Source organism: Pteronotus mesoamericanus, unplaced genomic scaffold, assembly GCF_021234165.1.
Source record: "Pteronotus mesoamericanus isolate MK-2021 breed Mesoamerican mustached bat unplaced genomic scaffold, CSHL_Meso_final scaffold_476, whole genome shotgun sequence".
Classification (NCBI taxonomy): Eukaryota; Metazoa; Chordata; class Mammalia; order Chiroptera; family Mormoopidae; genus Pteronotus; species Pteronotus mesoamericanus.
The window spans coordinates 1,402,087-1,456,931 of NW_026555318.1; the positions used below are offsets into that span (position 1 = coordinate 1,402,087).

The 54,845-nt window shown below is 45.5% G+C and overlaps 5 protein-coding genes and 6 pseudogenes across 14 annotated transcripts; 9 read left to right on the forward strand and 2 right to left on the reverse strand.

The window, feature by feature from the left end:
* The first annotated feature begins 496 nt into the window (after positions 1–496).
* LOC129086990 (keratin-associated protein 4-3-like) lies at positions 497–6,795 on the forward strand. 4 transcript variants are annotated; one of them, XM_054593752.1, is made up of 3 exons: positions 497–595; positions 6,219–6,319; positions 6,351–6,795. In XM_054593752.1, exons 1-3 carry the CDS (start codon positions 497–499, stop codon positions 6,793–6,795), a joined length of 645 nt encoding a protein of 214 aa, XP_054449727.1. The 4 variants fall into 4 exon arrangements, with proteins under 4 accessions (XP_054449727.1, XP_054449729.1, XP_054449728.1 ...); XM_054593754.1 differs by having other exon boundaries at positions 6,219–6,309; positions 6,395–6,795; XM_054593753.1 differs by having other exon boundaries at positions 6,219–6,298; positions 6,339–6,795.
* A 3,385-nt stretch (positions 6,796–10,180) lies between these two features.
* Positions 10,181–11,773, forward strand: LOC129086987 (importin subunit alpha-1-like; annotated as a pseudogene).
* Positions 11,774–13,826: 2,053 nt separating this feature from the next.
* On the forward strand, positions 13,827–14,582 carry LOC129086991 (keratin-associated protein 4-3-like). Of its 2 annotated transcripts, none has more exons than XM_054593757.1 (3): positions 13,827–13,920; positions 14,056–14,272; positions 14,327–14,582. In XM_054593757.1, exons 1-3 carry the CDS (start codon positions 13,827–13,829, stop codon positions 14,580–14,582), a joined length of 567 nt encoding a protein of 188 aa, XP_054449732.1. The 2 variants fall into 2 exon arrangements, with proteins under 2 accessions (XP_054449732.1, XP_054449733.1); XM_054593758.1 differs by having other exon boundaries at positions 14,056–14,117; positions 14,328–14,582.
* Positions 14,583–18,979: 4,397 nt separating this feature from the next.
* LOC129086940 (interleukin-33-like) lies at positions 18,980–19,772 on the reverse strand (annotated as a pseudogene).
* Positions 19,773–21,803: 2,031 nt separating this feature from the next.
* Positions 21,804–22,481, forward strand: LOC129087073 (keratin-associated protein 4-4-like). Its single transcript, XM_054593879.1, has 2 exons — positions 21,804–21,918; positions 21,961–22,481. Exons 1-2 carry the CDS (start codon positions 21,804–21,806, stop codon positions 22,479–22,481), a joined length of 636 nt encoding a protein of 211 aa, XP_054449854.1.
* Positions 22,482–25,869: 3,388 nt separating this feature from the next.
* Positions 25,870–27,454, forward strand: LOC129086908 (importin subunit alpha-1-like; annotated as a pseudogene).
* A 2,055-nt stretch (positions 27,455–29,509) lies between these two features.
* On the forward strand, positions 29,510–30,265 carry LOC129087074 (keratin-associated protein 4-12-like). 2 transcript variants are annotated; one of them, XM_054593882.1, is made up of 3 exons: positions 29,510–29,603; positions 29,739–29,859; positions 30,040–30,265. In XM_054593882.1, the coding sequence occupies exons 1-3, from the start codon at positions 29,510–29,512 to the stop codon at positions 30,263–30,265; spliced, it is 441 nt and encodes a 146-aa protein (XP_054449857.1). The 2 variants fall into 2 exon arrangements, with proteins under 2 accessions (XP_054449857.1, XP_054449855.1); XM_054593880.1 differs by having other exon boundaries at positions 29,510–29,634; positions 29,740–30,265.
* Positions 30,266–34,652: 4,387 nt separating this feature from the next.
* On the reverse strand, positions 34,653–35,468 carry LOC129086934 (interleukin-33-like; annotated as a pseudogene).
* Positions 35,469–37,474: 2,006 nt separating this feature from the next.
* Positions 37,475–38,241, forward strand: LOC129086880 (keratin-associated protein 4-3-like; annotated as a pseudogene).
* Positions 38,242–41,510: 3,269 nt separating this feature from the next.
* On the forward strand, positions 41,511–43,095 carry LOC129086878 (importin subunit alpha-1-like; annotated as a pseudogene).
* A 3,400-nt stretch (positions 43,096–46,495) lies between these two features.
* LOC129086879 (keratin-associated protein 4-12-like) lies at positions 46,496–53,792 on the forward strand. 5 transcript variants are annotated; one of them, XM_054593610.1, is made up of 3 exons: positions 46,496–46,967; positions 53,398–53,526; positions 53,660–53,792. In XM_054593610.1, the coding sequence occupies exons 1-3, from the start codon at positions 46,507–46,509 to the stop codon at positions 53,790–53,792; spliced, it is 723 nt and encodes a 240-aa protein (XP_054449585.1). In that variant the 5' UTR covers positions 46,496–46,506. The 5 variants fall into 5 exon arrangements, with proteins under 5 accessions (XP_054449585.1, XP_054449588.1, XP_054449586.1 ...); XM_054593613.1 differs by lacking the exon at positions 53,398–53,526 and having other exon boundaries at positions 46,496–47,011; positions 53,677–53,792; XM_054593611.1 differs by lacking the exon at positions 53,398–53,526 and having other exon boundaries at positions 46,496–47,006.
* The last annotated feature ends 1,053 nt before the right edge of the window (positions 53,793–54,845 follow it).

A 54,845-nucleotide genomic window follows, 5' to 3' on the forward strand; every position in this document is an offset into this window, starting at 1 on the left:
GCAAAAACTGTGAGCAGAGTAAGACCCACAGATGGGTAAGAGTTACATGTGGACTCTTTCTTTCATGTCAAAGTCCAAGTGACAACTGCTCTATGGAAGGAGCTGCAGTGCCTGCGGACATAAATGATGCCTACAAGGAAGGAATGGCGGGAGGTGATGCAGGAGGAAAGGGCAGATGGAGTGAGTCAGCATGTTCCGCTTACAATATTCTACCAGCATCTGAACCAAGGTGATGCGTGCAAAGGAAGACAATCAAGATATGATGCAGGAAGAGTCAATGTGAGAAATCCTAATCCATCAGGAAAAGGAAACAGTGTTTTCCTTCCAATTTAGAAAACATAATTCCCCAGTTGAACAATTGTTTACTTAATTAGGGTGAACAGTAAGAAAAGAGCTCCCCTAGTAGAATGTAAATGGGAACCTGGGGCAAGGAGACTTGAGATTCAAGAAATACACTCTTCTGGAAACTCACCCAGAACCTCCACCCTCTGACACCATGGTCGGCTCCTGTTGTGGATCCGTCTGCTCTGGCCAGGGCTGCGGCCAGGAGACCTGCGGCCAGGAGACCTGCTGCCGCCCCAGCTGCTGCCAGACTGTAGAACAACCTGCTGCCACCCCGGCTGTGGTGGTGGCTCTTTTTGCTGAATTTCCTGCTCTGAACCTGAACCTCCTTGACCCAGTCCTTTAGTCCACAGAGAGAGTGTCCCATTCAACAAAACATGTGGCACTTCCGGATGTCAGGAACTTACCCACAGACCTGTGGACTGATTTGGAAACCGCTGGTCTCTATACTATTTTGTATTTTTTTTTTGTAGTTATAGTCTATATCAAAATGCTTTATAATTTTGATTCAAAATGTAGGAATTTTCAATTGTTCCCCTTATAGGCATTTTCATTTTAATGTTTTTTTATGGAATCCATTTTCATGTGGAATTGCTTGATGTTCCCCAATAAAACTTTTGGCATTCAAAGGCACTAAAATTGCTCATCTTTCATTATTTCTTACTAATGAAATATTCAACAGATACTGCTGTCTCTTTTCTGATACTGCTGAGAACACAACACAGAAGTTGTCAGGAATGTACAATAGAAAAATTAAGTTGGCACTCACCAATGAGATTTCCATCCAGGCCGGAATTCAGTCTCACAGCAGAAATAAGAAAGGTTTAAAGAGAGAAAGCTTGAATTTAATACGTGTTACATGAAGGCTATGGATTACAACTGCTATCCTTAGTTGTACAAAAATAAAAAGTCCCTAGTAATCTATGACCCATACATTGATTTAAACCAATTTAAATAGGGGCAGCTCAGTACAGAGGAGAGGCCCTGGACTTGGGAATTAAAGTTCGGTTTGCATCCTGACTGTAGCCCATACCAGTTGTAATCTTAAAACGTGTTACTTCACCTCTCTCAACCTAAGATTACTTTTCTCTAGAGAAAGAATCACAATACCCACCTATACCCACCTATCAAGATTGGCATACGTCATTAATCATAAGGGAGATGCAAATCAAAATCACAATGAGATATTACCTCCCACCTGTTAGGATGGTTATTAAGACAAAAACAAAAGACAGCAAGTGTTAACAAGGATGTAAACAAAAAAAGAGAATCCTGATACACTGTTGGTGAGAATTTAAATTGGTATAACTCTTATGGGAAATAGTATGGATATTCCTCAGAAAATTATAAATAGAACTACTATTGAATCCAGCAATCCTATTTCTGGATACTTATCTGAAGAAATTGAAATCAGGATATCTAAGGGATATCAGCACTCCTATGTTTATGGTAACATTATTCACAATAGCTAATACATAAAAACAACCTAAGTGTCCATAGACAGATGAATGGATAAATAAGATGTGACATATATACCTCGTACTCAACAATACAAAAGAAGCAAATCCTGCCATTTGCAACAACATGAATGGGCCTGGAGGACATTATGCTAAGTGAAATAAGCCAGATGCAGAAAGACAACCCCAGTATAATCTCACTGATGTGTGGGATCTAAAATACTCGAACTCATGGAAGCAGAGAGTACACTTGTGATTGCCAGGGGCTAAGAAAAGGAGGAAATGAGGAGAAGCTGGCCGAGGGGTACGCAGTATCAGTTATGCAAGATAAGTGCTGGAGATCTATTATGTAACACAGTGTTTATAGTTGACAATACTGTTTTGCATGTGTACATTTTTCTAAGAAGTGTATCTTACGCTGTGCTCTTATACTTAAAAAAATAATTTTTCAAAAACCTGTGTGTTTCTGATTTCAAGGCAGTAGACTAGAATTTTCAGATTTTGTATCATATCTGTAAGAACCTCTTTATTTCTCAAATAAAAAATGGATTGAAGGAAAAAAATTAAAGTGTCATAAAGATAAAATGAAATACAGGAGCATGGTAGACAAATAAACTCAAGCTCCCTTTTATATCCAATTAGCTTCATTTTACATTTAATTTTGAAATAACTATAGGTTCACAGGAAGTTGAAAAAATAGCATAGCAAAGTCTCGTGTACCCGCCACCCAATTTCCTCCAAGAGTCACATCTTATATAAATATAATACATAACAAATTTAGAAACGCACATTATCCATAGAATTTGTTCAGGTTTTACCAGTATTACATGCACTTGTGTGTGCCTATAGTTGCATGCAATTTGACCACGTGTACAGATTTTTGTAAACCCCATTGCAATCAAGATACAGAGCTGCTCCGCTTCTGCAAGGCGCCCACCGTTCACCCCTCCACAGCCACAACTACCCGCTCCCGCTCATCGCCCGTAAGCTCTGGAAACTGCTCCTTTGTTCTCTATCTCCGTAACTTTATTTCAAGCATGTCAAGCAAGACAAATGGGGTCTTAAAGTACGTAACCTTTCATGATTGGCTTTTTACATTCAGCATCCCTCCCTTGAGATCATACAAGTTGTTCCGTGTATCAACAGCGTGTTCCTTTGTATTGCTGAGTAGAATCCACGGCATGGATGTACCACAGCTTGTGTGTTCCACCATTCACCTCTGAAGGACAGCTGGGCTGTTCCAAGTTAAATAGGCTATTTATTACTTGGAAATACTTACTGAGGAATACTTAGAGTCAAATATTGCCACTTTTCATGTGCAAGACACACAGTCTGGTTTTAATACTCTTGGATATAATCAATCTATCTCTTTTTTTTATGGATTTTAAAACTTTCATCATAAACTTAATTATTTTCTTCTTCAACTAAAGGATTCTGATATTTTAGTGTTCCTTGCAAGAGAACCACTCTTTTCTTATGAGAATCTTTTTTGGGGTAATTATAAAGTTTATGACTCAGTTAAATTTTGAATTGCAGGCAGGTATGAAGCAGGTGAAATATGGCACTAGAAGTATAAAAACACAGATTGTATTGATCTCTGTAGCCTAGTTATTTATGTTCAATATTTGGAGGGCCCTGGTAGTTTTAGCAGTAACCTAGAAATATAGTTGTGGAGGAAAATAGTTTTCCAAGAGTTCTGTATCACTTTCCTAAGTCATAATTTATCTCAGCAAGATTATCATTAGCACATGTGTTGCAGGGTATTTTATTTTTAATTCTATGCTTCTTTGGATAAGCACGAAGAGACTTTTCCTATACCCTGTAACAGTGAATACTCTTAAAAATGTGATTTTACATTACTAAATTTGAAAACAATTACAGATTCTAAAATAACATAGACATGGGAGAAAAAGGGAGATCTAGGTGTAGTCAAGTAAAAGAGAATTTTGACAAGGTTCCAAATTTATGGACTTTGGAACCGCAAGTCACATTAGAGACCCTCCTACACAGAGCTTTCAAACAGGGAGGCGTGCTGTTAAATAGAGTCCAGAAATAGACCCAACAGCCTATAGATATTAAGTATAAAAAAATGCAATTTAAAATAAACATGTAAGGGAAGAATTACTTATAAAATGATATAGGCCAGCTAGTTAACTTCAGGATAATGGAAGGAGAAAACAAAAGAGAGATAATACTCCATTCATTAAACCAAAGTAAACTTCATTAGAGTGAAAAAACTCAATATAAAAACAAAACTATTAAAGTTCTAAAAGAAATCAGGAGGGATTTCCAAACATAGACTTAAGCTTATTCTAAGCAATGAGAACAACAAAATGACACACACACACACACACACACACACACACACACACACGCACGCACACCATGAAGGAAAAAAGAATGTAGACAGTTAATATATACATAAAAAATAATATTGCAACTTTAGAATGGTTTTTGGGTAGCCATTCCTGTCTTGGACTAGTTATTCTAAGAATAGGGCTAAGGACATCTCAGCTTGGTTGAGAGTCTTCCTATAAAATATGAAAATGAAAAATAAAATATGAAAGTCTTTCATCATAATATTTGGAGGGTATAAAGTAAGGAGAGACCGAATATGTTGAAAGACAAAGATCATGACTGGAAAAGCTCTAGGCATTGTTACACAAGACTCTAAATCTCACAGGATGAAATGTCAGAGCCTTTCTTAGATCTAGATGAGTAGTTATTAATGCAACATGGCACACGAGTTGGGGTTGGCTAAATGTACATTTAAATTACGTGGGAGAATTGATTTTGAACCACCCACATACCCTAATGCTGTATTCTGACTCTGCAGCTCTTCCGCAGGTTCACCATCATTAATGGGAGCCATGTTACCCCTGGTATCAGGTAGAAGAGATTGAGAACTGCTGGTCTGTATCTCCCCACTGCACAACTATAAGAAAGACTGAAGCAGTTTGTAATGAAAAAGACAAAAGTGTTTTCACATGATGTTAACTTCACTATAAGTTACACTTACTGCCAACCACCATTTATATTCTAAATGCCAACATTAATGAAGGTGTGTATTATTAAGCCTTTAAAAAAGGAAACCCTGCCATTGGTGATAACATGGATGGATCTGGAAGATATTATGTTAAGTGAAACAAGTCAGTCACAGAAGAACAAATACTGCATGATTCTACTTACATGAAATATCGAAAAGAGTCAAGCTCAAACAAGGGAATAAAATGGTGGTTTCCAGGGATGGGAGGAGGAAGAAATGGGTAGTTTTGCAATGAGTAGTACCAGTTTCAGTTATACAAAAGAAACAAGTTTTAGAGATGTGCTGCGCAATATTGTGCTTATAACAACAATACACACTGGTGCACTTGAAAGCATGTTGTTTCCCATCAGAAAGTGTAATGCAGGAGCTCCAAACCAGAGAGCTACACTCGTGTTTGTGATATTCTGAAGAAACCACCTGGAGGACAAGCAGATGTGAACATGCTGCAGACGTTCCGCTTATCGCTCGCATTACAGGGCACTGCAGTGACGGCGGAAGGCTGGCCTGAGAGAGATCGCAGCCGCTTCCAGGCCCAGGGCTACTCACAGGGTAAGGGAGGGGCCAGTGCGTGAAAATTCTACACTTTGTGGTAGACACAGGGGCCTTGACGGGGCTGGGACTTCCAGATACAGGCTGTTTTCCTTGTTCCTTACGGCTACTGGCCAGGAAGCCACCTGCTCTCTGTGGTCATGGAGGGGCCATTTCCTAAGACACCCCACAGAGTGTCTAGAAAATGGGCCATGATACACAGCGGGAACAGGAAATATCTTAAGAGTCTTCTTATTCTCATGCCACTGATGCCCTGTTTCACGTTCAAAACTTCACTGCGCACCTGACACACAGTGAATGAGCCATCAGTCTAAATGGCAGCTTTCTCCTCCTGAGTCACCAGAAAGAATGTTGCTCATTACAAGCATCACTCATCACCCAAGGGGAGACATGCAGTGCTGTGCAAAATGAGACTAAGATGTAGACTATTTAAGGAAGAAGTCACGTAACAGCTTTCTTCAAGGAAGTGGAAGCAGAGAGGCACATTACAGGTGATTCGGGAAGAGCAGAACTGATGAATTGTAACTTATCAGGAAAAGTAAACAATGTCTTCGAATCATCTTGAAGAAGTTGACCAGGAAAACAAAAAGCTAATTTGATAATTGCCTGTTTATTAGGATAAACAACAACAAGGAAAGAGAACTGCATCTCATGACAGTACTCCTTAGCAGGGTATAAAAGGGGAGCAGGGCAGGAAACTTCCAAACTTTCTGAAAAGTCCACAGTCAACCTTCTACAAACTCACACAGAACCTCTACCTTTCTGACACCATGGTCAACTCCTGTAGTGGATCCGTCTGCTCAGAACAGGGCAGTGGCCAGGAGACCTGCTGCCGCCCAAGCTGCTGTGTGTCCAGCTGCTGCCGCCCCTCTTGCTGTGGCTCCAGCTGTTGCAGGCCCACCTGCTGTCCACCCTCTGGCCACCTGCTGCATCCCCCCCCCCCACTGCATCTCTAGCTGTTGCCGCCCCACCTGCTGCCAGACCCCCTGCTGCCGCCCCACCTGCTGCATTTCCAGCTGCTGCCGCCCGTCCTGCTGTGGCTCCAGCTGCTGCGGCTCCAGCTGCTGCCGCCCAACCTGTTGCATCTCTAGCTGCTGCCGCCCCACCTGCTGCCAGACCCCCTGCTGCCGCCCCACCTGCTGCATTTCCAGCTGCTGCCGCCCCTCCTGCTCTGGCTCCAGCTGCTGCGGCTCCAGCTGCTGCAGGCCCACCTGCTGCATCTCTAGCTGCTGCCGTCCCACCTGCTGCCAGACCCCTTGCTGCCGCCCCACCTGCTGCATTTCCAGCTGCTGCCGCCCCTCCTGCTGTGGCTCCAGCTGCTGCGGCTCCACCTGCTGCAGGCCCACCTGCTGTCAGACCCCCTGCTGCCGCCCAGTCTGTTCTAGCAGCTCCTGCTGCTGATCGCCCTGACCTGTGCCCACCGGCCTGGCGTCAACCATCTTCTTAATGTCGTCCCACTCAAATGAGTCATGAGAGGACAATTGTACCAACCTTGTTCCAACAGAGTCTTAAACTGATTTTGGCCTCCAAGTAGACTCGCCCCTTCAGCCCACCATGGCCTGCCTCTCTCCCAAAGGAACCCAAAATCTGAATTTTCTCGGAAATCTCTCAACCAACACGTCTTCCCAATTACTATATTTCTTCCCTGCCAGATTTTCTCACATGAACACCACCCTGAACCTTAAATAAATCCTCATTATCCATGCATAAAAGTACAAGAGCCTTGTGTCTGACTCGTATTCCTTCTGGAATCATCATCCTTAGCCTGCCTTTGGGGCACCGTTCCCTGCGGGGAACAGACTACAGGAGGCGATACCAGGATTTCTAACAGCGGTCCCTCGGCATTCTCATTTCAGGTACTAAGAGGGTTTCCTACAGCAAGACCTGGATTCCCTGCCTGAGATCCTCCCGCGGGTCGAGGCGCAAGCTCTGGGCAGGGCAGGGCCCATCCAGGGGGCGGGCGGGGTGGGCGCATGCTCCAGCCTCTTTCCCTTAGCACGTGTCAACACTCAGAAATGTACGTCGGTGCAAAGCGCAGAGCCTGGTCAGAATTTACCAGTTTTACATGCACGAGTGCAATGTGTATGTGTGTGTATGTGTGTGTGTGCGTGCGCACTGGGGTATGCCGTTCAACCACGTGTACTGTACAGAACTGTGGAACCACCCTCACAGTTAAGATACACAGCTCTGCTCCTCCATGAGGCTTGTCCTCTGTAGCCACAGCCACTCCCTCCCACTCTCCACCCAGAACCCCGGGCTCCCACTCCTCTGCTCTCCTTCTCAAAGACTGTATCCCAAGCCTCTTCTACAAGTGGAATCCGGGGCAGAACCACTGGTGACTGGCTTTCCACAACACAGCGTGGTTCCCTGGAAATTGTGTGAGGTATCCGGTGTATCCATAGCGGGTCCATGTGGGATGTACAGTGTTTGGTTTGTTCAAACATTCCCTTGTAAAGGACATCTTAACTGTTCGAAGGTCAAATTTATGTGTTCACTCACTCATTCACTATTTCACTTATTCATTCCATTTTGCAGAAAAATATTATTGAGTTTTCCAAATTTCTGGCACACAAGCCACTTCTTATTGGAAATGTATTGTCCCAGTTTGACTAATGTTGGATTTATCCTTCTCTGTCTGTGTTTTTAAATCTCCTGTTCTTTATGGCTTTCAAAAATTTCATTATAAACCTATCTATTTTCTCCTTAGATGAAGGGGTTCTGATGGTTTAGTCTTTCTTACAGGAGAACCACTGTACTTCGGAGAATTAAGATACTAATTTGGGGTATAAAAATTAGCTTCAGCCTTAGTTAATTTCTGTAAGGGAGACAGGCTTGCACTGCGTAAACATTTCCCGGAAGTACAGAAATACAGCTCGCAGTCATCTCTGTAGCCGACTGAGTTATGTCCAAGTTTTAGGGACATGGTAAATTGAGCATTGACTTGAAACGTAGCTGTGGAGAGAAGAGTTTTCCCAAGTTCAATAGCACTTTCTTAAGGCACAACTTAGCTCGTCACAACCATCTCTTCAGCACGCGTGCCTGGGTGTCTTACTTTGGACCCTTTCTGCTTTGGATGGGCACAAAGGGACATTTACTATGCAGGTCAATACTTTTTAAAGTTGTGATTTTACATGACTAATTCTGAGGACGATTCTACAATAAAATCAAGAACACAGGACCAAGAGAAAAAAGACTCAAGTACAAGGGACCTCAATACACAGTCATAAATGGGAGGATTTGTTGAAGTGAGAGTCACATGAGGGACCCTCGAACTGAACGATATTCGTCCAGTGAGGTGTGTCGCCGCATAGACTCCAAAAGAGACCTAGAAGCCTCTAGGAGTTAAATACAGAATGAAGAGTTCAATCCTAAATCACAATGGGAAGATAATACTATTGCAAGAATTTCATAGGAAAGCTAGTCACCTCTAGGATGGACAAAGGAGACAGCTATCCATTCACCCATTAAACCAAAACAAATTCCATTGGGGGAAAAACTCAAAACAAAAATGAAACTGTTAACGTACTAGGAGAAATCACGAGGAATAAAGAAACTCTATTGGAAGCCAATCCTGAGACACACACACTATGAATAACGCAAATAGGAAATTAAAGTAAATAAAAACTCTCTCCGCTGAGATATCCGAAGGACTCAGTCATCACAGTGGCTCGGGAAACGTTTTCATAGGACAAAAGGTGTTATGGAATTCGTAGAATTTCTTCAGACTCCGTGAGGGGGCTCTCTAGGACCTTTGCGCTCACTACCACTTGGAATCTGCTTTTGTTCCCTCCTATTTCTGTGACCAAAGATGAGGCTCGGACACGTCCAATCCAATGTTGCTCCTGGGCTCCTTATCAGGACAAGGCAGACTCTGAGCACAAGCCAGGCCTGCCGGCAGAGGTCCAATCAGGAGCCCAGGTTGCTATGACCTGTTTGTGTCTCCTGAAAAGTGGAGACAGGGCAGAAGGGAAAATTGATCCCACTCACAGCAGAACAAAATAGAGCATCCTGAGGAATTTGGCTTCTTAGACTTATAAGTCATTCAAGGTGGAAAGGATCCTCCAATGCATTTGCTCCAGCCTCCGCCATCTGGTCTTTGATTCTTCCTCTGGGACACTAGCGTAGAGTTAAGTCCCTCCACTGACTACCTATGCGGGCTGCTTTCCAAAACAGATATTTGCTGAGGGGATTCCAATAGATCCCATGACACACCCACTCATCCGATATCAGCCCATTACTATAATTAGGGTCAGTCCCTCTCTCACATATGCAACCGGAGGATCAACAGGCCAGTGTCTCAAAAAATGAGGGACACGGACACATCATCAGTGTGGTCCTGTATACATTTTCTTCTGGGAATCAAGGAGAGCCTGGGAGGAGGGAGGGCTCACTACCATAACATCTGTTTTTGTATTATGTCTGGCACTTCGGTATCAGGTTCAACTTGAAGATGGTTTCTGGGTAGCCATTCCTCTCTTGGACTGGCCGTCCTGAGGACAGAGCCACGGACACCTCGGTCTGGCTGACAGTCTTATCATAACATGTGCAACGAGAAGGAAAATATGCGAGTCTTTTCATCAAATATTTGGAGGCCGTCACATTCGGGGAGACCGACTATGCTCAATGATAGCATGGCGGTTGAAAAGCTTTTGACATCTGACATGGTCTTCGTGATGATCAGTGTTGGACGTTTTCAGAGCAACCGAACCGCAGCCTGTGCGTCTCGCACCGTCTCCTGTGAAAAGACTAAACCGGCTGCGTAGCCGTCTCCCTTTGCCTCGTAACCATGTCCACCAACGAGAAGGCTAATTCACCAGCTGCCCGCCTTGACAGATTTAAGAACAAGGGGAAAGACAGTACGGAAATGAGACGCCTCCGAATAGAAGTTAATGTGGACCTGAGAAAAGCTAAGAAGGATGAACAGATGCTGAAAAGGAGAAATGTAAGCTCGTTTCCTGATGATGCTACTTCTCCACTGTAGGGAAACCGCAACAACCAGGGCATTATAAATGGGTCTGTTGAGGACATTGTCAAAGGCATAAATAGCAGCAAGAGTTTGGAAAGCCAACTCCAAGCTACCCAGGCTGCAAGGAAACTGCTTTCTAGGGGAAAACAACCACCCATAGACAACATAATCCGGGCTGGTTTCATTCCAAAATTTGTGTCCTTCTTGGGCAGAACTGATTGGAGTCCCATTCAGTTTGAATCTGCCTGGGCCCTCACTGACATTGCTTCCGGAACATCGGAACAGACCAAGGCTGTAGTAGATGGAGGTGCTATCCCAGCATTCATTTCTCTGTTGGCATCTCCCCATGCTCACATCAGGGAACAAGCTGTATGGGCTCTAGGAAACACTGCAGGTGATGGTTCGGTTTTCCGAGACTTGGTCATCAAGGACGGTGCAGTTGATCCTCTGTTAGCTCTTCTTGCAGTTCCTGATATGTCATCTTTAGCATGCGGTTACTTACGTAATCTTACCTGGACACTTTCAAACCTTTGTCGCAACAAGAATCCTGCACCCCCATCAGATGCTGTTGAGCAGATTCTTCCTACTTTAGTTCGTCTCCTGCATCATGATGACCCAGAAATATTAGCGGAGAGCTGCCGGGCCATCTCCTATCTTACTGGTGGCCCAAATCAACGGATTGAAATGGTTGTGAAAACAGGAGTTGTGCCCTAACTCGTGAAGCTCCTGGGAGCTACTGAATTGCCAATTGTGACTCCTGCGCTAAGAGCCAGAGGAAATATCGTCACTGGGACCGATGAACAGACTCAGGTGGTAATAGATGCGGGAGCACTTGCAGTCTTTCCCAGCCTGGTAATGAGCTCTAAGACTAATATTCAGGAGGAAGCTACGTGGACAATGCCAAACATCACAGCTGGCCGTCAGGACCAGATACAGCAAGTTGTGGATCATGGAATAGTCCCATTCCTCGTTGTTGTTCTGTCTAAGGCAGACTTGAAGACACAAAAGGAAGCTGTATGGGCTGTGACCAACTATACAAGCGGTGGAACAGTTGAGCAGATTGTATCCCTTGTTCACTGTGGCATAATAGAACCATTGGATAACCTCTTAACTGTGAAAGATACCAAAATTATCCTGGTTATTCTGGATGCCATTTCAGATATTTTCCAGGCTGCTGAGAAACTAGGTGAAACTGAGAAACTTGGTATAATGATCGAAGAACGTGGAGGTTTGGACAAAATTGAAGCTCTACAAAACCATGAAAGTGAATATGTATACAAAGCTTCATTGAAGTTGATTGAGAAGTATTTCTCTGTAGAGGAAGAGGAAGATCAGAATGTTGTGCCAGAAACTACCTCTGATGGCTATACGTTCCAAGTTCAGGATGGCACTCCTGGGACCTTGAACTTCTAGATGGTACAGCTGAGGCATAAAGTGTTGTCTGTTGTGTACTATGCTTGGTATAAGTTTGTCTTAACCATTTCTCTACTAAGAACTCTTTCTAAATGTGGTTTGATATTGTAGCACTTTTACAATGGAACTATACTTGAACAGTTCCAAACTGTACATAGTGTATGAAACGTCTCCTCTCAATAGGTTTTTCTAATTTTGAAATTTATTATCTTACTGTGTCCTGTAAATAAAGATTAATTTCCATCATGGAAAAAAAAAAAAAAGCTTTTGACACCCTTGTCGAAGACACCACATCTCACAGGACGGATTGTGACAGCCTCTCTGAGATCTACATGAGACGTTATCAGTGCACAGGGCACGTGAGCTTGGGGAGCTGTGAATACATTGGAGGGACCTGGGAGAATTGATCAGAACCACCCACACCCCCGAACGCTGTCTCCCCTCTCAGCAGCCCTGCCCTGGCGCACCATCCCTCACGGGGGCCACGGCCCTCCGGGCGCAGGGAGAGGCAGACCCGGAGAACTGCTGCTCTGTAGCCCCCACCGCACATCCATAGGAGAGACTGAAGCAGTTCGTAATGAAAAGGCACAGGACCTCACTCAATGTTCAGTTCAATGTAAGGCACACTTACTGCCACTCAGTATCGCCATTGAACTGTAAATGCCAGCACTGATACGTCAACAAAAGTCACTATTATTCAGCCTCAAAAAATTCTTTCATTTGTCAAACTGAAGTGGACCAGGAAGTCGTTATGCCACGGGAAATCCGTCACAGAAGCAGAAACGCTCCATGATCCCCCTTGTTGAGCTATTTAAAACCCCGTCATACCGCGGTACTGGCCGGCTGCAGACTCGTCATACCACGTGCTCGACGCATGTAGAGGAGGTAAAATGTCTCTCCCTTGGTGCTTTCTCAGGACTCGTCACCCGTGTTAGGGCTTATGAATCACGACGCCGCCCCGCGAGAGAAAATGCTTCATCATTAGGGCTCATCGGTGGGCGCTCCTTAGGAGGTTCACAGTGAGTAAGGACAAGCACCCAGGTACCACTCACAGTCAAATTCATCAAAGCAGAGGATAAAGTGGTGGGCGTTAGGATCTGGGGGAAGGAGGAAATGGGTAGCCGTTGGTCAACGGGTGTAAGGCTAAAGACACACAAGGTGAACAGATTTTAGACTTTGGCTCGGCAACACTGTGCCTATACTTTTACCAATAACAACAGTATGATGCTACTAAAAATTTTGTTCAGAGAGTAGATCTCAACCTAAGTGTTCTGAACACACACTCAATCTTGGGGACACAAGACCCTGTAGTGATGATGAATAGGTTTCTACCTTAATTGTGGAAAGAGTACTACGGTGCATGCATGAGTCCAAACTCATCAAATTGTACGCAATAGACATGTGCAATCTTTTGTATATGAAGCGTACCCCAATACAGCTGAGGGGAAAGAAGGAGCATCAGAATTTCAGGGCTCGTTTTTCCTCCGCAGGACAAGTTATTTGTTTCGCACGGGAAAATCTAGAAAATTGGACACCATACACATGGGGAAGGAAAAGTCCTAAGAGCCGTCTTCTCAAGATAGTAATGCCCTGTTTCCCATTCAGTCTTCTCTGCCCACCGGACACACAGTGAATGAGCCATCAAACTAAAACGCACCTAATTAGAATCTTTATCACCGAAGGGAAGACCTGCTGGGCCACGCAACGTAAGACAAAGACATACAATGTGCAAAGGAAGGGAACAGGGGCCCGCTTCCTCTGAGGAAGCTGAAGGAGGACAGGCACGGAAGAGGTGATTCAGGAAGAGCTCAAGTGATGAATCCTAATCCATCCGGAAAAGTAAACAATGTTTTCATCCATCTGGAAAAGGTTAACCCGGAAAACTAACTTGAAAATCTCCTGTTAATGAGGAAAAACGATGACAGGCAGAGAGCGCTACACCCATGACAGCAGCCCCTTAGCAGGGTATAAAAGGGGAGCAGGGCAGGCGGACTTCCACACCTTCCATCCCGCCTGCCCGGAAACTCACTCCGACCCTCCACCCTCTGACACCATGGTCAACTCCTGTAGTGGATCCGTCTGCTCAGACCAGGGCTGCGGCCAGGAGACCTGCTGCCGCCCCGGCTGCTGTGTGTCCAGCTGCTGCCGCCCCTCTGGCTGTGGCTCCAGCTGCTGCAGGCCCACCGGCTGCATCCTTGGCTGCTGCCCAACCCCCTGCTGCCGCCCCACCTCCTGTGTGACAAGCTGCTGCATCCCCTCCTGCGGTGGTTCCACTTGCAGCAGCCCCACCTGCTGCAGGCCACCCTGCTGCATCTCTAGCTGCTGCCGCCCCACCTGCTGCCAGACCCCCTGCTGCCGCCCCTCCTGCAGTGGCACCAGCTGCTGCCTTTCCAGCTGCTGCCGCCCCTCCTGCAGCGGCACCAGCTGCTGCGGCTCTGGCCGCTGCAGGCCCACCGGCTGCATCCTCGGCTGCTGCCCAACGCCCTGCTGCCGCCCCACGTCCTGCATGACCAGCTGCTGCAGCCCACCCTGCAGTGGTTCCAGCTGCAGCAGCTCCAACTGCTGCAGGCCACCCTGCTGCACCTCTAGCTGCTGCTTCCCAACCTGCTGCATTTCCAGCTGCTGCCGCCCCACCTGCTGCCAGAGCCCCTGCTGCCGCCCCACTGGCTGCATTTCCAGCTACTGCCGCCCTTCCTGCTGCGGCTCCAGCTGCTGCAGGCCCACCTGCTGCATCTCTAGCTGCTGCCGTCCCACCTCCTGCCAGACCCCCTGCTGCCGCCCAGTCTGTTCTAGCAGCTCCTGCTGCTGATCGCCCTGACCTGTGCCCACCTGCCTGGCATCAACCATCTTCTTAATGTCGTCCAACTCAAACGAGTCATGAGAGGCCAATTGTACCACCTCTGTTCCAATGGAGTCTTAAACTGATTTTGGCCTCCAAGTAGACTCGCCCCTTCAGCCCACCATGGCCTGCCTCTCTCCCAAAGGAACCCAAAATCTGAATTTTCTCGGAAATCTCTCAACCAACACCTCTTCCCAATTACTGTACTTCTTCCCTGCTGGATTTTCTCACATGAACACCACCCTGACCCTTAAATAAATCCTCATGATCCATGCATAAAAGTACAAGAGCCTTGTGTCTGACTCTTATTCCTTCTGGAATCATCATCCTTAGCCTGCTGTTGGGGCACCGTTCCCTGCGGGGTACAGACTACAGGAGGCGATACCAGGATTTCTAACAGCGGTCCCTCGGCATCCTCATGTCATGTACTAAGAGGGTTTCCTACAGCAAGACCTGGGTTCCCTGCCTGAGACCCTCCTGCGGGTGAAGGCGCAAGCTCTGGGCAGGGCAGGGCCCATCCAGGGGGCGGGCGGGGTGGGCGCATGCTCCAGCCTCTTTCCCTTAGCACGTGTCAACACTCAGAAATGTACATCGGTGCAAAGCGCAGAGCCTGGTCAGAATTTACCTGTTTTACATGCACGAGTGTAATGTGTATGTGTGTGTATGTGTGTGTGTGCGTGCGCACTGGGGTATGCCGTTCAACCACGTGTACTGTACAGAACTGTGGAACCACCCTCACAGTTAAGATACACAGCTCTGCTCCTCCATGAGGCCTGTCCTCTGTAGGCACAGCCACTCCCTCCCACTCTCCACCCTGAACCCCGGGCTCCCACTCCTCTGCTCTCCTTCTCAAAGACTGTATCCCAAGCCTCTTCTACAAGTGGAATCCGGGGCAGAACCACTGGTGACTGGCTTTCCACAACACAGCGTGGTTCCCTCGAAATTGGGCGAGGTATCCGGTGTATCCATAGCGGGTCCATGTGGGATGTACAGTGTTTGGTTTGTTCAAACATTCCCTTGTAAAGGACATCTTAACAGTTCGAAGGTCAAATTTATGTGTTCACTCACTCATTCACTATTTCACTTATTCATTCCATTTTGCAGATAAATATTATTGAGTTTTCCATCTTTCAGGCACACAAGCCACTTCTTATTGCAAATGTATTGTCCCAGTTTGAATACTGTTGGATTTATCCTTCTCTATCTGTGTTTTTAAATCTCCTGTTCTTTATGGCTTTCAAAAATTTCATTATAAACTGTCTATTTTCTCCTTAGATGAAGGGGTTCTGATGGTTTAGTCTTTCTTACAGGAGAACCACTGTACTTCGGAGAATTAAGATACTAATTTGGGGTATAAAAATTAGCTTCAGCCTTAGTTAATTTCTGTAAGGGAGGCAGGTTTGCACTGCATAAACATTTCCCGGAAGTACCGAAATACAGCTCGCAGTCATCTCTGTAGCCGACTGAGTTATGTCCAAGTTTTAGGAGACATGGTAAATTGAGCATTGACTTAGAAACGTAGCTGTGGAGAGAAGAGTTTTCCCAAGTTCAATAGCACTTTCTTAAGGCGCAGCTTAGTTCATCAGAACCATCTCTTCAACATGCGTGCCTGGGTGTCTTACTTTGGATCCTTTCTGCTTTGGATGGGCACAAAGGGACATTTACTATGCAGGTCAATACTTTTTAAAGTTGTGATTTTACATGACTAATTCTGAGGACGATTCTACAATAAAATGAAGAACCCAGGACCAAGAGAAAAAAGACTGAAGTACAAGGGACCTCAATACACAGTCATAAACGGGAGGATTTGTTGAAGTGAGAGTCACATGAGGGACCCTCGAACTGAACGATATTCGTCCAGTGAGGTGTGTCACCGCATAGACTCCAAAAGAGACCTAGAAGCCTCTAGGAGTTAAATACAGAATGAAGAGTTCAATCCTAAATCACAATGGGAAGATTATACTATTGCAAGAATTACATAGGAAAGGTAATTACCTTCAGGATAGACAAAGGAGACAGCTATCCTTTCACCCATTAAACCAAAACAAATTCCATTGGGGGAAAAACTCAAAACAAAAATGAAACTGTTAACGTACTAGGAGAAATCACGAGGAATAAAGAAACTCTATTGGAAGCCAATCCTAAGACACACACACTATGTATAACGCAAATAGGAAATTAAAGTAAATAAAATCTCTCTCCAGTGACCTATCCGAAGGACTCAGTCATCACAGTGGCTCGGGAAACGTTTTCCCAGGACAAAAGGTGTTATGGAATTCGTAGAATTTCTTCAGACTCCGTCAGGGGGCTCTCTAGGACTTTTGCGCTCACAACCACTTGGAATCTGCTTTTGTTCCCTCCTATTTCTGTGACCAAAGAAGAGGCTCAGACACGTCCAATCCAATGTTGCTCCTGGGCTCCTCAGTCAGGACAAGGCAGACTCTGAGCACAAGCCAGGCCTGCTGGCAGAGGTCCAATCAGGAGCCCAGGTTGCTATGACCTGTTTGTGTCTCCCGCAAAGTAGAGACAGGGCAGAAGTGAAAATTGATCACACCTGCCCCTTGTCACCGCCTAGAACATCATGAGGAATTTGGCTTCTTAGACTTATGAGTCATTTAAGGTAGAAAGGAATCCTCCAACACATTTACTCCAATCTCTTCCATCTGATCTTTTATTCTTCCTCTGGGGCACTAGCTTAGAGTTAAATCCCTCCACCGACTACCTTTGCGGGCTGCCATCCATAAAGGATATTTGCTAAGGGGACTTGGAATAGATCCTATGACACACCCACTCATCCTATGTCAGCCCATAAGATTAAATAGATCAAGTCCCTCTCTCACAGATGCAACCAGATGACCAATGGATTAGACTCTCAAAAAATGAGGGACACTGACACATCATCGGTGGGTGCTGTGTACATTGTCCTCTTGGGGTTCAGAAGAGTCTGGGAGGGAAGGAGGGCTGACTACCGAACATCTGTTTTTGTATTATGTCTGGCACTCAGGCATCAGGTTCAACTTGAGGATGGCTTCGGGGTGGCCATTCCTCTCTTGGACTGGCCATCCTGAGAACAGAGCCAAGGACACCTCGGCTTGCTTGAGACTCTTCTCATAACATGGGGAAAGGGGAAATAAAACACACGAGTCTTTTCTTTTTTTCTTTTTAGTTTTGAAAAATACAGTTTATTCATGAAGATAAACAATATAATGAATATATTTGGTTACTTAATTTTCATCTTAAATATATCATACAGAGGCACATGATTAACATTTAGTGGTTTTGAGAGGGGATGATCTAAATTCTGCTTTTATTTTTGTCTCTATAATAAAACTATTGATAAAGTAATGAACAAAAATCATGTTACTCTACACGTTTCCCTGTATACAAGAATTCTCAGCATCTTTTATCTTATGTTCTACCAGCAGGAATATCCAATAGACCGCAACAAATTAAAAATCAAAAAGCCCACAATTTCAGAAAAAATTATAATCATCATTATTCTGTTATTATTTTTATCATTTATTGTGAGTGTTATGCTATGAAAAATTGTAGTAGAAATTGCTAAGGCCTTGAGATAAATAATAAGTATTCCATTAGTGGTTGAAAATGTTTTCATTATGGTTGAGTGTAAATTATTTTACCACCTTAGTAACAGTAAAACACAAAGATGATTAATAAAAATTTTGCTATCAATAGATTTATGTAAAATTTGACAACACCAGGCCGATAAAGCAGAATAAAGGTGTTAGCGTTCAGACGTCAGGTGATTTGGAAATGAAGCTTAGGGATGCGAAAGGTATATCAAAAACACAGTTGATCAAAAGAAAGGAAGGCAGAACAGAAATCAAATGAATATTTCATAATAAGTGGGGTCATTGAGGAGCTGGACAACAAAAAGACTTGTGCACATAGGAAGAAAGGATTAGAAAAATTGTGTCCAAGGTGACAAATATATCAAGAGTCACTCATCCCTGAAGCCCAGGTCAGAAGGACACAGTATGTCACAAACAGAAGGGATAGACGGTTATTGAAATTGTAATATTTCTAAATATGAAGTTCTCTCTGGGCTGAAAGTAGAAAGAAGTGAAGGTCTATATGTCTTCAGAATATTTGCAGGCCTCTTCATCGGCACGCTATTTAATATACCAATATTTATATTGAATATACATTGATACAGAGGGAAATGAGAAACAACTGGGGATTAAAAAAATATTTTTAGCATAATAAGAAAAACATTCCACAACATGCTAAGCACTATTTACCTTAAATATTATCTCAGTCTTTTTTTTTCTGACAGTCTCTTCAATGGGAGCTATTCGGGCTACCCAACCCAGGATCCATAGCTTTCCATCACATACTTAAACTTATCAAGAGAGCTTAAATTTTACATTCTCTCTTCTAGAAGGCTCCGTTTGGTCCTTTAATTGAATTAGAGCAAGCTGGTTATCCTTTACGCCTATAAACACTCCAGGGTTGCTCTTACATCCAAAGGAAACACATGAAGAAGGCCTGGGCTCCTTAGGAAGGAAAAAGGTCTGGCCTGGCACTGGGTTTTCACATTTCTGCAGCTCCACAGAGCGCCCCTCGTTGCTGGCATGCAGCAAGAAGGCTTTGTCTTTGGTAGGACTCAGACCTACCGTGAGTGTCTCACCATCAACAGCATTATCTGTTGTGTGTAATTGTGAGCCAGAGTAATGGAATAACACCTTATCGTTCTCTTGTTTTTTTCCAAAATCTTTAACATAGATCTCATAAGTTCCATCCGCAAAAACAAAAGTAACTGATGGATCATTGTAGGTGATCAGAGAAAAAGAATGCTCTGAAGCACCAGTTGTTCTGTTATGTTGCTGGACAGGTATATCAAAGTTAAAAGTTCTCTGAAGACCGTTCAAAGGGATGCTGACAAGCTGTGAGTAGCAGACGTGGCTTACTGTACTTTCTAGCTGTTTTATTGAATGCCTTTTGGTGTTTTTTTTTTTTTTTCCTAAAGTAACAGGTCCTGTTTCCTATGATAAGATCAGAACGTATCTACATAAACTACATCTGGTAACCTTCTTGGACTGTCTGTTGGGATTTTCTCAATCTGGAAGATTATACGAGGGTTTTTCCTGTTAAGTTGTTCATCTTTGTTGGGGAAATTATGGTGGTTCAATACTTCATTTCAGGCTTTCCTTTTCAGGCTTCCTGGTCTCCAGCAAAGGCAGGGGCAGAGTGGGCTGGAGATGCCTGAGGGGAGACTGGGGAAGGAGGCATTGGGGACAGAACTGAGAGAGTAGCCAGCTGGATACCAGAGCTGACTCATCCCCCAGAAGAGTCTTTTCATCAAAATATCCGGAGGACATCATGTTGGGAGAGGCTGACTATGCTGAATGATAGCATCATGGTTCAAGAGCTTTAGACGTCCTTGCCCAAGACACCAAATCCCACAGGATGGAACGTCAGAGCCTCTCTGAGATCCACGTGAGACGTTATCAGTGCACAGGGCACGTGAGCTTGGGGAGGTGTGAATACATTGGAAGGACCTGGGAGAATTGATCAGAACCACCCACACCCCCGAACGCTGTCTCCCCTCTCAGCAGCTCTGCCCTGGCGCACCATCGCTCACGGGGGCCACGGCCCTCCGGGCGCAGGGAGAGGCAGACCCGGAGAACTGCTGCTCTGTAGCCCCCACCGCACATCCATAGGAGAGACTGAAGCAGTTCGTAATGAAAAGGCACAGGACCTCACTCAATGTTCAGTTCAATGTAAGGTACACTCACTGCCACTCAGTATTGCCAGTGAACTGTAAATGCCAGCACTGATACGTCAACAAAAGTCACTATTATTCAGCCTCAAAAAACTCTTTCATTTGTCAAACTGAAGTGGACCTGGAAGTCGTTATGCCACGGGAAATCCATCACAGAAGCAGAAATGCTCCATGATCCCACTTGTTGAGCTATTTAAAACCCCGTCATACCGCGGTACTGGCCGGCTGCAGACTCATCATACCACGTGCTCGACGCATGTAGAGGAGGTAAAATGTCTCTCCCTTGGTGCTTTCTCAGGACTCGTCACCCGTGTTAGGGCTCATGAATCACGACGCGGCCCCACGAGAGAAAATGCTTCATCGTTAGGGCTCATCGGTTTCGGCGCTCCTTCGGAGGTTCACTAACGATGAGCACCTCGGTACCACTCACAGTCAAATAAATCGAAACAGAGGGTAATATGGTGGGTTTTAGGAAGTGGGGGAAAGAAGAAATTGGCAGCTGATGGTCAATGGGTGTACGGGTAAAGATACATGAGGTGAAGAGATTTTAGACATCGGCTCTGTACCACGGTGCCTATAGTTTTACCAATAACAACAGTATGATGCTACTAAAAGTTTTGTTAAGAGAGTAGATCTCATGCTAAGTGTTCTTAACACACACACACACAAAAGTAGGTGACGCAAGAGCCCTGCAGTGGTGATGAATAGGTTTCTCCCTTAATTGTGGAAATAGTGCTACGGTGCATGCATGAGTCCAAACTCATCAAATTGTATGCATCAGACATGTGCAGTCTTTTGTATTTTAAGCGTACCCCAATACAGCTGAGGGGAAAGAAGGAACAGCGGAATTTCAGGACTCACTTTTCCTCCTCAGAACAAGTTATTTGTTTCCCACCAGAATGGCTAGAAAATTGGTCACCATGCACATGGGGAAGGAAAAGTCCTAAGAGCCTTTCCTCATGTTAGTGATGCCCTGTTTCCCATTCAATCCTCTCTGCCCATATAACCCACAATGAATGAGCCATCAAACTAAAATGCACCTTTTAGAATCTTTATCACCCTAGGGAGTCGTGCCGGAGACTAAGGCATACAATGCCAAAAGGAAGGAACACGTGACAGGTTCTTTTGAGGAAGATGAAGCAGCAGAGACAGGTAAGCAGTGATTCAGGAAGAGAGGAACTGATGAATTCTAACTTATCAGGAAAAGTAAACAATGTCTTCCATCCATCTTGAAGAAGTTGACCAGGAAAACAAACTTTGCTAATTTGATAATTGCCAGTTTCTTAGGATAAACAACAACAAGGAAAGAGCACTACGTCTGATGACAGCAGCCCCTTAGCAGGGTATAAAAGGGGAGCTGGGGCGGGCAGACTTCCACACCTTCCAAACGTTCCAAACCACCCACCTTCCTGCAAACTCACCCAGAACCTCCACCCTCGGACACCATGGTCAACTCCTGTAGTGGATCCGTCTGCTCTGATCAGGGCTGCGGCCAGGAGACCTCCTGCGGCCCCAGCTGCTGCCAGACCACCTGCTGCAATACCACTTGCTGCCGCCCCAGCTGTTGCCCGACCTGTGTCCAGATCCCCTGCTGCCGCCCAGCCTGCTGCATTGCCAGCTGCTGCCGCCCCTCTTGTTGTGGTTCCAGCTGCTGCGGCTCCAGCTGCTGCAGGCCCACTTGCTGCACCTCTAGTTGCTGCCGCCCCACCTGCTGTGTGTCCAGCTGCTGCCGCCCGTCCTGCTGTGGCTCCAGCTGCTGCAAGCCCACCTGCTGCATCTCTAGCTGCTGCCGCCCCACCTGCTGCCAGACCCCCTGCTGCCGCCCCTCCTGCTGCATTTCCAGCTGCTGCCGCCCCTCCTGCTGTGGCTCCAGCTGCTGCGGCTCCAGCTGCTGCAGGCCCACCTGCTGCATCTCTAGCTGCTGCCGCCCCACCTGCTGCCAGACCCCTTGCTGCCGCCCCTCCTGCTGCATTTCCAGCTGCTGCCGCCCCTCCTGCTGTGGCTCCAGCTGCTGCGGCTCCAGCTGCTGCAGGCCCACCTGCTGCATCTCTACCTGCTGCCGTCCCACCTGCTGCCAGACCCCCTGCTGCCGCCCAGTCTGTTCTAGCAGCTCCTGCTGCTGATCGCCCTGACCTGTGCCCACCTGCCTGGCATCAACCACCTTCTTGACGTCGTCCAACTCAATCGAGTCATGAGAGGCCAATTGTACCACCTCTGTTCCAATGGAGTCTTAAACTGATTTTGGCCTCCAAGTAGACTCGCCCCTTCAGCCCACCATGGCCTGCCTCTCTCCCAAAGGAACCCAAAATCTGAATTTTCTCGGAAATCTCTCAACCAACACCTCTTTCCAATTGCTATACTTCTTCCCTGCCGGATTTTCTCACATGAACACCACCCTGACCCTTAAATAAATCCTCATGATCCATGCATAAAGTATAAGAGCCTTGTGTCTGACTCTTAATCCTTCTGGAATCATCATCCTTAGCCTGCCTTTGGGGCACCGTTCCCTGCGGGGAACAGACTACAGGAGGCGATACCAGGATTTCTAACTGCAGTCCCTGGGCATCCTCATGTCAGGTACTAAGAGGGTTTCCTACAGCAAGACCTGGATTCCCTGCCTGAGATCCTCCTGCGGGTGAAGGCGCAAGCTCTGGGCAGGGCAGGGCCCATCCAGGGGGCGGGCGGGGTGGGCGCATGCTCCAGCCTCTTTCCCTTAGCACGTGTCAACACTCAGAAATGTACATCGGTGCAAAGCGCAGAGCCTGGTCAGAATTTACCAGTTTTACATGCACGAGTGCAATGTATATGTGTGTGTATGTGTGTGTGTGCGTGCGCACTGGGGTATGCCATTCAACCACGTGTACTGTACAGAACTGTGGAACCACCCTCACAATTAAGATACACAGCTCTGCTCCTCCATGAGGCTTGTCCTTTGAAGTCACATTGACTCCCTCCTAAGCACCATTCAGAACCCTGGGCTCCCACTCCTCTGCTCTCCTTCTCAAAGACTGTATTCCAAGACTTTCTAGAAGTGGAATCTGGGGTGGAACCACTGGTCACAGGCTTTCCACAACACAGCGTCGTTCCCTGGAGATTGTGTGAGGTATCCGGTGTATCCAGCCTACCTGGTCCATGTTAGGGATGTACAGTGTTTGGTTTGTTCAAACATTCCCTTGTAAAGGACATCTCAACTGTTCGAAGGTCAAATTTATGTGTTCACTCACTCATTCACTATATCACTTATTCATTCCATTTTGCGGAAAAATATTATTGAGTTTCCCATCTTTCAGGCACACAAGCCACTTCTTATTGCAAACGTATTGTCCCACTTTGAATACTGTTGGATTTATCCTTCTCTGTCTGTTTTTAAATCTCCTGTTCTTCATGGCTTTCAAAAATTTCATTATACACCTTTCTATTTTCTCCTTAGATGAAGGGGTTCTGATGGTTTAGTCTTTCTTACAGGAGAACCACTGTACTTCTGAGAATTAAGATACTAATTTGGGGTATAAAAATTAGCTTCAGCCTTAGTTAATTTCTGTAAGGGAGACAGGCTTGCACTGCGTAAACATTTCCCGGAAGTACCGAAATACAGCTCGCAGTCATCTCTGTAGCCTCCTGAGTTATGTCCAAGTTTTAGGGACATGGTAAATTGAGCATTGACTTAGAAACGTAGCTGTGGAGAGAAGAGTTTTCCCAAGTTCAATAGCACTTTCTTAAGGCGCAACTTAGCTCGTCACAACCATCTCTTCAGCACGCGTGCCTGGGTGTCTTACTTTGGACCCTTTCTGCATTGGATGGGCACAAAGGGACATTTACTATGCAGGTCAATACTTTTTAAAGTTGTGATTTTACATGACTAATTCTGAGGACGATTCTACAATAAAATCAAGAACACAGGAACAAGAGATAAAAAGACTCAAGTACAAGGGACCTCAATACACAGTCATAAATGGGAGGATTTGTTGAAGTGAGAGTCACATGAGGGACCCTCAAACTGAACGATATTCGTCCAGTGAGGTGTGTCGCTGCATAGACTCCAAAAGAGACCTAGAAGCCTCTACGAGTTAAATACAGAATGAAGAGTTCAATCCTAAATCACAATGGGAAGATAATACTATTGCAAGAATTACATAGGAAAGCTAGTCACCTCTAGGATAGACAAAGGAGAGAGCTATCCATTCACCCATTAAACCAAAACAAATTCCATTGGGGGAAAAACTCAAAACAAAAATGAAACTGTTAATGTACTAGGAGAAATCACGAGGAATAAAGAAACTCTATTGGCAGCCAATCCTGAGACACACACACTATGAATAATGCAAATAGGATATTAAAGTAAATAAAAATTCTCTCCGCTGAGATATCCGAAGGACTCAGTCATCACAGTGGCTCGGGAAACATTTTCCCAGGACAAAAGGTGTTATGGAATTCGTAGAATTTCTTCAGACTCCGTGAGGGGGCTCTCTAGGACCTTTGCGCTCACAACCACTTGGAATCTGCTTTTGTTCCCTCCTATTTCTGTGACCAAAGATGAGGCTCAGACACGTCCAATCCAATGTTGCTCCTGGGCTCCTCAGTCAGGACAAGGCAGACTCTGAGCACAAGCCAGGCCTGCCGGCAGAGGTCCAATCAGGAGCCCAGGTTGCTATGACCTGTTTGTGTCTCCTGAAAAGTGGAGACAGGGCAGAAGGGAAAATTGATCCCACTCACAGCAGAACAAAATAGGACATCCTGAGGAATATGGCTTATTAGACTTATAAGTCATTCAAGGTGGAAAGGATCCTCCAATGCATTTGCTCCAGCCTCCGCCATCTGGTCTTTGATTCTTCCTCTGGGACACTAGCGTAGAGTTAAGTCCCTCCACTGACTACCTATGCGGGCTGCTTTCCAAAACAGATATTTGCTGAGGGGATTCCAATAGATCCCATGACACACCCACTCATCCGATATCAGCCCATTACTATAATTAGGGTCAGTCCCTCTCTCACATATGCAACCGGAGGATCAACAGGCCAGTGTCTCAAAAAATGAGGGACACGGACACATCATCAGTGGGGTCCTGTATACATTTTCTTCTGGGATCAAGGAGAGCCTGGGAGGAGGGAGGGCTCACTACCATAACATCTGTTTTTGTATTATGTCTGGCACTTCGGTATCAGGTTCAACTTGAAGATGGTTTCTGGGTAGCCATTCCTCTCTTGGACTGGCCGTCCTGAGGACAGAGCCACGGACACCTCGGTCTGGCTGACAGTCTTATCATAACATGTGCAACGGGAAGGAAAATATGCGAGTCTTTTCATCAAATATTTGGAGGCCGTCACATTGGGGGAGACCGACTATGCTCAATGATAGCATGGCGGTTGAAAAGCTTTTGACATCTGACACGGTCTTCGTGATGATCAGTGTTGGACGTTTTCAGAGCAACCGAACCGCAGCCTGTGCGTCTCGCACCGTCTCCTGTGAAAAGACGAAACCGGCTGCGTAGCCGTCTCCCTTTGCCTCGTAACCATGTCCACCAACGAGAAGGCTAATTCACCAGCTGCCCGCCTTGACAGATTTAAGAACAAGGGGAAAGACAGTACGGAAATGAGACGCCTCCGAATAGAAGTTAATGTGGACCTGAGAAAAGCTAAGAAGGATGAACAGATGCTGAAAAGGAGAAATGTAAGCTCGTTTCCTGATGATGCTACTTCTCCACTGTAGGGAAACCGCAACAACCAGGGCATTATAATGGGTCTGTTGAGGACATTGTCAAAGGCATAAATAGCAACAGTTTGGAAAGCCAACTCCAAGCTACCCAGGCTGCAAGGAAACTGCTTTCTAGGGGAAAACAACCACCCATAGACAACATAATCCGGGCTGGTTTCATTCCAAAATTTGTGTCCTTCTTGGGCAGAACTGATTGGAGTCCCATTCAGTTTGAATCTGCCTGGGCCCTCACTGACATTGCTTCCGGAACATCGGAACAGACCAAGGCTGTAGTAGATGGAGGTGCTATCCCAGCATTCATTTCTGTTGGCATCTCCTCATGCTCACATCAGGGAACAAGCTGTATGGGCTCTAGGAAACACTGCAGGTGATGGTTCGGTTTTCCGAGACTTGGTCATCAAGGACGGTGCAGTTGATCCTCTGTTAGCTCTTCTCGCAGTTTCTGATATGTCATCTTTAGCATGCGGTTACTTACGTATCTTACCTGGACACTTTCAAGCCTTTGTCGCAACAAGAATCCTGCACCCCCATCAGATGCTGTTGAGCAGATTCTTCCTACTTTAGTTCGTCTCCTGCATCATGATGACCCAGAAGTATTAGTGGAGAGCTGCCGGGCCATCTCCTATCTTACTGGTGGCCCAAATCAACGGATTGACACGCTTGTGAAAACAGGAGTTGTGCCCCAACTGGTGAAGCTCCTGGGAGCTACTGAATTGCCAATTGTGACTCCTGCGCTGAGAGCCAGAGGAAATATCGTCACTGGGACCGATGAACAGACTCAGGTGGTAATAGATGCGGGAGCACTTGCAGTCTTTCCCAGCCTGTTAATGAACTCTAAGACTAATATTCAGAAGGAAGCTACGTGGACAATGTCAAACATCACAGCTGGCCGTCAGGACCAGATACAGCAAGTTGTGGATCATGGATTAGTCCCATTCCTCGTTGTTGTTCTGTCTAAGGCAGACTTGAAGATATAAAAGGAAGCTGTATGGGCTGTGACCAACTATACAAGCGGTGGAACAGTTGAGCAGATTGTATCCCTTGTTCACTGTGGCATAATAGAACCATTGGATAACCTCTTAACTGTGAAAGATACCAAAATTATCCTGGTTATTCTGGATGCCATTTCAGATATTTTCCAGGCTGCTGAGAAACTAGGTGAAACTGAGAAACTTAGGATAATGATCGAAGAACGTGGAGGTTTGGACAAAATTAAGCTCTACAAAACCATGAAAGTGAATCTGGATACAAAGCTTCATTGAACTTGATTGAGAAGTATTTCTCTGCAGAGGAAGAGGAAGATCAGAATGTTGTGCCAGAAACTACCTCTGATGGTTATACGTTCCAAGTTCAGGATGGCACTCCTGGGACCTTGAACTTCTAGATGGTACAGCTGAGGCATAAAGTGTTGTCTGTTGTGTACTATTCTTGGTATAAGTTTGTGTTAACCATTTCTCTACTAAGAACTCTTTCTAAATGTGGTTTGATATTGTAGCACTTACAATGGAACTATACTTGAACAGTTCCAAACTGTACATAGTGTATGAAACGTCTCCTCTCAATGGGTTTCTTTTTCTAATTGTGAAATTTATTATCTTACAGTGTCCTGTAAATAAAGATTAAGTTCCACCATTTAAAAAAAAAAAAAAAGCTTTTGACACCCTTGTCGAAGACACCACATCTCACAGGACGGATTGTGACAGCCTCTCTGAGATCTACATGAGACGTTATCAGTGCACAGGGCCCGTGAGCTTGGGGAGCTGTGAATACATTGGAAGGACCTGGGAGAATTGATCAGAACCACCCACACCCCCGAACGCTGTCTCCCCTCTCAGCAGCCCTGCCCTGGCGCACCATCCCTCACGGGGGCCACGGCCCTCCGGGCGCAGGGAGAGGCAGACCCGGAGAACTGCTGCTCTGTAGCCCCCACCGCACATCCATAGGAGAGACTGAAGCAGTTCGTAATGAAAAGGCACAGGACCTCACTCAATGTTCAGTTCAATGTAAGGCACACTTACTGCCACTCAGTATCGCCATTGAACTGTAAATGCCAGCACTGATACGTCAACAAAAGTCACTATTATTCAGCCTCAAAAAATTCTTTCATTTGTCAAACTGAAGTGGACCAGGAAGTCGTTATGCCACGGGAAATCCGTCACAGAAGCAGAAACGCTCCATGATCCCACTTATTGAGCACTTAAAACCCTGTCATACCGCGGTACTGGCCGGCTGCAGACTCGTCATACCACGTGCTCGACGCATGTAGAGGAGGTAAAATGTCTCTCCCTTGGTGCTTTCTCAGGACTCGTCACCCGTGTTAGGGCTTATGAATCACGACGCCGCCCCGTGAGAGAAAATGCTTCATCGTTAGGGCTCATCGGTGGGCGCTCCTTAGGAGGTTCACAGTGAGTAAGGACAAGCACCCAGGTACCACTCACAGTCAAATTCATCAAAGCAGAGGATAAAGTGGTGGGCGTTAGGATCTGGGGGAAGGAGGAAATGGGTAGCCGTTGGTCAACGGGTGTAAGGCTAAAGACACACAAGGTGAACAGATTTTAGACTTTGGCTCGGCAACACTGTGCCTATACTTTTACCAATAACAACAGTATGATGCTACTAAAAATTTTGTTCAGAGAGTAGATCTCAACCTAAGTGTTCTGAACACACACTCAATCTTGGGGACACAAGACCCTGTAGTGATGATGAATAGGTTTCTACCTTAATTGTGGAAAGAGTACTACGGTGCATGCATGAGTCCAAACTCATGAAATTGTACGCAATAGACATGTGCAATCTTTTGTATATGAAGCGTACCCCAATACAGCTGAGGGGAAAGAAGGAGCATCAGAATTTCAGGGCTCGTTTTTCCTCCGCAGGACAAGTTATTTGTTTCGCACGGGAAAATCTAGAAAATTGGACCCCATACACATGGGGAAGGAAAAGTCCTAAGAGCCGTCTTCTCAAGATAGTAATGCCCTGTTTCCCATTCAGTCTTCTCTGCCCACCGGACACACAGTGAATGAGCCATCAAACTAAAACGCACCTAATTAGAATCTTTATCACCGAAGGGAAGACCTGCTGGGCCACGCAACGTAAGACAAAGACATACAATGTGCAAAGGAAGGGAACAGGGGACCGCTTCCTCTGAGGAAGCTGAAGGAGGACAGGCACGGAAGAGGTGATTCAGGAAGAGCTCAAGTGATGAATCCTAATCCATCCGGAAAAGTAAACAATGTTTTCATCCATCTGGAAAAGGTTAACCCGGAAAACTAACTTGAAAATCTCCTGTTAATGAGGAAGAACGATGACAGGCAGAGAGCGCTACACCCATGACAGCAGCCCCTTAGCAGGGTATAAAAGGGGAGCAGGGCAGGCGGACTTCCACACCTTCCATCCCGCCTGCCCGGAAACTCACTCCGACCCTCCACCCTCTGACACCATGGTCAACTCCTGTAGTGGATCCGTCTGCTCAGACCAGGGCTGCGGCCAGGAGACCTGCTGCCGCCCCGGCTGCTGTGTGTCCAGCTGCTGCCGCCCCTCTGGCTGTGGCTCCAGCTGCTGCAGGCCCACCGGCTGCATCCTTGGCTGCTGCCCAACCCCCTGCTGCCGCCCCACATCCTGTGTGACAAGCTGCTGCAGCCCCTCCTGCGGTGGTTCCACTTGCAGCAGCCCCACCTGCTGCAGGCCACCCTGCTGCATCTCTAGCTGCTGCCGCCCCACCTGCTGCCAGACCCCCTGCTGCCGCCCCTCCTGCAGTGGCACCAGCTGCTGCCTTTCCAGCTGCTGCCGCCCCTCCTGCAGCGGCACCAGCTGCTGCGGCTCTGGCCGCTGCAGGCCCACCGGCTGCATCCTCGGCTGCTGCCCAACGCCCTGCTGCCGCCCCACGGCCTGCATGACCAGCTGCTGCAGCCCACCCTGCAGTGGTTCCAGCTGCAGCAGCTCCAACTGCTGCAGGCCACCCTGCTGCACCTCTAGCTGCTGCTGCCGAACCTGCTGCATATCCAGCTGCTGCCGCCCCACCTGCTGCCAGAGCCCCTACTGCCGCCCCACTGGCTGCATTTCCAGCTGCTGCCGCCCTTCCTGCTGCGGCTCCAGCTGCTGCAGGCCCACCTGCTGCATCTCTAGCTGCTGCCGTCCCACCTCCTGCCAGACCCCCTGCTGCCGCCCAGTCTGTTCTAGCAGCTCCTGCTGCTGATCGCCCTGACCTGTGCCCACCTGCCTGGCATCAACCATCTTCTTAATGTCGTCCAACTCAAACGAGTCATGAGAGGCCAATTGTACCACCTCTGTTCCAATGGAGTCTTAAACTGATTTTGGCCTCCAAGTAGACTCGCCCCTTCAGCCCACCATGGCCTGCCTCTTTCCCAAAGGAACCCAAAATCTGAATTTTCTTGGAAATCTCTCAACCAACACATCTTCCCAATTACTGTACTTCTTCCCTGCTGGATTTTCTCACATGAACACCACCCTGACCCTTAAATAAATCCTCATGATCCATGCATAAAAGTACAAGAGCCTTGTGTCTGACTCTTATTCCTTCTGGAATCATCATCCTTAGCCTGCTGTTGGGGCACCGTTCCCTGCGGGGTACAGACTACAGGAGGCGATAGCAGGATTTCTAACAGCGGTCCCTCGGCATCCTCATGTCATGTACTAAGAGGGTGTCCTACAGCAAGACCTGGGTTCCCTGCCTGAGACCCTCCTGCGGGTGAAGGCGCAAGCTCTGGGCAGGGCAGGGCCCATCCAGGGGGCGGGCGGGGTGGGCGCATGCTCCAGCCTCTTTCCCTTAGCACGTGTCAACACTCAGAAATGTACATCGGTGCAAAGCGCAGAGCCTGGTCAGAATTTACAAGTTTACATGCACGAGTGTAATGTGTATGTGTGTATATGTGTGTGTGTGCGTGCGCACTGGGGTATGCCGTTCAACCACGTGTACTGTACAGAACTGTGGAACCACCCTCACAGTTAAGATACACAGCTCTGCTCCTCCATGAGGCCTGTCATCTGTAGGCACAGCCACTCCCTCCCACTCTCCACCCTGAACCCCGGGCTCCCACTCCTCTGCTCTCCTTCTCAAAGACTGTATCCCAAGCCTCTTCTACAAGTGGAATCCGGGGCAGAACCACTGGTGACTGGCTTTCCACAACACAGCGTGGTTCCCTCGAAATTGGGCGAGGTATCCGGTGTATCCATAGCGGGTCCATGTGGGATGTACAGTGTTTGGTTTGTTCAAACATTCCCTTGTAAAGGACATCTTAACTGTTCGAAGGTCAAATTTATGTGTTCACTCACTCATTCACTATTTCACTTATTCATTCCATTTTGCAGATAAATATTATTGAGTTTTCCATCTTTCAGGCACACAAGCCACTTCTTATTGCAAATGTATTGTCCCAGTTTGAATACTGTTGGATTTATCCTTCTCTATCTGTGTTTTTAAATCTCCTGTTCTTTATGGCTTTCAAAAATTTCATTATACACCTTTCTATTTTCTCCTTAGATGAAGGGGTTCTGATGGTTTAGTCTTTCTTACAGGAGAACCACTGTACTTCGGAGAATTAAGATACTAATTTGGGGTATAAAAATTAGCTTCAGCCTTAGTTAATTTCTGTAAGGGAGGCAGGCTTGCACTGCATAAACATTTCCCGGAAGTACAGAAATACAGCTCGCAGTCATCTCTGTAGCCGACTGAGTTATGTCCAAGTTTTAGGAGACATGGTAAATTGAGCATTGACTTAGAAACGTAGCTGTGGAGAGAAGAGTTTTCCCAAGTTCAATAGCACTTTCTTAAGGCGCAGCTTAGCTCATCAGAACCATCTCTTCAACATGCGTACCTGGGTGTCTTACTTTGGACCCTTTCTGCTTTGGATGGGCACAAAGGGACATTTACTATGCAGGTCAATACTTTTTAAAGTTGTGATTTTACATGACTAATTCTGAGGACGATTCTACAATAAAATGAAGAACCCAGGACCAAGAGAAAAAAGACTGAAGTACAAGGGACCTCAATACACAGTCATAAACGGGAGGATTTGTTGAAGTGAGAGTCACATGAGGGACCCTCGAACTGAACGATATTCGTCCAGTGAGGTGTGTCGCCGCATAGACTCCAAAACAGACCTAGAAGCCTCTAGGAGTTAAATACAGAATGAAGAGTTCAATCCTAAATCACAATGGGAAGATTATACTATTGCAAGAATTACATAGGAAAGGTAATTACCTTCAGGATAGCCAAAGGAGACAGCTATCCTTTCACCCATTAAACCAAAACAAATTCCATTGGGGGAAAAACTCAAAACAAAAATGAAACTGTTAACGTACTAGGAGAAATCACAAGGAATAAAGAAACTCTATTGGAAGCCAATCCTAAGACACACACACTATGAATAATGCAAATAGGAAATTAAAGTAAATAAAAACTCTCTCTGCTGAGATATCCGAAGGACTCAGTCATCACAGTGGCTCGGGAAACGTTTTCCCAGGACAAAAGGTGTTATGGAATTCGTAGAATTTCTTCAGACTCCGTCAGGGGGCTCTCTAGGACTTTTGCGCTCACAACCACTTGGAATCTGCTTTTGTTCCCTCCTATTTCTGTGACCAAAGAAGAGGCTCAGACACGTCCAATCCAATGTTGCTCCTGGGCTCCTCAGTCAGGACAAGGCAGACTCTGAGCACAAGCCAGGCCTGCTGGCAGAGGTCCAATCAGGAGCCCAGGTTGCTATGACCTGTTTGTGTCTCCCGCAAAGTAGAGACAGGGCAGAAGTGAAAATTGATCACACCTGCCCCTTGCCACCGCCTAGAACATCCTGAGGAATTTGGCTTCTTAGACTTATGAGTCATTTAAGGTAGACAGGAATCCTCCAACACATTTACTCCAATCTCTTCCATCTGATCTTTTATTCTTCCTCTGGGGCACTAGCTTAGAGTTAAATCCCTCCACCGACTACCTTTGCGGGCTGCCATCCATAAAGGATATTTGCTAAGGGGACTTGGAATAGATCCTATGACACACCCACTCATCCTATGTCAGCCCATAAGATTAAATAGATCAAGTCCCTCTCTCACATATGCAACCAGATGACCAACGGATTAGACTCTCAAAAAATGAGGGACACTGGCACATCATCGGTGGGGGCTGTGTACATTGTCCTCTTGGGGGTGAGAAGAGTCTGGGAGGGAGGGAGGGCTCTCTACCCAACCTGTTTTTGTATTATATCTGGCACTTAGGCATCAGGTTCAACCTGAGGATGGCTTCGGGGTGGTCATTCCTCTCTTGGACTGGCCATCCTGAGAACAGAGCCAAGGACACCTCGGCTTGCTTGAGACTCTTCTCATAACATGGGGAAAGGGGAAATAAAACACACGAGTCTTTTCTTTTTTTCTTTTTAGTTTTGAAAAATACAGTTTATTCATGAAGATAAACAATATAATGAATATATTTGGTTACTTAATTTTCATCTTAAATATATCATACAGAGGCACATGATTAACATTTAGTGGTTTTGAGAGGGGATGATCTAAATTCTGCTTTTATTTTTGTCTCTATAATAAAACTATTGATAAAGTAATGAACAAAAATCATGTTACTCTACACGTTTCCCTGTATACAAGAATTCTCAGCATCTTTTATCTTATGTTCTACCAGCAGTAATATCCAATAGACCGCAACAAATTAAAAATCAAAAAGCCCACAATTTCAGAAAAAATTATAATCATCATTATTGTGTTATTATTTTTATCATTTATTGTGAGCGTTAAGCTATGAAAAATTGTAGTAGAAATTGCTAAGGCCTTGAGATAAATAATAATATTCCATTAGTGGTTGAAAATGTTATCATTATGGTTGAGTGTAAATTATTTTACCACCTTAGTAACAGTAAAACACAAAGATGATTAATAAAAATTTTGCTATCAATAGATTTATGTAAAATTTGACAACACCAGGCCGATAAAGCAGAATAAAGGTGTTAGCGTTCAGATGTCAGGTGATTTGGAAATGAAGCGTAGGGATGCAAAAGGTATATCAAAAACACAGTTGATCAAAAGAAAGGAAGGCAGAACAGAAATCAAATGAATATTTCATAATAAGTGGGGTCATTGAGGAGCTGGACAACAAAAAGACTTGTGCACATAGGAAGAAAGGATTAGAAAAATTGTGTCCAAGGTGACAAATATATCAAGAGTCACTCATCCCTGAAGCCCAGGTCAGAAGGACACAGTATGTCACAAACAGAAGGGATAGACGGTTATTGAAATTGTAATATTTCTAAATATGAAGTTCTCTCTGGGCTGAAAGTAGAAAGAAGTGAAGGTCTATATGTCTTCAGAATATTTGCAGGCCTCTTCATCGGCACGCTATTTAATATACCAATATTTATATTGAATATACATTGATACAGAGGGAAATGAGAAACAACTGGGGATTAAAAAAAATATATTTAGCATAATAAGAAAAACATTCCACAACATGCTAAGCACTATTTACCTTAAATATTATCTCAGTCTTTTTTTTTCTGACAGTCTCTTCAAAGGGAGCTATTCGGGCTACCCAACCCAGGATCCATAGCTTTCCATCACATACTTAAACTTATCAGGAGAGCTTAAATTTTACATTCTCTCTTCTAGAAGGCTCCGTTTGGTCCTTTAATTGAATTAGAGCAAGCTGGTTATCCTTTACGCCTATAAACACTCCAGGATTGCTCTTACATCCAAAGGAAACACATGAAGAAGGCCTGGGCTCCTTAGGAAGGAAAAAGGTCTGGCCTGGCATTGGGTTTTCACATTTCTGCAGCTCCACAGAGCGCCCCTCGTTGCTGGCATGCAGCAAGAAGGCTTTGTCTTTGGTAGGACTCAGACCTACCGTGAGTGTCTCACCATCAACAGCATTATCTGTTGTGTGTAATTGTGAGCCAGAGTAATGGAATAACACCTTATCGTTCTCTTGTTTTTTCCCAAAATCTTTAACATAGATCTCATAACTTCCATCCGCAAAAACAAAAGTAACTGATGGATCATTGTAGGTGATCAGGGACAAAGAATGCTCTGAAGCACCAGTTGTTCTGTTTTGTTGCTGGACAGGTATATCAAAGTTAAAAGTTCTCTGAAGACCGTTCAAAGGGATGCTGACAAGCTGTGAGTAGCAGACGTGGCTTACTGTACTTTCTAGCTGTTTTATTGAATGCCTTTTGGTGTTTTTTTTTTCCTAAAGTAACAGGTCCTGTTTCCTATGATAAGGCCAGAACATACCTGCATAAACTACATCTGGCAACCTTCTTGGACTGTCGGGATTTTCTCAACCTGGAAGATTATACGAGGGTTTTTCCTGTTAAGTTGTTCATCTTTGTTGGGGAAATTATGGTGGTTGAATACTTCATTTCAGGCTTTCCTTTTCAGGCTTCCTGGTCTCCAGCAAAGGCAGGGGCAGAGTGGGCTGGAGACGCATGAGGGGAGACTGGGAAAGGAGGCTTTGGGGACAGAACTGAGAGAGTAGCCAGCTGGACACCAGAGCTGACTCATCCCCCAGAAGAGTCTTTTCATCAAAATATCCGGAGGACATCATGTTGGGAGAGGCTGACTATGCTGAATGATAGCATCATGGTTCAAGAGCTTTAGACGTCCTTGCCCAAGACACCAAATCCCACAGGATGGAACGTCAGAGCCTCTCTGAGATCCACGTGAGACGTTATCAGTGCACAGGGCCCGTGAGCTTGGGGAGCTGTGAATACATTGGAAGGACCTGGGAGAATTGATCAGAACCACCCACACCCCCGAACGCTGTCTCCCCTCTCAGCAGCCCTGCCCTGGCGCACCATCACTCACGGGGGCCACAGCACTCCGGGCGCAGGGAGAGGCAGACCCGGAGAACTGCTGCTCTGTGGTCCCCACCGCACATCCATAGGAGAGACTGAAGCAGTTCGTAACGAAATGGCACAGGACCTCCCTCAATGTTCAGTTCAATGTAAGGCACACTTACTGCCACTCAGTATTGCCAGTGAACTGTAAATGCCAGCACTGATACGTCAACAAAAGTCACTATTATTCAGCCTCAAAAAACTCTTTCATTTGTCAAACTGAAGTGGACCTGGAAGTCGTTATGCCACGGGAAATCCATCACAGAAGCAGAAACGCTCCATGATCCCACTTGTTGAGCTATTTAAAACCCGTCATACCGCGGTACTGGCCGGCTGCAGACTCGTCATACCACGTGCTCGACGCATGTAGAGGAGGTAAAATGTCTCTCCCTTGGTGCTTTCTCAGGACTCGTCACCCGTGTTAGGGCTCATGAATCACGACGCGGCCCCACGAGAGAAAATGCTTCATCGTTAGGGCTCATCGGTTTCGGCGCTCCTTCGGAGGTTCACTAACGATGAGCACCTCGGTACCACTCACAGTCAAATAAATCGAAACAGAGGGTAATATGGTGGGTTTTAGGAAGTGGGGGAAAGAAGAAATTGGCAGCTGATGGTCAATGGGTGTACGGGTAAAGATACATGAGGTGAAGAGATTTTAGACATCGGCTCTGTACCACGGTGCCTATAGTTTTACCAATAACAACAGTATGATGCTACTAAAAGTTTTGTTAAGAGAGTAGATCTCATGCTAAGTGTTCTTAACACACACACACACAAAAGTAGGTGACGCAAGAGCCCTGCAGTGGTGATGAATAGGTTTCTCCCTTAATGTGGAAACAGTGCTACGGTGCATGCATGAGTCCAAACTCATCAAATTGTATGCATCAGACATGTGCAGTCTTTTGTATTTTAAGCGTACCCCAATACAGCTGAGGGGAAAGAAGGAACAGCGGAATTTCAGGACTCACTTTTCCTCCTCAGAACAAGTTATTTGTTTCCCACCAGAATGGCTAGAAAATTGGTCACCATGCACATGGGGAAGGAAAAGTCCTAAGAGCCTTTCCTCATGTTAGTGATGCCCTGTTTCCCATTCAATCCTCTCTGCCCATATAACCCACAATGAATGAGCCATCAAACTAAAATGCACCTTTTAGAATCTTTATCACCCTAGGGAGTCGTGCCGGAGACTAAGGCATACAATGCCAAAAGGAAGGAACACGTGACAGGTTCTTTTGAGGAAGATGAAGCAGCAGAGACAGGTAAGCAGTGATTCAGGAAGAGAGGAACTGATGAATTCTAACTTATCAGGAAAAGTAAACAATGTCTTCCATCCATCTTGAAGAAGTTGACCAGGAAAACAAACTTTGCTAATTTGATAATTGCCAGTTTCTTAGGATAAACAACAACAAGGAAAGAGCACTACGTCTGATGACAGCAGCCCCTTAGCAGGGTATAAAAGGGGGAGCTGGGGCGGGCAGACTTCCACACCTTCCAAACGTTCCAAACAACCCACCTTCCTGCAAACTCACCCAGAACCTCCACCCTCGGACACCATGGTCAACTCCTGTAGTGGATCCGTCTGCTCTGATCAGGGCTGCGGCCAGGAGACCTCCTGCGGCCCCAGCTGCTGCCAGACCACCTGCTGCAATACCACTTGCTGCCGCCCCAGCTGTTGCCCGACCTGTGTCCAGATCCCCTGCTGCCGCCCAGCCTGCTGCATTGCCAGCTGCTGCCGCCCCTCTTGTTGTGGTTCCAGCTGCTGCGGCTCCAGCTGCTGCAGGCCCACTTGCTGCACCTCTAGTTGCTGCCGCCCCACCTGCTGTGTGTCCAGCTGCTGCCGCCCATCCTGCTGCGGCTCCAGCTGCTGCAGGCCCACCTGCTGCATCTCTAGCTGCTGCCGCCCCACCTGCTCCAACCCCTCTGCCCCCCTCCTCTGCTTTCCAGCTGCTGCCGCCCCTCCTGCTGTGGCTCCAGCTGCTGCGGCTCCAGCTGCTGCAGGCCCACCTGCTGCATCTCTAGCTGCTGCCGCCCCACCTGCTGCCAGACCCCTTGCTGCCGCCCCTCCTGCTGCATTTCCAGCTGCTGCCGCCCCTCCTGCTGTGGCTCCAGCTGCTGCGGCTCCAGCTGCTGCAGGCCCACCTGCTGCATCTCTAGCTGCTGCCGTCCCACCTGCTGCCAGACCCCCTGCTGCCGCCCAGTCTGTTCTAGCAGCTCCTGCTGCTGATCGCCCTGACCTGTGCCCACCTGCCTGGCATCAACCACCTTCTTGACGTCGTCCAACTCAATCGAGTCATGAGAGGCCAATTGTACCACCTCTGTTCCAATGGAGTCTTAAACTGATTTTGGCCTCCAAGTAGACTCGCCCCTTCAGCCCACCATGGCCTGCCTCTCTCCCAAAGGAACCCAAAATCTGAATTTTCTCGGAAATCTCTCAACCAACACGTCTTCCCAATTGCTGTACTTCTTCCCTGCCGGATTTTCTCACATGAACACCACCCTGACCCTTAAATAAATCCTCATGATCCATGCATAAAAGTATAAGAGCCTTGTGTCTGACTCTTATTCCTTCTGGAATCATCATCCTTAGCCTGCCTTTGGGGCACCGTTCCCTGCGGGGAACAGACTACAGGAGGCGATACCAGGGTTTCTAACTGCAGTCCCTCGGCATCCTCATGTCATGTACTAAGAGGGTTTCCTACAGCAAGACCTGGATTCCCTGCCTGAGATCCTCCCGCGGGTGAAGGCGCAAGCTCTGGGCAGGGCAGGGCCCATCCAGGGGGCGGGCGGGGTGGGCGCATGCTCCAGCCTCTTTCCCTTAGCACGTGTCAACACTCAGAAATGTACATCGGTGCAAAGCGCAGAGCCTGGTCAGAATTTACCAGTTTTACATGCACGAGTGCAATGTGTATGTGTGTGTATGTGTGTGTGTGCGTGCGCACTGGGGTATGCCATTCAGCCACGTGTACTGTACAGAACTGTGGAACCACCCTCACAATTAAGATACACAGCTCTGCTCCTCCATGAGGCTTGTCCTTTGTAGTCACAGCCACTCCCTCCTAAGTACCATTGAGAACCCTGGGCTCCCACTCCTCTGCTCTCCATCTCAAAGACTGTATTTCAAGCCGTTTCTACAAGTAAAAATCCGGGGCAGAATCACTGGTGACTGGCTTTCCACACGTAGCATCGTTTCTTGGAGATCAGAGCTGATCCCTGTTATGTACATACGTAGTTTGGTTTGTTCAACCATTCCCTTGTAAAGACATCTCAACTGTTTTACGAACGTCAAATTTATGTGTTCACTCACTCATTCACTATATCACTTATTCATTCCATTTTTACGGAAAAATATTACGTTGAGTTTCCCATCTTTCAGGCACACAAGCCACTTCTTCATTGCAAACGTATTGTCCCTAATTTTAATACTTTTGGATTTATCCTTCTCTGTCTTTTTTAATCTTCCTGTTTCTTCACGGCTTTCAAAAGTTTCATTATAAACCTATCTATGTTCTTCTTAGACAAAGGGGTTCTGATAGTTTAGTCTTTCTTACAGGAGAAACATTTTTTTTTATGAGAATTAAGATACTATTTTGGGGGGGAAATTATCAGTTTATGTCTTAGTTAATTTGTCTATGGGAGACAGGGTTGCACGGTGTAAATATTTGCCTGAAGTACAGAAATACAGCTCGCAGTCATCTCTCTAGCCTAATGAGTTATGTCCAAGACTTAGGAGACATAAATTGAGCATTGACTTAGAAACATAGCTGTGGAGAGAAGAGTTTTCCCCACGTTCAATATAACTTTCCTGAGTCACAACAGAGCTCAGCAGAGCTATGTCATCAGCACGCGTGCCTTGGTATTTTATTTTGGATTCTATCTGCTTTAAATGGACACAAAGGGACATTTAGTATAAAAATGAATACGTTTTAAAGTTGTGATTTTACATGACTAATTCTGAGAACAATTCTAAAATAAAATCAAGAACACAGGAACAAGAGAAAAAATAGTCAAATACAAGGGACCTCAATACACAGTCATAAACAAATGGATTTGTAGAAGTGAGAGTCGCACGAGAGACCCTCAACCCCAGTGTTATTCGCAGAGTGAGGTGTTCCCCGAATAGACATGAAAGGAGACATAAAACCCTACAAGATTTAAATACAGAATAAAAAGTTCAGTCCTAAATCAGAATGGGAAGGAAAGACTATTGCAAGGATTACATAGGAAAGGTAGTTACCTTCTGGATAGGCAAAGGAGACAGCTATCCATTCACCCATTAAACCAAACAAATTCCATTGGGGGAAAAACTCAATATAAAAATGAAACTGTTAAGGTACTAGAAGAAATCATGAGGAATAAAGAAACTGTATTTGAAGCCAATCCTACGAAACAAAACTGTGAAAAACACATCTAGTAAGTTAAAGAAAAACTCTCTCCACTGAGTTATCAGTAGGACTCAGTCATCACAGCACCTTGGAGACACCCTTTGTACAGAAGAAAAGGTTTTATGGAATCTTAGAATTTCTTCAGACTCCGTGAGGGGGCTCTCTAGGACCTTCGCCCTCACAACCACTTGAAATCTGGGTTTGTTCCCTCCTATTTCTGTGACAAAAGATGAGTCTCAGACACTTCCAATCAGACGCTGCTCCTGGGTTCATCACAGTCATGACCAGGCAGAGTCTGAGTACCAGCCACACCTCCCAGCAAAGGTCCAATCAGGAGCCCAGGTTGCTATGATCTGTTTGTGTCTCCTGAAAGGCAGAGCCAGGGCAGAAATGAAAATTGCCCACACATGTTTCCTGACACCAAATAAAACATCTTGAGGAATTTGGCTTATTAGACTTATAAGTCATTTAAGGTAGAAAGGAATCCTCCAATGCATTCGCTCCAGTCTCCTCCATCTGGTCTTTGATTCTTCCTCTGGGGCACTAGCTTAGAGTTAAATCCCTCCACTGACTACCTATGCGGGCTGCCATCCATAGACGATATTCGCCATGGTGACTTGGAATAGATCCTATGACACACCCACTACATCAGCCCATTACAGTAATTAGGGCAAGTCCCTCTCTCACATATGCAACCAGATGACCAAGTGACTGGGGTCTCAAAAAATGAGGGACACTAACAGACCATCGGTGGGGCCTTTATACATTTTCCTCTTGGGAATCTAGGTGAGGAAGCAAGGGAGGAGTCACTACCATAACACAGGCTGTTGCATTATGTCTGGCACTTAGGCATCAGGTTCAACCTGAAGATGATTTCGGGGTGGCCATTCCTCTCTTGGACTGGCCATCCTGAGGACAGAGCCAAGGACATCTCAGCTTCGTTGACAGTCTACCCATAACATGTGGAAAGAAAAAATAAAATATCCGAGTCTTTTCATCAAAACATTTGGGGGCTGTCACGTTGGGGGAGACTGACTATGCTGAATGATAGCATGGCGGTTGAAAAGCTTTTGACATCTGACACGGTCTTCGTGATGATCAGTGTTGGACGTTTTCAGAGCAACCGAACCGCAGCCTGTGCGTCTCGCACCGTCTCCTGTGAAAAGACGAAACCGGCTGCGTAGCCGTCTCCCTTTGCCTCGTAACCATGTCCACCAACGAGAAGGCTAATTCACCAGCTGCCCACCTTGACAGATTTAAGAACAAGGGGAAAGACAGTACGGAAATGAGACGCCTCCGAATAGAAGTTAATGTGAACCTGAGAAAAGCTAAGAAGGATGAACAGATGCTGAAAAGGAGAAATGTAAGCTCGTTTCCTGATGATGCTACTTCTCCACTGTAGGGAAACCGCAACAACCAGGGCATTATAATGGGTCTGTTGAGGACATTGTCAAAGGCATAAATAGCAACAGTTTGGAAAGCCAACTCCAAGCTACCCAGGCTGCAAGGAAACTGCTTTCTAGGGGAAAACAACCACCCATAGACAACATAATCCGGGCTGGTTTCATTCCAAAATTTGTGTCCTTCTTGGGCAGAACTGATTGGAGTCCCATTCAGTTTGAATCTGCCTGGGCCCTCACTGACATTGCTTCCGGAACATCGGAACAGACCAAGGCTGTAGTAGATGGAGGTGCTATCCCAGCATTCATTTCTGTTGGCATCTCCTCATGCTCACATCAGGGAACAAGCTGTATGGGCTCTAGGAAACACTGCAGGTGATGGTTCGGTTTTCCGAGACTTGGTCATCAAGGACGGTGCAGTTGATCCTCTGTTAGCTCTTCTCGCAGTTTCTGATATGTCATCTTTAGCATGCGGTTACTTACGTATCTTACCTGGACACTTTCAAGCCTTTGTCGCAACAAGAATCCTGCACCCCCATCAGATGCTGTTGAGCAGATTCTTCCTACTTTAGTTCGTCTCCTGCATCATGATGACCCAGAAGTATTAGTGGAGAGCTGCCGGGCCATCTCCTATCTTACTGGTGGCCCAAATCAACGGATTGACACGCTTGTGAAAACAGGAGTTGTGCCCCAACTGGTGAAGCTCCTGGGAGCTACTGAATTGCCAATTGTGACTCCTGCGCTGAGAGCCAGAGGAAATATCGTCACTGGGACCGATGAACAGACTCAGGTGGTAATAGATGCGGGAGCACTTGCAGTCTTTCCCAGCCTGGTAATGAACTCTAAGACTAATATTCAGGAGGAAGGTACGTGGACAATGCCAAACATCACAGCTGGCCGTCAGGACCAGATACAGCAAGTTGTGGATCATGGATTAGTCCCATTCCTCGTTGTTGTTCTGTCTAAGGCAGACTTGAAGATATAAAAGGAAGCTGTATGGGCTGTGACCAACTATACAAGCGGTGGAACAGTTGAGCAGATTGTATCCCTTGTTCACTGTGGCATAATAGAACCATTGGATAACCTCTTAACTGTGAAAGATACCAAAATTATCCTGGTTATTCTGGATGCCATTTCAGATATTTTCCAGTCTGCTGAGAAACTAGGTGAAACTGAGAAACTTAGGATAATGATCGAAGAACGTGGAGGTTTGGACAAAATTAAGCTCTACAAAACCATGAAAGTGAATCTGGATACAAAGCTTCATTGAACTTGATTGAGAAGTATTTCTCTGCAGAGGAAGAGGAAGATCAGAATGTTGTGCCAGAAACTACCTCTGATGGCTCTACGTTCCAAGTTCAGGATGGCACTCCTGGGACCTTGAACTTCTAGATGGTACAGCTGAGGCATAAAGTGTTGTCTGTTGTGTACTATTCTTGGTATAAGTTTGTGTTAACCATTTCTCTACTAAGAACTCTTTCTAAATGTGGTTTGATATTGTAGCACTTACAATGGAACTATACTTGAACAGTTCCAAACTGTACATAGTGTATGAAACGTCTCCTCTCAATGGGTTTCTTTTTCTAATTGTGAAATTTATTATCTTACAGTGTCCTGTAAATAAAGATTAACTTCCACCATTTAAAAAAAAAAAAGCTTTTGACACCCTTGTCGAAGACACCACATCCCACAGGACGGAATGTGACAGCCTCTCTGAGATCCACGTGAGACGTTATCAGTGCACAGGGCCCGTGAGCTTGGGGAGCTGTGAATACATTGGAAGGACCTGGGAGAATTGATCAGAACCACCCATACACGCGAACGCTGTCTCCCCTCTCAGCAGCTCTGCCCTGGCGCACCATCCCTCACGGGGGCCACGGCCCTCCGGGCGCAGGGAGAGGCAGACCCGGAGAACTGCTGCTCTGTAGCCCCCACCGCACATCCATAGGAGAGACTGAAGCAGTTCGTAATGAAAAGACACAGGACCTCACTCAATGTTCAGTTCAATGTAAGGCACACTTACTGCCACTCAGTATCGCCATTGAACTGTAAATGCCAGCACTGATACGTCAACAAAAGTCATTATTATTCAGCCTCAAAAAATTCTTTCATTTGTCAAACTGAAGTGGACCAGGAAGTCGTTATGCCACGGGAAATCCGTCACAGAAGCAGAAACGCTCCATGATCCCACTTATTGAGCACTTAAAACCCTGTCATACCGCGGTACTGGCCGGCTGCAGACTCGTCATACCACGTGCTCGACGCATGTAGAGGAGGTAAAATGTCTCTCCCTTGGTGCTTTCTCAGGACTCGTCACCCGTGTTAGGGCTTATGAATCACGACGCCGCCCCGTGAGAGAAAATGCTTCATCGTTAGGGCTCATCGGTGGGCGCTCCTTAGGAGGTTCACAGTGAGTAAGGACAAGCACCCAGGTACCACTCACAGTCAAATTCATCAAAGCAGAGGATAAAGTGGTGGGCGTTAGGATCTGGGGGAAGGAGGAAATGGGTAGCCGTTGGTCAACGGGTGTAAGGCTAAAGACACACAAGGTGAACAGATTTTAGACTTTGGCTCTGCAACACTGTGCCTATACTTTTTACCAATAACAACAGTATGATGCTACTAAAAATTTTGTTCAGAGAGTAGATCTCAACCTAAGTGTTCTGAACACACACTCAATCTTGGGGACACAAGACCCTGTAGTGATGATGAATAGGTTTCTACCTTAATTGTGGAAAGAGTACTACGGTGCATGCATGAGTCCAAACTCATCAAATTGTACGCAATAGACATGTGCAATCTTTTGTATATGAAGCGTACCCCAATACAGCTGAGGGGAAAGAAGGAGCATCAGAATTTCAGGGCTCGTTTTTCCTCCGCAGGACAAGTTATTTGTTTCGCACGGGAAAATCTAGAAAATTGGACACCATACACATGGGGAAAACATTTTGGGGGCTGTCACGTTGGGGGAGACTGACTACGCTGAATGATAGCATCATGGATCAAGAGCTTTACACGTCCTTGTCCAAGACACTAAATCCCACAGGATGGAACGTCAGAGCCTCTCTGAGATCTACCTGAGAAGTTATCAGTGCGCAGGGCACATGAGCTTGGGGAGCTGTGAATACATTGGAAGGACCTGGGAGAATTGATCAGAACCACCCACACCCCCGAACGCTGTCTCCCCTCTCAGCAGCCCTGCCCTGGCGCACCATCCCTCACGGGGGCCACGGCCCTCCGGGCGCAGGGAGAGGCAGACCCGGAGAACTGCTGCTCTGTAGCCCCCACCGCACATCCATAGGAGAGACTGAAGCAGTTCGTAATGAAAAGGCACAGGACCTCACACAATGTTAAGTTCAGTATAAGTCGCACTTACGGCCACTCAGTATCGCCATTCAACTGTAAATGCCAGCAGTGATACATTAAGAAAAGAGCATAATATTCAGCCTTAAATAAATTTTTCCATTTGTGGCATCTTTAATGGATCTGGAAGATGTTATGCCACGTGAAATCAGTCACAGATGCACAAGTGCTGTAAGATTTCACTTGTGTGAGATATTTAAAATACCTCAGTACTGGCCGGCTTCAGAACTTGGCAAACCATGTTCTCGATGTATTTTGAGGAAAAAAAACTTTCTCTTACTCGTTGCTTGCTCGCTAATCCTGGCACATGCTAGGAGTTTTATGAATCACCATGCGGCCCCACAAGAGAAAATGCTTCATCGTTAGGGCTCATCGGTTTCGGCGCTCCTCACGGGATCCAGGATGAATTAACGACAAGCACCAAGGCACCATTTCAAGTCAAATTCATTGGAGCAGAAAATAAAGTGGTGGGTTTGGAAACTGGGGGAAGGAGGAAATGGGTAGTTGTTCAATGGGTATAAAGTTAAAGACACACAAGGTGAATAGATTTTAGACATCTCTCTACAGCACTGTGTCTATAATTTTAACAATAACTGTGTGATGCACCTTAAAAACTTGTTGAGAGAGTAGATCTTGCGCTAAGTGTTCTTAGCAAATGCACAAAACTAGGGGACACAAGAGCCTTTTAGTGGTGATGAATAGGTTTATACCTGAATTATGGAAATAGTACTATGGCGCATGCATGGGTCCAAACTCATCAAACTGTATACATTAGATGTATGAAATCTTTTGTATATTAAGCGCACCTCAATAAAGCTGTGTGAAAAGAAGGAGCAGTAGAATTTCATGACTTACTTTTCCTCCTCAGGACAAGTTATTTGTTTCCCACCAGAAAGTCTAGAAAATTGGTCACCATTGGTCACCAAAGGAAAAGTCCTATGAGCCTTTCCTCATGTTAGTGATGCTGTGTTTCGCATTCAACCCTCTCTGCCCACCTGACTCACGATGCAAGAGCCATCTAATTGAAATTGACCTTATTAGAATCTTTATCACCCAAGGGAAGACACGTTGTACCGTGCAATGTGAGACAAAGACATACAATGTTGAAAGGAAGGGAACAGGTGACCATTTCCTTTGAGGAAGCTGAAGGAAGAGAGGCACGGAAGAGGTGATTCAGGAAGAGCTCAAGTGATAAATCCTAACCCATCAGAAAAAGTAAACAATTTTCCATTGTTCTTGAAAAGTTTAATCAGGAAAAGAAACTTGATAATCACCTTTTAATTAGGATAAACAATGACTAGGAAAGGGCACTGAGTCTGATGACAGCAGCCCCTTAGCAGGGTATAAAAGGGGAGCTGGGGCGGGCAGACTTCCACACCTTCCAAACGTTCCAAACCCACCTTCCTGCAAACTCACCCAGAACCTCCACCCTCGGACACCATGGTCAACTCCTGCAGTGGATCCGTCTGCTCAGACCAGGGCTGCGGCCAGGAGACCTGCTGCCGCCCCACCTGCTGCCAGACCACCTTTTGCAGGACCACCTGCTGCCGCCCCAGCTGCTGTGTGTCCAGTTGTTGTCGCCCCTCTTGCTGTGGTTCCAGCTGCTGCAGGCCCACCTGCTGCATCTCTAGCTGCTGCCGCCCCACCTGCTGCCAGACCCCCTGCTGCCGACCCACTTGCTGCATTTCCAGCTGCTGCCGCCCCTCCTGCTGTGGTTCCAGCTGCTGTGGCTCCAGCTGCTGCAGGCCCACCTGCTGCATCTCTAGCTGCTGCCGCCCCACCTGCTGCCAGACCCCCTGCTGCCGCCCCACTTGCTGCATTTCCAGCTGCTGCCGCCCCTCCTGCTGTGGTTCCAGCTGCTGTGGCTCCAGCTGCTGCAGGCCCACCTGCTGCATCTCTAGCTGCTGCCGCCCCACCTGCTGCCAGACCCCCTGCTGCCGCCCAGTCTATTCTAGTGGCTCCTGCTGCTGATCTGGTGACCTGCACCCACCTGGTTGTCATCCTCCAATCTTCTTAATGCCATCCAACTGAAATGAGTCATGACAAGCCAATTGTAAAACCTCACTGCCAACTGATTTTTAAACTCATTCTAGCTTCTAAATATAATGTCTCCCTCCTACCATGTTACTATTTCTCTACTAAATGAAAAGACAGTTTGACTTTTCTGTGAAATTCTTCATCCAATGTAATCTGAATCGACACGTTTCTTCTCTGCCTGATTGTCTCATATGCATCCAACCCTCAATCTTAAATAAATCTTAATTTTCCAGGCATACAAATACAAGAGCCTCGTGTCTGATTGTCTTTCCTCCTTGAATCCTCATCCTTACCTGTCAATTGTTCTGTTGTTCTCTGCAGAGAGCAGAGTATAGCAGGTGATGTCAGGATTTCTAACTATTCCCACATCATCCTAATTTTATTATAGAAAGAGTGTTTCTCCCAGCAGGCACCTGTAAGTCGCTGCCTGAGGACTTCCTCTGGATTAAGACACCAACTCTTAGCTGGCCAGAAGTTGGAGTCAATACGTCTAGGAGCATTGTTCAACCAAGGGGTTAGAATTGTTGCCCAATGCCATAGCTTCTTTTTCTTCCCATGGAGTCATGTTTTCCAGTCTCCAGAGGTCCTTGGTGAGATTGAACCCCAGCTGTCTATAGGAGTAATATGCTCATTAAATCACTTACATTGAGGATCAAGAATCCAGATACAGCTCAGCTGGCCTCTCTGTTTCATCCTCTTTTCACAACGCTGAAATCAAGGTGTTAGCTGGCACCGGCGTCTCATCTACAGTCTTGACTGAGGAAGAATCCAATCCCAGCTTCGCTCATGTGATTGTTGACAGGGTTCAATTCCTTCAGGGCCATGAGAGTCAGGGCCTCAGTCCCTTGCTGCTGTCAAAGGGAGACTATTCTCGGTGCTTTGCCACAAGCGCATGCAACTCTCCCACACAGCTGCTCACTTCATCAAAGCCAGTGAGGGAGAGAGAAAGTTGCCTAGCGAGAAGCCAGTCACAGTGTTTCGTAACTTAATCACGTGATGTTTACTAGAAGCAAATTACTCACAGGGAGGGAAATACGTAAGATCATAAACACCAAGAGGTAGAAATCAGTGGGCCACCTTAGAGGCTACAACTTGTACATAATATTGAGTGAAAAAATAAAAACACATAATACATATATTAAGATTCCACTTATATAGAATTCAAAAATATGTAGAACTAAATGATATTGTTTACAATGCATACCTAGGTAATAAAACTGTTAAACAAATCAATGAAAAGTTTACTTTAAAAATCAGTAGAGTGGTTGCCTGGAGGGCAAGAGAAGAGAGATGTGGTCCAGGGGAGACACCTCTAGGGCCCTCTTGGTGACAGCAACGTTCTGTTTCTTGATTTGGGTGTTGGGATATATATATATTTGCTTCATAACTATTTATGTTATATTATGCAGGTATATTTTATACACTTTTCAGTATACAGTAGTCCCCACTCAAGTCGGAGGTTTTGCTTTATAGCGTTTTCATTAGCCACAGTCAACCATGGTCTAAAAATAGTAAATGGAAAATTCCAGAAATAAACAACTCATAAGTTGTAACTGCTTGCCATTCTGAGTAGCATGATGAAACCTCGCTCTATCCTGCTCCATCCCACCTGGGCTGTGAATCATCCCTTTGTCCCGCATGTCCACAGCGTATCCACTACCCACCCGTCAGTCACTTAGTAGCTGCCTCGGTTATCAGATCAACTGTCTTGGTAGCGCAGTGCCTGTGTTCACGTCACCTGTATTTACTTAATAATGCTCCCAAAGCTCAAGGGTAATGATGCTGGCAATTCAGATATGCCAAAGAGAAGCTGTAAAGTGTTTCAAGTGAAAGTTCTTGATAAAAAAGAAAAAAAATTATACGCTGAAGTTGCTAAGGTCTACAGTAAGAATGATCTTCTATCTGTGAATTGTGATGAAGAAAAAAGTAAATATGTGTTAGTCTGCTGAGAGACCACATCCACATAATTTTTATTATAGTATAGTCTTATAATTGTTCTAGTTTATCATTAGTTATGTTTATTTATCTCTTACTGTGCCTAATTTATAAATTAAACTTTATCAAATGTAAGTATGTTTAGGGAAAAAGGTAGTACACATAGCGTTCCTTACTACCCACAGTTTCAGGGATACTCTGGGGGGTCTTGGAACATACCCCTCACTAATATGGGGGGTCTACTGTATGATTTTTATAATAAGAGATTTTTAAAAATTAGGGTGAACTGAAATGCTTACTCTATTTAATATTTTAAAAGAAAGATTAAATTCAGCAGTATATGGGCACTTATATCATTTGAATATTGTTCTAATTACACATACACTAGTTAATATCGAATTATCACTAGGTCACTATAATTAACTTAGTGGATCACTGATGTCATATAGGTTAAACCTGATAACAAGAGCCATTTTTTCATACCATTCTTTAAAGCACATGTTCACATGATGTGTCTGGTTTCCCTGGGAGACACAAGCAGGCTCCTCAGCAGTGGCCGCAAACGCCAGTTGGGCCCACGGCATTCATATAGCCGTGATGTTCACCTAACTGAGGCCCTTTCATATAGAATCCTAAAAAGACGACAAAGAAACTGGTTTAAAAAGGAAAAACCAAAACGCCAATACAAAAGAACCTATGCACCCCAATGTTCATAGCAGCACAATTTACAATAGCCAAGTGTTGGAAGCAACCTAAATGCCCATTAGTAGATGACTGGATCAAAAAATTATGGTACGTATACACAATGGAATACTACGCAGCAGAAAGAAAAAAGAAGTACTAAACTTTGCGACAGCATGGATGGAACTGGAGAGCATCATGCTAAGCGAAATAAGCCAGGGGGCGAAAGACAAATACCATATGATCTCACCTATAAGCGGAACCTAACCAACAATGCAAAGAAGCAAGGAAAATATGACCAGCAACACTGAAAGGAAAAGAAATCAACAGAGACAAGAGGGAAGGGGGGGGGGGCAGGGAAAGGGAAGGGAAGGGGAAAGTCAAGGAACATATAGCAAGGACTTATGGACAAAACCAAAGGGGAAGAGCTGAGGGAGGGAAGGTGGGAGGGGGCAAGGGAAAGAGGTGGGGGGAAGGCAGAGACAAATGTATTTAAAAAGTAAATAAATTAATTAAAAAATAAAAAAAAAAGAAAGGTTTATGTCAGGTGTTTCAAAGTAGTTACATTTGAATTTGTGAACAAAAAATTTTGCAAAGAGATTATTTATGATGTAGAGGTAAAACAATAAACCATGTCTTCTAAAAAAAAAAAAAAAAGGAAAAACAGTATCCAAATGAATAATATTATGCTCTATCTACTCTATGTAGTAAAAGAGGTACCGTTTAGCTAGACAATACGTATGTCCTGTATGGCGGGGGGGCCCATGCGTTAATTATCAATTCTACTTCACCAGACTACAGGTAAAAATTTTAGCAAGGAGTACACAGAGTGATGTTTCTCCTAATTTTGATTTTGGTTTTTAAAAACCATCCAGTGTGCCATCTGTTATAATTTTCCATTGTGGTTCATGCCCCATTATTCCCTTTTTTTAGAGATGGGAATGATCTCTAGAGAATGATCTAAAAGAGAAAAGAGAATTATCCGTGTTTCAGTCTGAAATTGCTCAAAGTTCAGTGTTTCAAATTTATGGTCATTTTCTCTACAACTTTAGGTGTTACTCATTATATTTTAATACTTTAGTTACTTCTGTTCCTAACTTAATATTATACAAATACATGTAATACAGGCAGTTGAAAGAAGTGAGTCTCAAATGTGGCTGCTCACTTAGATTACCTAGGAGTTTAAAAAATCCTGACTCCCAGGCCATATACCAGACCAATTAAGTCGGGGTATTTTGGGGCAAGTGCCGGGCATCAATATTTTTTATCACTTCCCCTGTGATTCCAACACACAGCCAACTTTGTGAACCTCTGGTCGAGGGGCTATGTCATTCTCTACATGCTTCTCTGTCATGAGAATATACTTCTGCCGTCGCAGCTGTTGTAGAAATATGTTCTCAGTCTCCCCGAATTTATATAGAAAACTTTCCCCTTGTCACCAAAAACCTTTTTCTATTATGTTGGGTTTTTTTTTTTTTTCTCAGCATCCCGTAGACAGCAAATCAAGTGAAAAAATCTCTCCCCTTGGGACACCATGTTGCTTCACAAGGTAATTGTTTACATGTCTCATATTCTCTAGTTCTGCAAATGAAAACTTATTAGATAAAAGCATGCAAGTCAAGTTTTTGCTGAACAAGTTGTTGTAATAGAAATATTGCAAGGGGCTTGGTTGTAAATGGCTCTAATTAAGACATTTAAGGATGTCATCGGAGGGTGACCAACTTGCCTCTGTTTGCCTGGGACTTTCTTGATTTTCACTCTGAGAGTCCTGAGTCCTGAGAACCACTTCAGTCCTGAGCACACAGGGACAGTTAGTCACCCTACAATAAAATTGATTGGTGGTAGTTAAATTTAATCCCTGGTACTTTATTAGAATGTTCTGAATGTGCTCATGATTCATGCATCACCACTAATGATTCTCACAAACATATGCCAGGTTGAAGGTGCCAGACAGAAAAGAAATTATACTACGTCTTTTGTTTGAAATTCTAGACCAAAATTCATCTATGATGAAAAATATTAAAAGAGAGAGAGAGGAGGGGGAGGGAAGAGTAAGGGGGAGAGAGAGTGCGAGATAGAGAGAGATCTTCCCAATAAACTCTCAATTCCCTGGGAGGAAACCCTAAATCACATCTGCAACCCCAGTGACTAGGAAGCTGTGTCTCTCAGATTATCCTCTTAACAAATATGCCTTATGAAGGAGGCAGGAACATACACTGGCACTCCTTCAGAGTCTGAATGAACAGAATAAAATAGTCAGTCTCCAAGTGTGGTCCTTGGACACTTAGCATCGTCATCATCCGGGTACTTGTTAGAGGAGCAGAACCTCCAGCTTCACCCTGTAGTCAGAAACCCTGAAAGGAAAAGAAATCAACAGAGACAAGAGGGAAGGAGGGAGGAGGGCGGGGAAAAGGAAGGGAAGGGGAAAGTCAAGGAACATATAGCAAGGACTCATGGACAAAACCAAAGGGGAAGAGCTGAGGGAGGGAAGGAAGGAGGGGGCAAGGGAAAGTGGTGGGGGGTAGGCAGAGACAAATGTATTTGAAAAAATAAATTAAAATTAAATTTAAAAAAAAAACCCTGGCAGCAGTCCCACTATTTTTAGCAAGCCCTTTGGGTGATTCTGATGCACACTCAAGTTGGACTATCACTAAATAAACAGAAATAGTAATTAAATAAGGTTAAATTGACCAAAATCCATTCACACTTCAAATTAATCCAAAAAACCTTGTGCTATAGATTTCCCAGCTCTGGAGATAAGTTCTGAGGAGAGGCACATTCTGATTATTCAACTTTTTAATTCTTTGCTCCATTAAAATATTTTTAATTAAGAGTGAGATAAAGAATAAAAAATGAGGCTATGTCTTCCAAAATCTGAGACCAGATGGAGAAACATGATGACAAATTATGACAGCAAAGTAATAACTTAATAAACTATGGGGTGGTATAGTAACAGGAACCATATAGGTAAACTGTCTGCCAGGGTTAGGATACAGAACACGATCCCAAGCCGGAAACAGCTAAGGAAGCCCGTTCAGGTGGTGTGGAAGTCACCAACATCACACACACGTGGAGAGGTCCCCTTCCTCACTGCTCCAAAATGACCCTCGTGAGTCATTTTTCTCTAATCCCACGCAAGATCCCGCACTATGCAGGTGGGATTTCTTCCACATTAGTCACTGGAAGACATGAACAACCAGAAATGTGTCTGCCTGAATTCCATCTCATAGGGGATACAGACAGGGAGAGTAAAAAATGCAGTTCCAAGTGCTAGCGGGAGGAAGAGGGGGAGAGTGTGGTCCAGAAGACGCTGGCAGGTATGAGTCAGAGGAAAGCAGAGCAGACAGGATTTATCATATCCGGAAAAGGAAACATCGTTTCCAACAAGTTTAAACCCTCAAATCGATAAACATGATTATCTGATCATTATTTAAATATTAGGTAAATGAAAACAAGGAAATGTGCTGACAACTCGCCCTGTCCCGCAGTATTTAAGGGGCCTTAGGACAAGGAGAGTCCCAAACTCAAGAACCTCTCTCTCCTGGAAACCCACCCAGAACCTCCACCCCCCGACACCATGGTCAGCTCCTGTTGTGGCTCCCTCTGCTCTGGCCAGGGCTGCGGCCTGGAGACCTGCTGCTGCCCCAGCTGCTGTCAGACCACCTGCTGCAGGACCACCTGCTGCCGCCCCAGCTGCTGTGGCTCCAGCTGCTGTGGTTTCGGCTGCTGCCGCCCCTCCTGCTGCATCTCTAGCTGCTGCCGCCCCAGCTGCTGTGGCTCCAGCGGCTGTGGTTTCGGCTGCTGCCGCCCCTCCTGCTGCATCTCTAGCTGCTGCCGCCCCAGCTGCTGTGGCCCAGTTCTGCTGCCGCCCCTCCTGCTGCATCTCTACTGCTGCCGCCCCTTGTTGTGGCTCCAGCGGCTGTGGCTTCGGCTACTGCCCGCCCTGCTGCTGTCCTTCCTGCTGCCTCCGCCCAGCCTGTGGCCAGGTCTCCTGCCTCACCAACTGCTATCGCCCCACCTGCGTCATCTCCACCTGCCCCCGCCCCATGTGCTGTGCCATCCCTTGCTGCTGAATCCTTGCTATAATCTTTGTCACAATATGGCTGTCCTCACAAGTCATATAAAATGTGTTGGAGCCAGCCAGTGACTGGGGAATGAACTATTAGCTGCCAACTCTTCTGATTTGGCATTCAGAGTTGGTGTTCAGTGTTAGGAAATAGCAAATGAAAACACACTTGTCAAATGATTTTAACCCAGGCCCAGATGCATCTATTTTTAGACCAACAATCTCATACTGAATGTGACAACCACATATAACGTTATTTCTGTATCTTCTTAATAAACAGCTATTTTCCCAGATATTGAAATCTCCTGATTTGTTAAAGATTTGGCGTGTGTGTGTGTGTGTGTACGTGTGCATGGGCGTGTATTTACCTATCATTTCTCACCAAGAAATGTTGCAGCAAATGCAGGAGGGCAAGTTCAAGAGCTGTTACTTATGTTGGAATCAAGGTTCCACTGGGCATTCGTTGCATGACATGGGCTAAGTTATTTAATGTTTTCAAATCTCCTTTTTTTCTCTTTGAAATGGGGATAATGCATTATGTTCTTCAAAGGTTCAAAAAACATAATCCACGTAATACACTTAGTACAGGGTTGGGAGCGTAATATAAGTCCTCAATAAATATCATTTTTAATGTTACTGTTATTGAAACACTGCCCTGGTCTAGAATGTTACCTTAGCATTGTGTTCTCTTTGACAGAACAGCAAAGGGGTTGTATAATTGTTTCACTGTCCTCTCTAACTCAAAATTAAGTTTTGGTATATGTCTCAAGAGTCCCTCAAAAACTACAGTGAGTTGAACATCATAGAGTTACCTAAGTTTCATTTGACTATATTTCTACTTCCAGTATGTTCCATTATTGGATGTGTAAATTTTGGTGGTTCTACTTAGCTGAAGTATTTTTTTCTCCCTCTTTCTGTCCCTCCCTCCCTCCTTTCCTTCCTCCTTTCCTCTCTAAGCAATAAACTTTCCCCTCAGGATACTAAGTGTACCCCTAACTCCAGATTTCTGGAGATGGATAAAGTCCATGGCAACTCTTCCATAAGAATTTTAACTTTTTTT

What these genes read in the sequence shown, in the direction of transcription:
- LOC129086990 (XM_054593752.1), top strand. Translation starts at nt 497, where the DNA reads ATGGTCGGCTCCTGTTGTGGATCCGTCTGCTCTGGCCAGGGCTGCGGC. An exon ending in GCCCCAGCTGCTGCCAGACT is followed by an intron (nt 596 to 6,218) that starts GTAGAACAACCT and finishes AGTGGCCAGGAG; the next exon opens with ACCTGCTGCCGCCCAAGCTG. An exon ending in TGTCCACCCTCTGGCCACCT is followed by an intron (nt 6,320 to 6,350) that starts GCTGCATCCCCC and finishes CTGCATCTCTAG; the next exon opens with CTGTTGCCGCCCCACCTGCT.
- LOC129086991 (XM_054593757.1), top strand. Translation starts at nt 13,827, where the DNA reads ATGGTCAACTCCTGTAGTGGATCCGTCTGCTCAGACCAGGGCTGCGGC. An exon ending in CTGTGTGTCCAGCTGCTGCC is followed by an intron (nt 13,921 to 14,055) that starts GCCCCTCTGGCT and finishes CCACTTGCAGCA; the next exon opens with GCCCCACCTGCTGCAGGCCA. An exon ending in ACGCCCTGCTGCCGCCCCAC is followed by an intron (nt 14,273 to 14,326) that starts GTCCTGCATGAC and finishes CAGCTGCAGCAG; the next exon opens with CTCCAACTGCTGCAGGCCAC.
- LOC129087073 (XM_054593879.1), top strand. Translation starts at nt 21,804, where the DNA reads ATGGTCAACTCCTGTAGTGGATCCGTCTGCTCTGATCAGGGCTGCGGC. An exon ending in TACCACTTGCTGCCGCCCCA is followed by an intron (nt 21,919 to 21,960) that starts GCTGTTGCCCGA and finishes GCTGCCGCCCAG; the next exon opens with CCTGCTGCATTGCCAGCTGC.
- LOC129087074 (XM_054593880.1), top strand. Translation starts at nt 29,510, where the DNA reads ATGGTCAACTCCTGTAGTGGATCCGTCTGCTCAGACCAGGGCTGCGGC. An exon ending in TGTGGCTCCAGCTGCTGCAG is followed by an intron (nt 29,635 to 29,739) that starts GCCCACCGGCTG and finishes CACTTGCAGCAG; the next exon opens with CCCCACCTGCTGCAGGCCAC.
- LOC129086879 (XM_054593610.1), top strand. Translation starts at nt 46,507, where the DNA reads ATGGTCAACTCCTGCAGTGGATCCGTCTGCTCAGACCAGGGCTGCGGC. An exon ending in CCCACCTGCTGCATCTCTAG is followed by an intron (nt 46,968 to 53,397) that starts CTGCTGCCGCCC and finishes CTGCAGGACCAC; the next exon opens with CTGCTGCCGCCCCAGCTGCT. An exon ending in TGTGGTTTCGGCTGCTGCCG is followed by an intron (nt 53,527 to 53,659) that starts CCCCTCCTGCTG and finishes CGGCTACTGCCC; the next exon opens with GCCCTGCTGCTGTCCTTCCT.